General features: G+C 43.2%; 2 protein-coding genes across 5 annotated transcripts; both read left to right on the top strand.

Moving 5' to 3' along the window:
• The first annotated feature begins 28,396 nt into the window (after window positions 1-28,396).
• LOC129135438 (pregnancy-specific beta-1-glycoprotein 7) lies at window positions 28,397-41,345 on the top strand. Of its 2 annotated transcripts, XM_054673906.1 has the most exons (6): window positions 28,397-28,479; window positions 29,706-30,071; window positions 35,767-36,045; window positions 38,771-39,049; window positions 39,450-39,704; window positions 40,653-41,345. In XM_054673906.1, exons 1-6 carry the CDS (start codon window positions 28,416-28,418, stop codon window positions 40,667-40,669), a joined length of 1,260 nt encoding a protein of 419 aa, XP_054529881.1. In that variant the 5' UTR covers window positions 28,397-28,415; the 3' UTR covers window positions 40,670-41,345. The 2 variants fall into 2 exon arrangements, with proteins under 2 accessions (XP_054529881.1, XP_054529880.1); XM_054673905.1 differs by lacking the exon at window positions 40,653-41,345 and having other exon boundaries at window positions 39,450-39,742.
• A 6,353-nt stretch (window positions 41,346-47,698) lies between these two features.
• LOC100612876 (pregnancy-specific beta-1-glycoprotein 6) lies at window positions 47,699-63,481 on the top strand. Of its 3 annotated transcripts, none has more exons than XM_054673901.1 (6): window positions 47,699-47,762; window positions 49,008-49,370; window positions 55,003-55,281; window positions 58,010-58,288; window positions 58,688-58,942; window positions 63,404-63,481. In XM_054673901.1, exons 1-6 carry the CDS (start codon window positions 47,699-47,701, stop codon window positions 63,436-63,438), a joined length of 1,275 nt encoding a protein of 424 aa, XP_054529876.1. In that variant the 3' UTR covers window positions 63,439-63,481. The 3 variants fall into 3 exon arrangements, with proteins under 3 accessions (XP_054529876.1, XP_054529878.1, XP_054529877.1); XM_054673903.1 differs by lacking the exon at window positions 63,404-63,481 and adding an exon at window positions 62,146-62,213; XM_054673902.1 differs by lacking the exon at window positions 63,404-63,481 and having other exon boundaries at window positions 58,688-59,187.
• Window positions 63,482-72,089: the final 8,608 nt, after the last annotated feature.

The following is a 72,089-nucleotide window of genomic DNA, read 5'->3' as shown; positions in this document are numbered from 1 at the left end:
CCCACCCCCCACCCACTACCATCAGACAGTTCTATTTTATTCTCACAAATGATCTTTCTCCATATTGCTGAATGGACAATACTTTTAACAGAAGAAAATGCCTTTGAGATCAACAGAGGACATTACGTTTCTGATGAGTTAGGAGCAGGACTCCTGTAGAATAACTCTATACATCCAGGGGCAACCCATTTGCAGAGAGAATTCAAGAAAGTTCCATGGTGCACTCAGGTCTGAGTGGCATCGTCTTGAGCCAACCTGTAACGTGTGCACCATCGACTTTGCACGTTGGCACATACACGTAGTCCACTCACTGTTGTGCTTCTGCAGGTTTAAAGTCCCCTCAGTGAGAGAATGAGAGGATCCCTTTTCTTCCTAATCTAATCCCTTCCCACCACCCACCCTGCCTTGCTGGGATCAGCAGCTACTCTAACCATGACTCTGCCAAGCGGAATGAATACCTTTCATCTGAATGTGCGGTAGTGACTCTCTCAGCAAAAAACTATCTGTATCCTTGTGGAGCCAAGGGGATCTTTGTAAAGAGAGAGCTATCAGGAACATGTGTCCAGGGGCTAAAGATTTGAGGCTTTAGAAGAGAAATGCTTATTAGTTTCCAAAGATAAAATCTCAGCAGCTTGCTAATAATATTTATGTGGCACCTAAGTGCCAAAACCTCAAAGCTTTTTTCTCCTATAATCATATAACTGGGCTGGCATCCAAACATGTCTCCAGAATGGCTCAGGGGTATCTATTATCCCCATTTTCTCACAAAGGAAACCAAGATAAAAGGTTTAAATGGTTTTGCCCAGAGGGACAGAGAAGACATTAGAAGTAGGGTCAGAAATAGAAGAGAATCACTCAATTTTTACTCTGACGGTGTTATACAACTCTCTGAAATAAATAAATGCTTTGATGTGCATATTTATATACACAAATCATACACACTTCTATTCTCCAACTGATACAGTTTCTTGATCTTGTAGTATTTCTTTCAAAACATAAATGATCTCAATGAAAATACCTTAATGCTAGTGCAAATGCTAACCTTGATATGAGCCACAGGTTCATAAATCAGACCATAGCAATCAAGTCTTTTCTATGGATGTTGTTTCCAGAAGGTAGCTACCTACTCAGTTTCTTTTGAACTTATGTTTAGTTCTTGAGCCCTTGAAGGATCCAAGAAATTGCTCTAGAGGAGGTTAAAGTGAACATGCTCTGATGAGGAAAGCTATGGATAGAAACCAAGGTGGGAGAGCAATGTATAAATGCTACCGGGCAGTTGCAGGGGTGCTGCCTGCTCCCCACACCCTTTCTGCCCCAGGCATTTTCTTGTCTTCATGCTGATAGAAAGTCCCCTGGCAATGGCATGAGCATGGTGATGTGCATAAGTAAATGGCTTGTGACTGGAGGAAAGAATGGCAAAGGAGCTGTGCTTTCATGAGGGAAGGAAGGAAGGAGGGAGCGAGGGAGGGAGTGAGGGAGGGAGGAAAGGAGGAGAGAAGGCAGGAAATGACAGTCAGCATACAGTACACTGTTGGGTATTTTCCACTACCAGACACAGTGTACAAATGCTGTTTGTCATCCTGCACCCTCTGTTACTATCTTAAATCTCTAAACGAAATCCAGAACCAAGTGGGCTACTTCCTAACTGATAACCATGATTTCATGGAGAGAAGATTCTGTTGTTTTGCAAGCAACAAAACTGGTGGGAAGTAACGATATCGGAAGATACCTAGGCAGTTCATCTCACTATCATGAGGATGTCCTCATTGTCTGCAATTTGCCTTGTCTCTCATGGGTTCTTACAAACAAGAGACAGAAAGGTACTCGATATCTCTACAATTCAGTTAATTAATAATCATGGTAGCAATCAAATCCAAAGGGCACATTTGCCCCAATCATTATCAACCCGAGATGTTTCTAATGAAGAGCCTTTAGAACCTGGGTTGAAAATAGTAATTGATAGCTGAATGGCCAAGGCTTGGCACTGGTTTTGTTGAAGAGATTTAATCAGATCCGACTCCAGGTTCTCTGTCATAACAGTGCTCACCCTCTTGGATTGTGCTGTGCTGTACTGAATAAAGGAAAGGGTCAGAGTGAGAAACTGTCATCCTGTACCCATGGGGGGATGCCAGGAAGGCTGGGCTGGGCACATTGCTGAAGACAGTGGGCTTCAGTCTTGGTTTCATGTTAAATGAGCCTGGGGAGATTCCAAACATCCTGACGTCCAGATCTCACCCCATAGCATTACATCAGAATCTTGGTGGGTGGGATTCAGCATGGGTATCTTTCAAAGTTCCCCAGGCAGTTCTGGTGGGTGGCTAAGTTTGAGAAACACTGCTGCAAGGACTTTACTCTGTTCTTTGTCTCTATGGGCATCTTTTGAATGCAGATTTATGGACATTGAATCACATGAGTCAAAAACTGTGTCTCCCATAAGAGGCTCTGCACATCTGCTGACAGACCAGTGTATCACGTTTAAGACTTTTAAAGGGACTGTTCATAACAATCTGCCCTTGGATTCAGAACCCTTGGTGCAGCATCTGCAGTGGTGCAGTGTCCATAGTGAATGCGTAACACGGTGTGTGGCCAAGATGGTAGAGAGTCTTGGAAATCAAGCCCCGTGAAGAATGGATGAAGATGCGGAGAGTCTTGGGCTCTAGGGACAGAAGATTTGGGTAGAATGACTGTTCCAGGATATTGAAGTGATGCTTCATGAAACAGGGATGGATTAGCCTTCTCCTACACTAGATGTGAGCAATTTGAGGTATTTTCTGATTGCTCCAAAAGTGCCAATGGGTCCTCACCAGATACGTCTTAAGTGACTATTCCAGGAAAGACTGCTAGGATGAATTGTGGCTGTGACAGTGTATTGACTTGCATGAATGTTTACTCAGCCTTTTTGGTAGACACTGGGGAGGGAGGAGAGCAAAGACAAAATTCAATATGGCTGTTTTCATTATTCCAAACATTGGAACCTTCATTCAATGACATATTAAAATTTGACCTTGGGACATCCAAGGACACAATTCTTCTAGCTTGAATTCTGCACCTCTAGAATGTTTTCTTTTTTATTTAGATATGGTTTTCTTTCTTTTTTTATTATACTTTAAGTTCTAGGGTACATGAGCACAACACGCAGGTTTGTTGCATATGTATACATGTGCCATGTTGGTGTGCTGCAGCCATTAACTCATCATAGATATTGTTTTCACTATTTACCCCAAATAAAGTTCAAGGGACATGCAGCTCTCTCATATCTAGCTCCACTCCAAAAGTAGGTAACATCACCAAACCAATGATGCTGCTAATAATAATAATTTAAAAAACAGTGCATTCTACGCTCACATTTGTCCTTCATCATAAAGTTCCTTGCTGGATTGATTTGTATTCCTCAGAATCTGTTTTATGCAATCTTTCCATTCTTTCTGTATGGCCACAGAATTAATTGGTCTTTTCTGAACACTGTTAAAATAACACCACCGTCATTGTACCCCAGATTAACTAGTAGATGATGCATGTTTTCTTCAAACTACCTTAGCTTTACTTTTGAATCAAAAACACTTTTTACCCTCCGAAGTATCTGCCTACCCTTCACTTCACTGCTTCCCTACTTTCCTAAATCCTTAAAATTGTCTCATGTCCCTCATTACTTATGATCGTAACACTGTATTCCTTTGATTCATAGGAAGAATATACCAACTAAACAAAGTTCTCTAGAAGGCAACTTCGGAGACAATTTGATATCTGACATTTACATAACACAAATATTTTCATTTCTATCTGTAGTAATTTGTTGGCCATTCCAAGTGTTTTCTTTGACATTGCATTTTTCTAAAGGTGTTTATTTCATATGTGATAGAGATTATATTTTTCTTAATTAGGTCAGAAATGACTTTATAAAAATCTCTGTCTTATTACTTTCGAGTACTCCTATTTCAGTATCTACTTTTATCTCAACAATTCCATGAAACCACACATTAGAAAATGTAAATACTTAAGTAGTAAATTTTATTTTTGCTGAACTGGTGTTTGACTACATTGTAAACCTCCCAACAAGCATTCAAGTAGTTTTAGTCCTCTAAATTTTTATACATACTGATCCAAATGCTATTTTCAATGTTTCATGACCACAATGTCAGATTATTTGGACAAAAACCTTTGAACGCAGGACTTTTCCTTAGGCAGAATGTATTTCTTGATTGTCGTCTTAAGGCATGGGTTCTGTTTATTTCATTTTAAAGCATGGGTTATGGTAAAGAGAGAATGCCATTTGAATGATATCTATGTCCATGTCCCCATTAGTTACTCTGGGCACAGAATTAGCAAGAAACACCCTTATAAGTAAAGCAGTAAGGGAAGCATTTTCCTACTTCCAGAGAAAAATCAGACATTGAAAAATATTTCTTTGAATGCCAGTGGCCCGGGCTATAGAGAAAGAATGTGCCCTGCCATAGCCATCCTGGTGTTGACCACCGAGGAGCACCACCTGTTCCTGGGTGTTTATGTGTTGTGCAAAGATCATGCAAATATTAGTTGAACTAAATTTAAGTTGTGCCAACACTAAGGAAGTATCAGCTAAGATAAACACCTGACTTAGAGGTGATTCACCGACCTTCCGATTACATGGAAAAGAGAGCGCATTAAAAAAATTTTTTTTTTGCCGGGTGCGGTGGTTCATGCCTGTAATCCCAGCGCTTTGAGTGGCCGAGGCAGGCTGATCACAAGGTCAGGAGATTGAGACCATCCTGGCTAACATGGGGAAACCCCGTCTCTACTAAAAATACAACAAAAATTAGCCGGGTGTAGTGGTGGGTGCCTGTAGTCCCAGCTACTCCAGAGGCTGAGACAAGAGAATGGTGGAGCTTACAGTGAGCCAAAAGCACACCATTGCACTCTAGCCTGGGCAACAGAGCAAGACTCCGTCTCAAAAAAGAAAAAAAAATTTTTTTTGGTTTAGCATCCTTTGAAATTTCATCATCCATAATAAAGCCCTTGTGTACCTATTAGACTTTGGAATTTGTATAGTTTTCTTGGGGTTTCAAAGAATAAGATAATCGTTAATGAATGATGAAAATCCCCGCAATCCTTTTACATCAGGCAGCAGCATGATGACCTTCATTTAATAGAGGACAGAGATTAAAGGACTAATCCTGAAGTCTGTCTGTGCCATCAGTCATGGAGCTGGCAGCAGGACTTGGACTTCTGAGCCTGTTTTGGTGCCAAATGATTTGCCTGCACAGGAAATATGAGGAATGATTTAAGCTAAGTCGCCACTTACAGTGCTCATATGGCTGGATCTGGTGAAATTATCAGGGGAGAAGTAGCAAAGTGGCATCATCAGAGATGTCTCATTGCTCAATATAACTGAGTAGACAAAGGGAGTTCACTGAGCTATATTGTCCAAACACACCACTTGTGTCATGCACTCTGTGTGTGTGTCAAAAACTGCTGGTGTTTTACTTATATTGCATCATTTATCCCTAACTGTGATAACTGGGGGGAAACCAGCTCAAGTTCCACATAGAACTGATATTTACAGGGTTTTTGAATAAACACAGAAATTGACCCATCTGGTCTTAAAACTTGAAACTTAACATTTGTCAGTCATCTGAGTTAGGAAACGGACCTTCAGGCAAGAGACTGAAATTCACCACATCACCATCAGACAATGAGACACCAGACTCCTCATTTATCATGATTGCTTCCTTACCCCTCCTTAATTGCTGTTTTCCCTGCAGGTAGTTACCTCCCTTCCCAGCTATATAAACCCTCCAATTTGAGTCAGCTGGAGAGATGAATTTAAGACTGATCTCCCACCTCCTTGGCTGCAGCACCCAAATAAAGACTTCTTCCCTGGCAATGCTCATTGTCTCAGTGGTGGGCTTTCTGTGCAGCGAGCAATGGGACCTAGACCCAACCCCTGGTGTTTCAGTAGCATGGGGAAACCAAGGCATGTTGTTGTCTCACAGAGCCAGGATTTGAACCTCAGTTTCTGGACCTAGTGTCTTCTTGCCTGGCCACTGTGCCATTGTCTATTTTTCTGCTTACTTGCTCCTTGAAGGTGATTCTGCATGTTAGAATCACCTTCTTCCAGTGGAAGGTCTCCCTTTCCACCTGTTCTTGTGTCAGTCTCATGTGTAGCCTGCTCACTGTCATCAGGCTGAAATCCTTTAGCAGAGAGCAGTCACACCATGTTCTTGTTCCTGGACCCTTTGTGGCTTCTGGTGAAATTCACACTGAATTTTGGAAAAGGCATTCAACCTCAGCCATGATTGAAACCAAACACACATTCTAATACCTCATACAACTTCTTGTGAAATCAATGGTCCAGCATTAGTGAAACATCACTGGTATTCAAGGATTGCCTTCTCTACCTAAACAACAGAAAAAAAAAAATCAACCCAATTTAACAAAATAGGCAGATGACCTGAATAAACATTTCTCCAAAGAAGATGTACAAATGGCCAGCAAGCATAGAAAATATTGATCAATATCACTAATCATTAAGGAAATGAAAATGTAAACCACAATGAAATTATACCTTATGCCAATTTAAATGGCTACTCTCAAACACAAAGCAAAAACCCCAGAAAATAATAAGTGTTAATGAGACTGTGGAAAAATTGGAACCCCTGTGCACTATTCACAAGAATTAAAATGGTGCAGCCACTGTGAAAAACATTATGGTGGTTCCTCAGAAAACTAAAACTAGAGGTACTGCATGACTTGGCCATTTCACTCCTGGGTATAAACCCAAAATAATTGAAAGCAGAGACCCAAACAGATATTGGTACCTCCATGTTTATAGCAGCATTATTTACAATAGCCAAAAAGTGAAGGCAACCCAAGTGTCCATGGATAGATGAATGGATAAACAAAATGTGGTCTATCCATACAATGAAATATTATTCAGCCTTCAAAAGGAAAAAAATTCTCACATATGTTACAACATGGATGAACCTTGAGGACATTATGCTAAGTGAAATAAGCCAGTCACAAAAAGATACACAGTGTATGATCTCATTTATATAAGTCCCAAGAGCAGTCAAAATCATAGAGACACTGGAATAGTGGTTACCTGGGGTGGGGAGGAGGAAGAATGAGGAGTTAGTGTTTCATGGATATGAATTTTCCCTGTTAGAAGATTAAAAATACTCTCTGAAGATGGTTGGCGTGGATGGTTGCACAATGCAAATGTATTTCTGAACTGTGCACTTAAAAATTTTTAAGATGGGGTCAGGTGCAGTGGCTCATACCTGTAGTCCCAGCACTTTGGGGCTAAGGCAGGAGGATCATTTGAGTCCAGGAGTTTGAGACCAGCCTGGGCAACATAGGAAGACCTTGTCACTCCCAAAAATATAAAAATTAGCTGGGCATGGTGGTATATGCTTGTGGTCCCAGCTACTCAGGAGGATGATGTACGAGGATTGCTTAAGCCAAGGAGGTGGAGGCTACAGTAAGCCATGATTGAGCTGCTGCACTCCAGCCTGGGCAAGAGAGCCAGACTCTGTCTCCAAAATAATAATAATAATATGGCAAATTTTGATGTGTATTTTATAATACCACCATTAAAAAATTAAAACTGCTCACACTTGCCTCACTTCGGTACCTCTGCTCACTTTCACTCTTCCTGCTTCCATATCCTTGCTTTTAAATTCTACCAACTTTTAAAGGTCTAGTCCAACGTGACCTCCTCCATGAAATAGTCCTTCTTGCAAACTGTGGAATGGAACTCTAACTTCTCTGAATGGCAATCAGTTTACTTAGGTTTTGATAGCCCTTGACTCACAAGTCCATACTTAGCGCTGCTCCAGGCAGGTCACACCACCACCCCTAGTGGCCCCCACAAGACTGTGAGTTCCCTAGGGGTAGAAGTCATATTTCCCTCCTCTCTTCATCTGCCAACTGACTTATACATACATAATAAGCATTCGAGTTGAATAATTTGATAGTTATTTTCCTTATTGTCAGAACTTTAGGGAAGATACTGGAATTGTCTCCTGTGCTTCTAAGGCTTTGCATTCTTTCATCATTGGACTATATATAGTTTCTCATATAGCAATTTACATTTTGCAGAAAGACCTCAAACTGGCCTAAAGCTCTTTGAATGAATCCAGATAAGCTGCTTCCTAAAGAAAGAACCTCCTGACTTCCTAATACTCCTTTCATACCCTAATCTTTAAACAATGTTTCTAGCAATAATTCCATTTTTCACATATGTAGCAGAAGATCTGAGTATCATCTAAATATAAAATCACTATTTTTCAAATTTTATTAGTTTTCCGCTTAATGGAGAATTATTGCTGTCAGTACATCAGATCTAAACATATGGTCATTTAAAGGAATAAAAGGCAAACTTTTCATTATGATCTTTATGTTGTGGTAAGTTGTATATGTTTGTATAGAAAATTTTGGGAAATGAGCAAACTGTTTGGATTGGATCAACTATTTCATATCAGTCTTTGTTTGTAAGCCACGTTATTGTTAAGGAGTCAGTCAGAACCACCCTTTTTGGTAATTTTACCTGGCTCATACTTGGCAGATCTAGCTGTGAGCAGGGTTTAAAGTTGGCTTACTATACGGAATTATTTTTAGGACACCTTCAATGCACTCTACACTGAGCTAAAACAAAAAAAAATGAGGCTTAGCTCCTGACTCTGGACAATCTAAGTCTACATTTGCTACATCCAAAGCAAATAATTTCATTTATTTATTTATTATTACATAAGGAGTTCATTCTTATTATAAAAAGCATGAAACCAGCAGGAGCGGTGGCTCACACCTGTAATCCCTGCACTTTGGGAAGCCAAGGCGGGTGGATAACTTGAGTCCAGGAGTTCAAAACAAGCCTCAACAACATGGTAAAAGCCCATCTCTACAAAAAATACAAAAATTAAGCATGCATGGTGGTGTGTGCCTGTAGTCCCAGCTACTCAGGAGAGTGAGGTGGGAGGATGGCTTGAGCCTGGGAGGCACAGGTTGCAGTGAGCTGAGATTGTGCCACTGCACTCCAGCCTAGGCAACAGAGTGAGACCCTATCTCAAAAATTAATTGGCTAAAAACCTTGCTGTCTTTATTATTTATTCCTTCTCCTCTTTTTTTTTCCATGACAGCTGCTTCAGGATAAGAAAGTTCTTTTGGTCTCTCAGTTGGGGCCACTGTCAGCATCATGACTGGAGTACTGGCTGGAGTTACTCCCTTTCTTATACCAAACTCTTATCAGAGTTTTAGCAATAGTCATTTTACATGATGGTCATTCACAGATAGTTGTTTTGATTCTTCCTGAAAGCATTTGCAATCTGCTACAGTCCAAAATTGCTTCTATTTCAAAAGATTTATGGAAAAGATACTGACAAGTACTCTTGCATACAAGTTTCTGAGCAGTTCAAGATTATATCACTGGACCGTCTATAGACTTCCAAAACTTTAACAAACAGGATGATGCCTTCATGAAATATGCCAATCTAGACCAAGCAGAACAAAAATAATTTCATTGAAATAAATGATAATGTGGATAATGTTTTTATAATTTGTATTTGAAAATTTGCTGATTCGTTAAATGATTTTTTCCAGATTTATGGAATTTTTCTTCTTTTAAGCTAGCTATACCTAAAGCAATTTGGTAAAGTATACTTTTGGAAACAATAATGGAAGCCCATTGATTTTTGCTCTTTACTAACTGTCCCAGGATTGGGAAACTATTCATGAGTATTCATATGATTATGCTAATACAGTTATTTGCACAAGTTTAGTAAGAATCTTCTCTCTTTACAAAAGGACACGTTTCAAAACATTGGTTATATTACCAAGGCTTTGACTAAGATGTTATATTTGAGAATATACATAGAATGGACCCATAAGTACTGCAGGCAAAGTCTGAAGATGGCTTTCATTCGGCTTCCTCATCTCAAGAGGTTTGTAAAAGTTTAATCTGAGACTACTTATAAAAACTTCTAGCGAACCAAACTTTAGGAAGAGCCTCTGTGGTCCATTGCTACTCTTGATGCGCTTATGTAAAGAATCCCGGCAAAGTTTCATAAGACTAAACCTACTTTGTAAACAAATTTGTCCTACTGGGATTGTCTTTGGTAAAAATAAATATGCCTATAGAGAGAAAAATAATGTTGAAAATAAAAAGTGTAGTATACCTGCTATGAAATTGCAGCTCTGTTCATTGTTTTTGAGTTTTTATTATTCACCGGTAGACTGGACTAGACCCTGAATTCTTCTAGTTCCTCCCATCCAGTTTTTTCTTATTGAATCAGTAAGAACAAAATCTGCTCTGTTACTGAAGTCCTATAAGCTGGAGGTGGAAAGCTCAATGCAAATTTCACAGGAAAACCCTCGTGCCTGAAGTATGAGTCACTCAGAGCTCACCAATATGTTTGACACCATAACTACAGACACTCAAACTGACAACCAGGATAAGAAGTTGACAACTTCACACTGTGAAAAGCTTTTCCTAAGTTGTCAGAACAAGTCTTCACATCGAAATCAGGCTCTTACCCCTCTTAATTTGTCCATGCTTATGCCTGCCTCTTTCACTTGGCAGGATGATGGTATCATTAGAATTTCACATGAAGTAGCTTCTGAAAGAAGCGTAACAGAGTGACAGATATATCATGTCACCCTCAAATTTTTACATAAGTTATCATTTAGTCCACCCAATGGCTGACATTAGCAGCATTTTTAACACAATTGTTTCTTCAAATGTACAGTGGTCCCTTTTAAAGTTACATTTTCAGATTCACTTGTTCTCACTCCCTGTTTTAATTTAATGAGCCATCGAATGCTACATAATAAAATTGTTCCCTACCAGCTGAAGAGGGAGGAGCCTGTGCAGTTTCTGACACTGACTATTGCACATAAACAAATATATCGAGTATAATAATGACTCAATCACAGAAGTTACCAAACATACTACTTGGTTAAAATTGCTAGACTCTTCTGGCTCATTCTTTGACTTATTCTATTTTAGTTGGTTTGCATCTTGCCTAAAGTGCATACTCCAAACTTTTGGTGTTATCCTCCTAATAGTCATACTAGTAGCCTCTCTGGCGTGATAAATTCTACAGGTTTTTTAATTCTACATTTTGGTGTGGTGAATTCTACAAAAGTTTTTAAAAAGTTTTGTGTGCAGCCATCAACAAATACCAAAGGGTCTCTCTTTGGCTGAAATGACAAAAACTCAAAGAAATGTGTGATCAGGAAGACATCATAAACCTATAAATGATGGAAGCCCAATATGATGGTTACTGAGATGAATGCCAATGCTTTAAATTTTGGTCACACTCTCACCTAAGTGAGAGCCTAGAGACTCCAAAATAGAACCACTCCTGCTAAATGCTACAGTCTACAACTGAAATTTTAATGAAGCAAAGAGATACCAGAACAGATCTTTGTTTTTTGTTGAAAACAGGACGTTCCACTCTACCTGAGACAGCATAATAGAAGTTTCCTCTGCTTTAACTTTTTCAGTAAAGTGACCTGAAGTACCCTAATGTTAACCAATTTATTTATTTATATGGCTTTGTTTACCTGTTCCCACTTGACAAAACCCACTGTTTTGTTATTGTATAGCCCAGGGAGGGCTGTCACTATATTTGTAGAGTGAGAGCTGCCTCAAATAATAAATGAAAAACAAAATCTATAACTACATTAGTTGTAATTTTGTCTTTTGATGCATGCTCACACCCAGCATTGGCCAATGGAGTTTCACAGGCTCATCATTCTCACACGGATGCCCCTGCTTTTCTTTGTCACTTACAAGGACACTTCTGATTACAATGGGCCCACCCAGATAATCTAGAATAACGTCTACATCTTAAGATTTTAATTTTATCACCCCTGCACTGTGTTTTTACCAAGAAAAGTAAATGCACAGGTTCTGGAGCTAGGGTGCAAACATTTTAGGAGTGCATTATTCTGCAAACACAGGTAACTTTCATAAATGTCACCCACAGCAAAAACTTGCTTTGCCTTCCATGTCTCACTTTTCTGTCTGTGCGCAAATAACTCTAATTGAGGAAATTCTGGAGGCTCAGTGTGGACACAGCACAGAGATAAACACACCAGTGGATGGATTAGTCTTGGGAGTAGGGGGACAGATTTATGACTTTTAGCTCCTGGAGCTCTACCAGGTTCTCACAGTCAATATCAAACAAGAATCCACATCCTTCTTCTTGGAAGAAGGGAAAAAAAACACTTGGAAAGTTGTCAGTGATTTATATTCTTCTTGGTAAGACCTAAATTTAAGAGAAACTATTTCACTGCAGCCTAATTAGCTGGGGTGTGATAGGAGCTTAACTGGCCAGAGGGAGGGGAGGTATCCAACTCCAGCCTCCTCAAGTCATCAAATCCCACCTAATGGAAAGAAAAACCTCAGGGGCCCTTGTGACATTCACAGCCCAGGACACAGACCTCATCCAGAACCACAGAACCCTTCCCTCCCAACACTCACCACCGTGTCACTGAATGCCTGTCCACTCAAGTCCCTTTTACCCAGTACATCATGTGTGGTTTTCAAAAAAATACAAGACAGACTATGGCAAAAAAAAAAAAAAAATGCAGTTTGAAAGACAGAGCAAGGATTGGAACCAGACACAGATGTGGTAAGGATGTTGAAATTATCAGACTGGAAATTTAAAACAACTCTGGTTAAGGATTATGATTTAAAAAGGAGGCACCTTTCAGGAATAGAGGGGTGATTTAAACAGAGATGGCTATTCTAAGAAAGAAGCAAAAGAAATGCTAGAGATTAAAAACACTTTAAGAGAAATAAAGAATGCCCTCCATGGGCTTAATGGTAGGCTGCGTCAGCTGAGGAAAGAATCTCTAGCTTAAGTGTGTGTCAATAGAAACTTCCAAAACTGAAACAGCAAAGTTTAACAAGAGTGAGAAAAAGTGGAACAACATATTCAGCTTCATATTCAATGTTTTGTATTGACAGTAGCATATTTTATATTCTGTAGTTTTATTTTATATTGTGTAGCCTAAAAAGCTGTAACATACACATAATGGGAATACTGGTGGTTCTTAGGACCAGGTGGAGCTGGCCAGGTGGGTGCTGTCTGATTTACTGCCTGTTTCATGCACACCTGTGTATTCATAATAACAACAGTGTCATAAGGTGGGGTCCTTCGGTTGGGGAGATGCATGAGCCACTGCTGCCTCACTTGGACTCTGCTCAATTTAAACAAAGTTAATCAAACTCTAATTGTTTGACCCTGCTCAATTCACACTTCACCAATATTGCTGCTCGATCCACACTTCAGAAGTCTGTGCATCTCGCACACAGAGCAGGTGGTCCCATGGCCTCTGAGCCCTCAGATCATCATGCATCCATCTGTCTTTTGACACACAGACCTGCTGTGGGCTTTTAAGGACTTGGATTGGCTGAGAGGTGGGAGATGTCAACTCTGAATTCAAAACGCTCATGGAGAAATCAATGATGCCACACAGGGGAATCTTCTCTGTTATCTGCACAGCAAATCTGCCCAAGCCCTATGTCACCAGCAACCCCGTGGAGGATGAGGAGGCTGTGGTCTTAACCCGTGAACCTGAGACTCATGGCACAATCTACATGTGGTGGGTAAATAGTCATAGACTCACAGTCCCAGGCTAAAGATGTCCAATGATAACAGGATCCTTACTCTACTCAGTGTCACAAGGAGTGACAAAGGACTCTATGAACGTCAAAGGAAGAATATAGTGAGCACCAGCCACAGTGACCCAGTCTCCTGGATGTTCTCTGTGAGTATCCTCTTTTCCTTCATGGACAAGGCTGCCAGCCCAAATCCACGTAACATGAGGCCAGGCCTCTCAGTCCCTCTCAGGTTCAAGTATGAAGACACTTACCCCTGGACCCCCAAGCTGGCCATGACTTCCTGTCCCAGGCAAACCTGGGCAGGCCCAGGAAGGGAGGGGCTTCTCCGGTCTTAGGACACTCTAGTTCCATAGCTTGCGATGGGAGAACACGTGAATGTCTTAGACTCCTCCAGTTCAGTGAACACAGAGGAAGTTTGGCTGGGACTTCGGGGTTGTGACTTGGCAAAAAGGAACACTGTGCCCCTTTCACAGACCAGGAGCTTCCCATTCCCTCTGATAACATTACCTGTGGCTTTATTCGCTTTGCTCCAGATGGCCCAGATGAACCCACAACTTATTCTTCAGACACCTATTACTATCCAGGGTCAAACCTCAACCTCTCCTGCCTCATGGGCTCTAACCCATCAGCAGAGTATCCTTGGCTGCTGAATGGGAATAACCAGCAAATAGGACAAGAGCTCTTTATCCCCCAAGTCACTAATGAGAATAGTGGGGACTATCTGTGTTATGTCCATAACCCTGTCACTAATGGCAAAAATTCGCAACCAAGAAAATCACAGTCCCTGGTAAGTGGATCGCTGGAGCATTGGCAATATGCTTTCAGGTGAAGCCTATCTGGCTTTCCAAGAAAGAGACAGGAAAACATTTTTATTCTCAGCCTTTGTCCCATGCACAAAAGTAAATCCCAAATTTTTCTCCTGAACACTCCCAATTCATATCTACAGATTCTCTTCCCTTTGTTTTCCGGATTTCTGGTGGATGACCTTGGGTCCAGCCTGAGAAATGTAGGGAAACGGCTTTATCAGCCCCAAGCACTATGCAGTGTAAGGGCCTTCACAGAGGGAGAAAGAGGAGGGTCCTCATGGTCAAGCTGTTTCTGTCACCAAAACATCCCTTCTGTCTCCTTTGTGTGTGTGTCTGTGTGTGTGTACTCCATGAGCTGCGATGAACATCAGAGGCTTCAAAACAAGCCCACACTTTTCCCCAAATGAGAGGAGGAAGCCCCTTGGGTGAGGGAGAAGCAGCTCAGACTCTGCTCCCTGCATTACTGTGGGCTCGCCCAGTGACTGATCCTACCCTGACTCCACCCAGGCTGGGGCCAGGGCATGTGAATAAGGTGCCTGGGTGGCCATTTCTGAATCTGGCTAAATCGAGCTGCCAGTAGAAGCCAAGCCTCCCATGGGTAAGGCTTTTAAAAATGGGAATAGGACTGTGTCCTGGCTCTGAAGTCACTGCCTGTCTGAGTCTGTGGACACAGCTCCTGGAACACAGCACAGAGGACAGTGAGTGATGGACACTTGGAGAAATAGGGAGATTAACTCACAAAAGCTCCCTATGGCAGGGGAGGAACAGCGACAAAAAGTGTGTATTTATAGAGAAGGTAAGAGTACCAGACACTATACAACTAAGATTTACTATTAACTGTTTCTAAGAGTGCAATTTAGTGTTGTGTTACTATCAACACTATCTATTTCCAGAGCTTTTTTTATCCTACTATACTAAACCTCTGAACCCAATAAATGATAACTCTCATTCCTTCTCCCCTTAACCCCTGGTAATCACCATTCTAATTTCTGTCTCTAAGTAACTGACTATTCTAACTATCTTACATAAATGGAAGTATATAATAATTATGTTTTTGTGTCTGGCTTATTTCACTTCGCGTAATGTCTTCAAGGTTCATCCATTTTGCACCATGTGTCAGAATTTTATCCCTTGCTAAGATTGAAGAACATTCCAAAGTATGGATATTGCATTTTGTTCATCCACTTATCTTTCAATAGACTTTTCGGTTGTTTCCACCCATTGGCTATTGTGAGTGATGCTGCTGTGAACATCGGTGTACAAATATTTGTTCAAATATTTTTCAATACCTTTGGCTGTATGTCCAGAAGTAGAATTGCTGGTTCAAGTGGTAATGCTTTAATTTTTTTAAGAAACTGACATACCATTTTCTTTTCTGTTGTTGATGTTGAGACCGGGTCTTCCTCTGTCACCCAGACTGGAGTGCAATGGTGCAAACTTGGCTCGCTGCAACCTCCACCTCCAAGGTTCAAGTGATTCTCATGCCTCAGCGTCCTGAGTAGCTGGGATTACAGGCGCATGCCACCATACCCAGCTAATTTTTGTATTTTTGGTAGAGATGGGGTTTCGCCATGCTTGCCGGGCTGTTCTCAAACTCCTGACCTAAAGAGATCCACCCATCTCGGCTCCCAAAGTGCTGGGATTACAGGCATGAGCCGGCCGTGCCATGCCATTTTTTCCACAGTGGCTATAACACTTCCCATTCCCATCAGCAATACACAAAGAGCTTCAATTTTTCTGCATACTTGAAAACACTTGTTTTGTGATGTTGTTGTTCATGTTGTTTTTATCAAAGCCATCCTAATGTGTGTGAGGTCATGTATCACCGTGGTTTTGCTTTGCAAATCTCTAAATATTAGTAATATTGAGCATCCTTGCATGTCCTCATTGGCCATTTGTATATCTTCTTTAATAAAATCTATCTTTCAGTCCTTTGTCCATTTTTTAATTGGGCTTTTGTATTTTTGCTGTTTTTGATTTGTAGTGTTCTTCATGTATTCTGGAAATTAATCCCTTATCAGATATATGATTTGCAGATATTTTCCCTATGTCATAGTTTGCCTTTTTACATTCTTGATAATGGCCTTTCATACATACAAGTTTTTAATTTTCATGAAGTCCAATTTATCCCTTTTTGTTGCCTATGCTTTTGTAGTTATAACTAATAAATCATTCTGAAATTCAATATCATGAAGCTTTTTCTTTGTTTTCTTCTAAGAGTCTGGTAGTCTTCACTCTTCCATTTAGGTCTTTGATCCATTGTGGGTTCATTTTTTTGTATATGGTGTGAGGTAAAGGTTCAACTCATACTTGTCCATGGATAGCCAGCTTTCCCAGTATCACTTGTTAAAAAGACTGTCCTTTCCCCATGGAATGGTCTTGGCACTCTTGACAAAAATCATTTGGCCATATATGCTAGCTTTCTTTCGGGGTTCTCTATTCCATGTCATTCATTTCTATGTCCTCCTTTATGCCAGTACCACACTGTATTGATTACTGTAGCTTTGCAGTAGATGGTGAAATCTGAAAGTGTGAATCCTCCAGCTTCCTTTTTCCTTTTCAAGATTGAAGTTTTTAATTCCATCTTGGACATGCTGCACTCAGATATTTTTTCAAAATTTTGGGATGTGAGAAAGGCTGATTGCTATTTTCTATGACTTTAGAACTTTTCACCTTTTCATAGTTGCATCTTTCTCTCGGTGTCTCAGTTGTGGCAGCCATGAATGGCCTCCATGGCAGTGACTTGACTGACAGAGGGCCCAGGTCAGGGCATTCCAAATTCACCTTATATATGATAAGTCTGTCGTGTATATACTTATTTATATATGATAAAATTGGCATTTATATTACATATGAGAATTTTATATATAAATGGCCTAGTGTTTATGTGTTACCTTTTTTCATAGATATGGAAATATGTATATATTTTAAATTGTTATATATTCTATATTTTTAGATTATTATATATTGTATATAAATATATACAGAGAAATATGTATATGCTTTTTCCATATATATATAGAAAGAGAGAACACATAAAACACTAGGAGGCTGTGGACACAGCACATGGGACACAGCGCAGAGGACAGTGAGTGACACAAACTTGGAGAAATAGGGAGATTTGGCCATGGGAGCTCTACATGGGAAGGAAGGAAGGGGCAGTGATAAAAAGTGTGTATTTATAAAGAGGGTAAGACTACCAGACACTACATACATATATAACTTATGTCAATTTTATTATACGTAAATGTCCTGGTGTTTTATGTGTTACCTCTTTTTCCATATACATATATGGAAAATATGTATACGTTTTACATTATTATACATTTTATATTACACATTTTATTATATATATTACATATAAATAAGTATATGGAAACATATTTTTTCCCTATAAACATGAAAAAAGAGGTAACACATAAAACACTAGGACATGGTTACTGGCTACATGTGGGAGAGACAGAAAAAAGCTAAGTGCAAAAAAATCAAGCCTGGTATGTTAGTTTATGCCCACTGAGATGCATCCAAGATGAGATTAGACATGCAGGATAATGTATTAGGAAAAATGCCTGGGAGGGAAGGTGGGGCAGGCATGAAAAAGTCTGGGGAGCTTTGGGACCACTATGCAAATCTGATTCCTGCGAAGGAGAAAGAGACAGAAGATTTAGCTACAGCTCAAAGAGAGCATGGGAAGACTGATGGGGAGTCTCCCCACCAGTCACCCAGGAGAATAAAACAGAGTCTCATAGAACTGGGCTTGCTTTCATATCCCTGCTGGGAGCTTCAGGAAAGTGAGGACTCTATGCAAAGTAGGTTGTCAGTCTGGAATGCACTGATTTGGGCCTTCTGTCAATCAAGTAAATTGATTATTAATTAATCAATTGTTAGCTGAGAGTGCTGGAATTACCTAGGGACATTTTTCAACATACATAAGCTTATACGTTCTCTGTCCTATTCATTAATATGCTCCATCAAGAACTCAGTAATCCTCTTGAGAAACACAAGCTGCCATGGAGACCTGACAGAGTCTTATTCATGCCTACCACAACTGACACACTGAGAAAAAGATGCAACCATGAAAGGGTACAAAGTTCTAATGACATGGAATATAGCAGTCAGCCTTTCTCACATCATAAAGCCTTCAAAAATATCTGAGTGCAGCATGGTCAGGATGAAATTGACAGAAGACTAATCACTAACCTAGAAACACATTGAGAGAGAAAAAAACTGCAAGAATATAGTTGGCTAATCATCTACCAGCAACCCTCCCACAAAATTAATGTAATCCCTGAAGGAAAAAGTAGAAACTTCTTCATACTTAGTGATGGTTCCTAAGGTACCACACTGTAAAATAACATCACCTTTATTCCTTCTCTTCTTTTCTTTCCATGACAGATACTTCAGTACAAGGAAGTTCTCCAGGCCTTTCAGGTAGAGCCACTGTCAGCATCATGATTGGAGTACTGGCCAGTGTGGCTCTGATCTAGCAGCCCTGGTGTAGTTTATTTCAGGAAGACTGGCAGGTATGATGGCCTTTCCTTTTGTCCTGTTTCCTGCAGGGCTGACTGCCATGCTTGGGGGAGGGAAAGGACTTCTTTGCCTGTATTTGGGACTGGATCTCCTACTCCTCCCACTAAACTCCTGCTTCTCAGCACTCATTCCTGCAGGTCTCTTCTCCCCTGTTCTTCATGCTCCCTGTACCCCACTGTCTCCTACAAATGATTATCCTCAGCCTCTGCTCATTTGTTTCCCAGATTCAATACCTTATAAAACCCTCTTGATCCTTTTTTTAACATCTCTCACTTGTGTCATTCTCTCCATTCCCACAACCTCAACAACTGCTTGAGGTATTGCTTGATTTATCTCCAGTCTTTGAAATCTTCCTTGTGTATGACTACCTTGTTACCTTCCTAAGTTCAAGTTAACTCGCCTATTCAAAAATCTTCAGGGATCTACTCTTGTCTATTTGATAAGTTCACATTTCTTCTCTTTACTAATTTTTATTGCTTCCATTCCTTCTATTCTCCAGTATAATTCCTCCATTCTAATTAAATCTCTCTTTCTACACATCCCTTCCCCTCCACCTGATATACACATAGAATGCTTAGTTCCAATGCTATGGCTAAAAACAGGGTGATCTCCCATCTACCATCTGCAGTATGGGCTTACCCATACACTTCATCACAAGCAACCTCTGACCTCCCAGGGAACAATGACTCCAGCATTAATGTGTAAACCTGTGAATCAGAACAAAACCTACATTTGATTGAGAACATTTTCCTGATGACCAACTCATATGTTCATGAAAGATACAGAAATGAAGAAGGCAAGGTTTCTACCCCAAGGAACATAAAGCCTAAGATAAATGATAAGACCCAAAAAATAATTATAATACCAAAATAGAAAAAAGTGAATGCCACAAGAAATCAGAGAAATCTGATGGGAAATACAGCTACACATTGGAATCACCAGAAAACGTTTTTTTAAATGGATGCCCAAGCCCCACCCATAGGATCCAATTTAATGGTCTAAAGTGAGACTCAGACATTGGTAATTTTTAAGTCTTCCCAGATGCTACTAATGTGTAACCAGGATAAATAACAGCTGTTCTAATAGGTAAAACTTAGACCTAAATTCATGATTATTAGCTGGGAGTATTGGAATTATCTAGGGAAATTTTTCAGCATACATAAGCCTATAGTTTCTTGGCCCTATTCATTAATGGCCTCCACCAAGAACTCAGTAATCCTGTTGAGAAACACAAGCTACATGGAAAAGCCACTTAATTTGATATGTAAAATTATATGAAAAGCATTTTCAAATCATAAGTGGTAAAGGATGCTAAACCTTCTCTATGTTATATTTATGGATATGTTACTGATATGATTGTTCCAGAAATTGTATGAGATTCCTAGAAATTAAATATGTTATCAGCCATAATGTCATATACTATAGAATTAACTAACTTTTTATGTGAGCTGTGTTATCATAATGAATTCTCATCAGAGTTTTAACCATAGTCATTTAAAATCTTTGTCATTCACAGATGTTGTTTTTATTCTTCCTCAAAGCATTTCCAATCAGCTACAGTCCAAAATTGCTTCCTTTTCAAGGAGATTTATGGAAAAGATGCTGACAAGTACTCTTTAATACAAGTTTCTGATAATTTTCACATTATACCACCGGACTGTCTAAGAACTTCCAAAACTTTAAGAAACAGGCTGATATCTTCATAAAATTCTCAGCCTACCAAGCAGGAAAAACATTGATTTCATTGAAATAATTGATAATAATGAGGATAATGTTTTTAAGATTTTTATTTGAAAATTTGCTGATTCTTTAAATGGTTTGTTTTCTAGATTTATGGATTTTTTTTTAATCTATCTATAGCTCACAGCAGTTCAATAAACTATACTTCTGGGAACAATAAATGAAATATTTACTTTTGCTTTCTACCTGACTGCCCCAGAATTGGGCAACTATTCCTGAGTATTGATATGTTTATGGTAATACAGATATTTACACAAGTACAGTAACAATCTGCTCTCTTTTTAACAGGACATATTTGAAATCTTTGGTTATATTACGAAGGCTTTCACTGGGATGTTATATTTAAGAATATAGATAGAATGAACCAGTATGAACTGCAGGCAAAGTCTGAAATCAGCCTTGGTTTGGCTTCCTATTCTCAAGAGGTTTGTAAAATTTAATCTCAGATTCCTTAAAAAAAACTTTGAGCAAAGAAAATTTTAAAAGAGAGCCTACATGGTCCATTGCTACTCTTGCTGCACTTATGTAAACAATCAGACCACATTTGAAGAAACTCAACCTATTTTGCAAACAAACTTATTCTACTGAAATTATCATTGGTAAAACTAGAGATGCCCATAGAGAGAAAAATTATGTGGAAAATAAAACTGTAGTACACCTGTTATGAGATTGCAGCTCTGTTCATTGTTTCTGTGTTTTTATTATCCACCTGTAGACTGGACATTACCCTGAATTCTACTAGTTCCTCCAATTCCATCTTCTCCCATGGAATCACTAAGAGCAAGACCCACTCTGTTCCAGAAGCCCTATAAGCTGGAGGTGGACAACTCAATGTAAATTTCATGGGAAAATCCTTGTACCTGATGTCTGAGCCACTCAGAACTCACCAAAATGTTCAACACCATAACAACAGCTGCTCAAACTGTAAACAAGAAAAACAAGTTGATGACTTCACACTGTGGACAGTTTTTCCCAAGATGTCAGAATAAGACTCCCCATCATGATGAGGCTCTCACCCCTCTTAATTTTCCTTGTTCATGCCTGCATCTTTCACTTGGCAGGATAATGCAGTCATTACAATTTCACATGTGGTAGCTTCTGAGGGTAACAACAGAGTGTCAGATATGTCATCTCAACCTCAAACTTTTACATAACATCTCAGGGGAAATGTGGCTCTCTCCACCTCGCATACAGGGCTCCCAATAGAAATGAACACAGAGATATTGCCTGTGTGTTTGCAGAGAAGATGGTTTCTATAAAGAGTAGGAAAGCTGAAATTATAGTAGAATCCCCTTTAAATGCACATCATGTGGATGGCTCTCACCATTTCCTAAGAGATACATTGTAAAATATGACAGCAAGACTGATTCTAGCAGAATAAAACATGTACCACATTTGCTAATACTGTTCTCTTAAAATAATTTTAAAAGAATGGGGTGGGCCCTCCCATGTGTCCAGGCCAGGTCTCTGAACAGAATCCTCCATCTGCAGTAACAATGCCTAAGAAGATTACATGGACTTGGTCCCGATATGCAGCCATTCCTGTATACCCTTCCCCTGCTTCAGGGCCATACCAGCCCAGGGCCCAAATCTTCAGCAGAAGAGCTGAGAGAGAACATGGGATACCCAGCATCCCTTACCTTCTTCCAGTCCACTGCAGTGGCTACTGGCATGGCCCATTTACCCCTGAGGATACCCATCAGCTGACCCACAGTTTCTAAGAGTCAGACTTTCCTGGCTTCTCTGAGCCCCAGCTACTTTCACTCTGCTGAACCCTTCTCCTCCCCACAGGTATCATTGCCTTAGCAGACAGCTCTTTCAGCTGCAGCGAACAGCTAAGCCAAGACCCAGACACCAGAGGATAAACAAGGATTTCAAAACCTACTGTGTCCAATGGAGATGCCCACTTCTGGGCACCAAGCCACCCAGGTGCCAAGGCAAGAGACTGAGGGCACGAGCTGCTCCATTATCATAGAATATAAAAGAAGAATAGTTATACCAGATATAGATCTTAGATATGATTATATACGAACATCATTAATCATTAGTTGGTAGCAATTTCTCTTTGTTCCAATATTATAATAATCCTCGCTCTATATTCATAACCTAGGAAAAGCCAGGCTATACAGAGATAAGAGCTGGGGAGACATAGTGAGAAGTGACCAGAAGACAAGAGTGTGAGCCTTCTGTTATGCCCAGACAGGGCCACTAGAGGGCTCTTTCGTGTAGGGGTAACGCCAGCCTCTGGGAAGATGCAGGTTGCCAAGGCAACCATGATGTAGTGATTGTCTCAGTGTCAAGGAAAAACACCCGCTACTTAGCCGACCAGGAAAGGGAGTATCCCTTTCCCCGAGGGAGTTGAGAGAAGACTCTACTCCTTCACCTCTTGTGGAGGGCCTGACATTAGTCAGGTCGACCCGCAGTTATCAAGAGGCCTCACCCTCTCCCTATGGTGCTGTGCTTAAGTGGTCACACTCCTAGTCCGCCTTCGTATTCCATCCTGTACACCTGGCTCTGCTGTTTAGTTAGCAGTAGCAAATTAGTGAAAGTACTAAAAGTCTCTAATAAGCAGAAATAATGGTGTAAGCTCTCTCTCTCTTTCTCCTCTCTCTCTCTCTGCTTCAGCTGCCAGGCAGGGAAGGGCCCCCTGTCCAGTGGACAGATGATCCATGTGACCTTACCTATCATTTTAGATGGCTCACACTGCTTATCCTGCCCCTTTGTCTTCTATCCAATAAATATCAGCACAGCTTGGCATTCGGGCCCACTACAGATCTCTGCATCTTGGTGGTAGTGGTCCCCCAGGCTCAGCTGTCTTTTATCTCTTTGTCTTGTGTCTTTATTTCTAAAATCTCTTGTCTCCACACATGGGGAGAAAAACCCACCGACCCTGTGTGGCTGGTCCCTACACCCACTGCACAGAGACATAAAGAAGTTGAGATGTATACAACTCCCGCAACAACACTGTATCCCAAAACAATGTCCTCTCTGCCCCTCAGCATGGAATTCACTGTCTCTCACCACCTGGGCATGTGCTTCCATGGTCTCATAATTCTTCCACAAGAGGCAATGCACACTTTAACATAGCACTTCAGCAAATAAAGTGGTGACAGTTTACCTGCTTAGGTAAAGTTTCTTAAAGGTTCTCCCAAATTTCCCCCGAAGAAGACAGAAAAGGCTTTCCCAATTGTGAAACATTGGCCTCCCCACCTCTCAAAAAAGTACCCCTGAATAGCCAAAAGAATCCTGCCAAAATAAATTGTAGGACTTGAACTTTCTTATTTGAAATCTCACAAAGAAGTACAGTTATTAAAACACAAGCTCCTGGCAAAAGAATAGACAGAAAGAGAAATGGGATAGAATTGAGAGTCTAGAAATAAACCCTCACACTTATGGCCAATTATGCTTAGAAGAGGGTGTCAAGACAATTTGCTGGATGAACAATTCTCCTTTCTAATGATAGTGCAGAAACCACTAGATAACCACATGCAAAACAGTGAATTTAGATAACCCTACCTCTCACCATATCAAACAATCCCCTAAAAAATTGATCAGTGAGTTAAATATCAGACATATAACCATAAAAACATCTTAAAATAGACATAGAGGTAAATATTGATGACCTCAAATGTCCAGTGGATTCCTAGATATGATACAAAAGCATGAGAAACAAGAAAAACAAGATAAATTGGGCTTTATCAAGATGTGAGCCTTTTGTGCATCAAAGGAAATTATCAAGAAAATAATTAATAGACACAGATGAAAGAAAATATTTGCAAACCACATATAGACAGTTTTCATGTCCAGATAATATAAAGAACTAGCTACAACTCAATAACAAAAGGAGAAACCATCCAATTTATAAGTGGGCAAAAGACTCAAATAGACATTTCTTCAAAGAAGATATACAAAGAGTCAAGAAGGACATGAAAAGATACTCAACATCATTAGTCATTAGGAAAATACAAAGTCAAAGCTGCAATGAGACACCACATCACACCTACAAAACTGGCTACCATTCTTTTAAAATGTTAAATAACAAGTAGCAGCATTATGTAGAATTTGGAATCCTCATACATTGCTGGTGAGAATACGAAAAGGTACAGCCGCTACGAGAAAAAGCTTTGCTGTTCCTCAAAAGGCTAATCATAAAATTCTCATTTGAAACAACATCCATTCCTAAGTATATACCCAAAGAATTAAATCCAGGGACTCAAACAGGTACTTGCATGGGAATGTTCATTGCAGCATTATTCACAAAAGATAAAATATGAAAACAATCCAAGTGTTCATCAACACATGAATAAACAAATATGGTGACACATAAAACAGAATGTTAATCTGCCGTAAAGAGGAATGAAGCTCTGACACCCCATGGAACGAGCATGGACTTTGGAAACATTATGCTAAGTGAAATATGTCAGAAACAAAATAACATAATTGTATACTTCCATTTATATGAAACATCAAGAATAGGTAAATTCATAGAGACAGAGTAGAGGTGATCAAGGTCTAGGGTGGAACATACAGGGAGTTATTGTTTGAAAGCTACAAAGCTTCAGTTTAAAACGATAAAAAATTTCTAGGAAAAATAGTGGTGATGGTAATTTAACACTGTATGTGTGGTTAATTTCACTTGACTGTGGATTTTAAAGTGGTTAAAATAGCACATTATTCACAGAACTGTGAAAAATAGATTTCTATTATTTAATTCACCCAGGTTAAGGTGTTTGTTATGGCAGCTGAAGCCCATGAATACATCATCTGACCCAGTGTTTCAATGAAAGGCATCAGGTTTTCAATCAAGTTAACTGGAAGCTCCTGTCCCCAAGAGAACCAGAGGCCCCAAACAAGAGCTCCAGCAGGGGCTCAACCAGCACAGGTCCCATAGGGCAGCCTCAATGTCAGGCCCTGGATGGCATGTGAGGCTACAATGATACAACCAGAACGTGAAAATATAAGTATTTTTACTACTTACAGACACTAGGGAGCACTCAGCACACCTGGAGACCACAGACACAGTGGTCAGTGAGCCCAGGGAGGGAGGAGAGAAGAGACCGGTAAGCCAATGGCTTTATTAGGTCCAGGGTGTTATCTGACAGGTTTCCAGCAGGGAGCTTTAATGGATGTGTTCAAAGCAAGCAGCAAACACTGGGACCAGGAGCTCACGCTGTGACTGAGAGATGGTCACTTTAAATGTGAGGGCAAATGTCAGAATTATCAGTTTAAAGAAAGCAGCTGGAGAGAGGGGAACCCAGCACACAAAGAAGGAGAGATGCCTCTAAGATTTTATCTCTGGACACCAACTGGAGCCACTTGAACCAGATACAGTATTGAAAACTGCCATGGTGACCAAGCCCTGCCTCTGATTTGAGGCAAATAAACTTACACCTTAAAAAATGAATGCCAAGGCAACATGACACTATGAGCATCATGATATCCAGGGACACCAGCAGGGTGTGGTACTGTGCCCTGGAGTCAGAATCCTGGGTTCTGGTCCCTGGGAGTGAGAAAATGAAAATGACTTGTCCCTGCCCCCCTGACATTGATCTTCCCACCCTGCTGCTCCCTCTTCTTCTCCCAAGCCCACGTGCACTGCTCAGCCCCAGACATCACTGCCCCCAGGGTATACACAGTGCCGCCTACTGCACACAAACACAGACTCACAGAAGGTGAGAGAAATCTGCGTTTGGGACATCTGATTGTGAAAAAGGGAGAACAGTGAACATAGAGCCACAGAGACTGGGACTCACGGGGCTGGAAGGTGATGGAGCTGTAACATAACATATGTGTGAAATCGTGTGAAGTGTGCAGATCCATGTGGAATAAAACATGCAGCCTGGCCTGGGAATGCTGCCGTTCACACTTCCCTCCCTGTCCACCAGAGGGCGACAGAGTCCCTCCCAGCCTGGAGCCTCCCCAGGGGATGCCAACCGCCCTCAGCGGAACCCACAGCCCAGCAGTGTCCACCCTCACCAGGGTCACTTCGGCCCAAGTCCTCAGCGCGCCCTCCATGTTCCCCACACGGACTCTGTCAGCTCTTCCCTGACCTGGCGGCCACCAACCTAACACCACTCCCCCGGCAGGTAGCTCCTCCCCACACACCTGCTCCTTCCCTGGGCCCAGCTAAAGGCATCTCCCAGGGCAGCTCTGGTGCACGCAACGCCACAATGGGCGCTTTCCCCTCGTGAACTCCCTCCATCCTCATCAACTCTTTCTGTCACTGCTCCCTAAATGCCCGCACCTACTCCATCTGTCCTGTTCTCTGGGGCTTCGCAGGCGAAGCCTAGAGCTGACACAGATCAGTGGCTGCCTGAGGGCCCACAGCCTCCCCGGGAATCAGCCAGGCACCCTGTAACCTGCCTGCCCGCTGAACCCCTGGGGGCTTAGATCGTGTGTGATGGTCACACACAGGCACCATCTGGGATGTGGCCACCTACCCCCAGCTGTCCCTTGGGAAGACAGACCTCTCCTTTGTGCTTGTGGGGAAAGGGGGGTGTTATTGCTCTTTGCACCCAGAACACAACTCACCCCCACCCACCATCTCAGGTGTGAGCAACGTCCCTCCAGACAGGCTCTCTGGCCACTGCCTGTTCCTCCTCTACACACAGCAGCTTGGCCAGGTCAAAACCCTCAGGACAGACCCCTGGGTATGTCAGCAGATGGAGGGCTGAGCCATCATGGCCACGGAGTAAGTCGGGATGAATCTCTCCAGCTCTGAACCCCTGCTCTGTCCCAGGCTCCCCCTCCTGTGTCTCAACGAGCCATGTCCCGCGGGGTTCCTGGGTAACTCCTCACTGCCACCAGCACCACCACGGGGAAGGTGTGGTGACCACAGGACAATCAGCTGGGCACAGAAGAGAGGACATCAAAGATGGTCAGGAAGAACATGAGAAACCCTGAGCTCCAGCTCAGCCGCCAGACCCCAGGGAGCCATAGAGTGACTGAGAACTCTCTCTTTGACTATGGGACTTACAGCCCCCACTGAACAATCAGCACAGGCCTCACCTCCTAAGAGGCATGAGAGATTCATCCTGCACACCTCTAGGAAGGACAGTTTCCTCTGGGACACCCAGGTCCTGAATGTCCATCCTTGGAAGCTGCAGCCAAGCTAGACACGATTAGAGAAAGGAAGGGTCCCTCTCACCAGGAAACACACAGCTCACACACAGCACAATGGGGCATCACTGTGACAGGGACCTGGTGCAGCTTCAGCCTTCTGCACTGCAGGGCAGAGCCAGACGGGGATGAAAGAGGCCAAAGGGCGTGAATGTGCACCCCTACCCTGAGCCATGCGGACAGCAGGAGGCTGAGGCCCAGGACTGCGCTTGCCCAACCTGCAGGGTATGTGTGTGACTCTGTGGGTCTGTGTGTGTCTCGTGTGTGTGTGTGTGTGTGTGTGTGTGTGTGTGTGTGTGTGTCTGCACAAAGTGTGTGTTGAGGTTTGGTGAAAGAATCACTGCTGAAAAAGGCAGAGGCCTCCACAATTCCCAGGGACCTGAAACACAGACAAAAGGAAAAACAGAAGGAGGGACAAGGAGGCAGAACTGAGAGAGGAGGGGACAGAGAGGTGTCCTGGGCCTGACCCCGCCCATGAGCTTGAGAAGTGCTCCTGCCCCGGGAAGACGCTCAGTGCAGAAGGAGGAAGGGCAGCACAGCTGACAGCCATGCTCAGGAAGATTCTGGATCCTAGGCTCATCTCCACAGAGGAGAACACGCAGGCAGCAGAGACCATGGGACCCCTCTCAGCCCCTCCCTGCACACAGCATATAACCTGGAAAGGGCTCCTGCTCACAGGTGAGGAGAGAACTTCTTGGGAGAGGACAGGAAAAGGAAGCAGAGTGACTGGATGGGGTCTCCTGCAGAGGATGGGGTTCTAAAAAATAAAAGAAGCCAGCACTTTGGGAGGCTGAGGTGGGTGCATCACGAGATCAGGAGTTCAAGATCAGTCTGGCCAACACAGTGTAGCCCTGTCTCTACTAAAAATACAAAAAATTAACCAGGTATGGTGGTGTGCTCCTGTAATCCTAGCTACTCGGGAGGCTGAGGCAGGAGAATCACCTGAACCCGGGAGGCAGAAGTTGCAGCTAGCCGAGATAGCACCACTGCATGCCAGCCTGGGTGACAGTACGAGACTCCGTCCCAAAAGAAAAAAAGGAAAAAAGAAAAAAAAGGAAAGAAGGCTCTGTTGCAGCCTGGATAGGGGAAAATACACCAGAGAGGGACAGGAGTCAAAATAGGAAAGTCACATTGAACCAGAATTGGTAAGAGGTAGGAAAATCTTAAGTGTTCTGTTTTTCTGATTAATCATCAGGGGTCACATTTTGAAAAATGATAATAATAACTATATCAGATGACACTTCAAATAAAAATATAAGCAGGGCATGAAACACTGTCCTCAGCAAAAAACCTCAACAATTGGGGGAAAAAAAAACACCCAGGGCATGGAGGGCCCTGAGAACTCTCACATCTGCAGGAGTCTGCAGCCTGTTCCAGGCACTGGGGTGCAACCAAGATCACAAAAGTCACTGTAATCACGGAGCTCACGCTGTCATGGGAGGAAGACAGACATGCAAAGAGATCTAGAATGTGAGGTCAGGTGTTGACAAGAACCCTGGAGGGAGCAGAGCAGGGAAAGGTCAAAAAGGAAAGACCCAGGTTCTCTGAAGGAGGCATCAGGAAAGAAGTCTAAGGATGCCCTGATGTGAGCAGAACCTGACGGCAGTGTGGAGGGGGCCGTGCGGACACCTGGGGAAGAGGATTCCAAACAAAAATGCCAAGGTCAGGAGAGTTGAAGGAATGGGGGGTCATGCTGCTGACCTTGACCTAGTAGGACAGTAGGACACATACATACACACACACAAACACACATGCCCCTTTTATATGTGTGTGTGTGTGTGTGTGTGTGTGTGTGTGTGTCTTCAAGGCTGAGGATTGAAGAGACCTCCTCAGGACACAGAGCCCCATCTTTTCACCCCAATACATAGGTCTCAATATTGACTGATGTTCTCTCCACCTCCTAGCATCACTTTTAAACTTCTGGAACCCGCCCACCACAGCCCAAGTCACGATTGAAGCCCAGCCACCCAAAGTTTCCAAGGGGAAGGATGTTCTTCTACTTGTCCACAATTTGCCCCAGAATCTTACCGGCTACATCTGGTACAAAGGGCAAATCAGGGACCTCTACCATTACGTTACATCATATGTAGTAGACGGTCAAATAATTATATATGGGCCTGCATATAGTGGACGAGAAACAGTATATTCCAATGCATCCCTGCTGATCCAGAATGTCACCCGGGAAGATGCAGGATCCTACACCTTACACATCATAAAGCGTGGTGATGGGACTGGAGGAGTAACTGGACATTTCACCTTCACCTTATACCGTGAGTGATTCCACATGATCCCTGGGTGTTGGGGGACAGGGGTCATTTCTACTTCACACACACAGGATTGTCAGGCCTGGACTCTGCCTGTGTCCCTCTCTGCATTTTGTCCCATGCTGGGGTTTGGGCATTTATTGCAGGAAACACACAGAGGAGACAAATTTCAACAGATCAGAATTCCTTTCCCGCATCCAGACCCTGCAGACACTTGCTGCAGAGGAAGGACAGTCTGATGGGGGGAATCAGCAGGAGGAGATCAGTCTCAGCCAAGCACCCCATGCCCTCTTCATAAATTTGACCCTGAGAAAGACCCTGGAAAATGAGTAGGGCTTGGCCTGAGTGGCCCCCTGAGATACCCTCAGATAAGCTCAGCCCTAGAAGCCTCAACCCCAGAACACTGTCCCAAAATCCTTGCTCCAGATAAAACTGAGGAACCTGTGCCAGGGCTGGGTTGTGGCTTCTTGAGCAGGGCTTACTGGGACCAAGGATTTTCCAGCTGTTTGAGGACTGTGTCTCCTGCAGCTGTTCACCAGCCAGGGCTCAGCCCTCAGAGCCTCATCTGGGCAAGGACAGAGCTTTCTTCACCTGACACTCAGAGTGGAGAGGACAGAAAGACAAGCTTTGTAGGCCATCAGACAACTGCCTTAGGAGGCCTAGGACACTCCATAGAAAGTCTAATATCCCCAGAAGCAGAAACAGAAGAGAGAAGATGCACCAGGTAGCAGCTTGTCCACAGGGATCTGACGTAAAGGTGCTTTCTCATGGAAGCAAATTAATAATCAATGCTGTTTGTGTGAAACCTCCACTGTGCCAAGCATTAGGTCAGGTGACTGTGAATACTTTAACATTTATTCACAGATAGCATGAAAAGCCACAGTCCATTTGCCATTTAGCTTATTTGATTGACAGAAAACTGAGGCACAGGAGAGCACAGTCACTGAGCCAGAGTCACACAAACACAAAGGGGAGATCAGGGTCACATGAGGTCTGTCCGCAGCCACAGGCCCATCCTCTCCTCCACCAGAAGTGAGGGCTTACTGGGTTCCAAGCACCCCATACTCATTTATTGGCTCAAATCCTCTCTTCTTAGGCATCCAAACCTCAGAGGAGTGAGAGCAAGTGGTCACCTGATTACTCTGCACTCCAGAACTAAATCACCTGCCTCAACCATCAGAGTCAGTGCAAAAAAAATGTCCAGGTCTCCCCCTCAGATCTTAACCCCCATCACTGAACCTGAAATCCTGTGTTTCCCAAAGTGTCCATGTCACTGTCATGAGAGGATCAAGGAGAGGACCTTGTTTTCTTTCCCCACTCACACCCTACACCAGCACAGGCCCAGCCAGAGACACACACTCAGGAGCTCTCACATAACAAATGAAGGAATTGAATGCAGAAATGACTGATCCAAAACCCTCTTTAGAGACTGGATCTTGGATGCAGAATCCTAGGAGTTTCTAGCCACACCTGTCCCTTGTCCTTCAGAGGCTGACACCCACGTTTCATCACCCCACTACCTCTTGACCCTAAAGCCAACCCAACCTCATGTAACTCTGAAGCTCTTTGGCCACGGAGGGTTCTCAGGGCTCCTTGGTCCTGGACTGTGGAAATGGGGGCACCTGGTCCCTGGGGTCTCTGAAGTCAGTGTATCCCTCACTGCTCACTGCCATGGTGTCTCTGCCTCTCTCTGCTTCTCTGTGTCCCTCATCTTCCTCCCACTTCATTCTGACTGGCAAGCCCTGTCCTGCACAGCTTCTTCCTCCACCCCTAGGCCTTCCCCAGACACTCCCTCTAACTAGGCTGGCTGTTCTGTTCCCTTCCCGCTAACACTGTGGCCTGGCCCACCTCCCAGGAAATAGGAAAGGTGCAGATATCACCTGGAGTTGCCACTCCTGCCAGGCTTCATCTCGAGCCAATGACCCCAGGTCACTAAGAGAATGAGCTTCCACTGTATTTCCATCCAGGGCTCTTTTGCTTTGTGAGGCTGAACTGTGGACAAGACCATGGGACAGGGATAGGCAGTTTCTCCATCCACTCTTATAATTGCCAGACAAGTTCTTCTGGCCTCCTGCACACACACACAACAACAACAACAACAACAACAACAACAACAACAACAAATATATATATATATATATATATATATATATATATATATATAGAAATGGTGATTTGTAGTAAAGAATGCTTTTAATGACTCCAAGTCTGCCAAACAGGAGGACAGAGGTTTATTATTACTCAAATCAGCCTCCCCATTTGATCGGGGTATGAAATTTTCAAGGATAGTTTCAGGGCCACAGGACTAAAAAATGAGTACTGCTGATTGTTTGGTGATGGAATCACGCGGGTGGAGGGAAACGATTTGTTTGTGCTTGAATCTGCTTCTACGTAGGGACCACATGACTGGCTGAGCCATTAGTCATAGGTATGGATGAGGTCAGCCGGTTGCCAGAATGCAAAAGAATGAGAAACATCTCAAAAGACCAATCTCAAGTTCTACAATAGTGATGTTATCTATATGAGCAATTAGTTCCAAATTTTGTAAACTCTGGCCAAATGACACTGGAGCTGTCAGGGATTATAGAAACTGTGCCAACATTTTAGCAGAATTCAGTTCCCTCCTATAATCTAAATGTCATGGTCTTTCACTAGTTTTACAAAGGCAGTCCCAGGGCAACGTAACGGTGTTAGTTTTATGGAGGAACTATCATCATTCTTGCTTCAAAGTTAAACCATAAACCAAATTCCTCCCAAGGTTAGCCTGGCCTATGCCCAGGAATGAGTGAGGACAGCCAGCCTGAGACTAGATGCCAGATGGAGTCAGCCACGCTGGTTTGCTGTCACTGTTATAATCTTTGCACTGACTCACCAGGGTGTCAGAGGCTGGACGGGCCTGCAGTCCCCAAAGCCCATGGGCTCATTTCACCCATTTCACTCGTGACTCCATCCTCAACCTGCTATGGAGCTCACATTCTTCGGTCACTTCCTAGAGACTTCTGGCTTCCTGTCAGGCATATAACAAGCTTGGAATTTGTCACTCGGTTCTAACACTAAGTAAAAAGCTGAACAAACTCAAAAGTCAACAACTCGTTAAAATCCCTCAGAGATGGCTGGGCACAGTGGCTCACACCTATACTCCCAGCACTCTGGGAGGCCGAGGCAGGCACAAGGTCAGGAGATAGAGACCATCCTGGCTAACATGGTGAAACCGCGTCTCTACTAAAAATACAAAAAATTAGCAGGACGTGGTGGCGGGCACCTGTAGTCCCAGCTACTTGGGAGGCCGAGGCAGGAGAATGGAGTGAACCCAGGAGGTGGAGCTTGCAGTGAGCTGAGATCATGCCACTGCACTCCAGCCTGGGTGACAGAGGGAGACTCTCTCAGAAAAAAAAATGCTATTTGAGAAACGAAGAATGCTTTTGATGCTTACTTGTAGACTCCACACAGCTGTGGAAAGAATCCCTAGCTTGAGAATGAGTCAATAGAAACTTCCAAAACTGAAACAGGAAAGTTCAAAAAGAGTGGGGAAAAAAAGTGGAACAACATTTCAACTTCATATTTAATATTTTGTTTTGACAATAGCAATTTTTAAATTTTGTAGTTGTGGGACAACTACAAAGGCTGTAACATACCATTAATGGGAATACCGGTGGTTTGGGGACCAGACCAAGGTGGCCAGGTAGGTACTATCTCATGGTTTTACTGCCTGTGCCACATACAACTGTTTCCTCATGATGATGCCGTTTTCATAAGTTGGAATTCTTCGTGTGGGGAGACACACGAGCCATTGTCATCTCACTTACACTCTTCCTAATTCACACAAATTTAAACTCTAGTGGTGTTTCCTGAGCTTAAGAGAAAATGAAGAAAGCATTTCACATACCTGTTTTGGGGTCCTCCCCATTTTTCCTAACTCTGCCCAGAAATTATAAGCAGGCAGTTCTTTCTATATTTACTAACATAACACACATCACTTCTTTTAATTTGGCGTCCTTCCTCCCTTTATGTAATTGACGCACTGACCAGTTCTGTCCTTTTAACGGGACTCTCTCTACTTAAGGAGTTGCTAATTTCAAATCACCTTTGGCATCTTTCTTTGACCATAATGTGATCCTGCTGGAATTCATGGCACACCTAACCTTATTTTGGTCTCAGGAGAAACACTACTACCAGCAATTGATCTTAGATGTTTGGACCATCAGTAAAAATTTCCAGTTATGAAAACATTTTAATGTTTCCTCCAAATTTTTCTTTTGTTACTAGAGTCAGAACATAATATGAGGTCTAAACTCCTGACAACTTTTTATGGGAAAATTACAGTATTACGAATTGAGCATCCCAAATCCAGAAATCCACAATCTGAAATGCTCCAAAACTCAACCCTTCTGACCACTGATGTGATGCTAAAAAGAAGTGCCCACTGGCGCATTGTGGATTTTAAATTTTTCAGATTTGGGATGCTAAACCAGAACATGTACTGCAAATATTCCAAAATTTAAAAAATTAGAAATCCAAAACATTTGGTTTTCAGCTTTCTGCATAAGGAGCACTTTATCTGTATGAACTATAGGCAAGAGGCTGTACAGGAGATCTCTAGAACCTCCTCATCCTGCATAACTGAAACCGCACACCCACGGAACAACACCCTATTCCCCTGATCCCAGCTCCTGGAAACTACTATTCTACTCTCTGATTCACTCTGGAATACACTGATATCAGGTACATAGAGTAGTCAAACTCAGAATCAGAGAGTAGAATGTCTAATGAGAGAAAGTATCTGCAAGACTTCTTCCCAAATATTGGCCTAATAGCCACCAAACCCATATGGTCCAGGAGGGCCAGACTTCCATCATCTATTCACGTTCGCCCTTTCCACCAGTCAGTTCTGCATTTGCAAACATCAACATGTATTTCTAGAAAGATCCACATGGTCCTCACCTGCCCTCTACAGGGGAAAGGGAGCATCATGGACCCAGAACAGGTAACATGGTCTTGGGCCAAACCTATCAGCTTTGCCTGTCCCCTTCACTCTTTGTAGGTCATTCCTTGGACTCTGCTCTATCTTTAGAGGTCACTGGCTCAAGTCAGTCACTATGAGACACCTGGGAAAACTGCCCCACCTTGTGGCTCCACTGCCTGATGACTGAGCTGACCTCCAGGCTTGACTCTGGTCTCCCCTGTGTTATTTATGCTGGAGTACCCAGTCCCAGGCCAGGCTTTCCAGCCAAAGGGTTTAAGGACAATGGGAAGTTCCATCATCCATCTCTAGGATGTCCTTGGGAAGGGAATCTGAAGAGAAAACATACCACAGGGGGCAAAGTAAGATTAAACTAAGAAGATTCCAGCACTGCATGCTCCAAGTGAGGACCACAAGGTGGGCCAGGCAGGCACTTGGAGATGGAGGGACTCAGAGAGGCACCAGAGGCTGTGACTGCTGGTCCTGTGTCTTTCCATGACCCAATGCTGCTGCTCAATTCACACTTGAGAAAGTCCGTGCTTCTCCCACATAAAGCAGGCGGCCTCACAATCTCTGAGCCCTCAGATTGCCATGCGTCTGTCTTGTAACACACACACCTGCCATGGGCTTTTAAGGACTTGGGTGGGCTGAGAGGTTGGAAATGCCAACTCTGATTGAAAAATGCCTTTGGAGGAGTCAAAGGTGCCACACAGGGCAATCTTCTCTCTGTTTTCCGCACAGTGGAAACTCCCAAGCCCTCCATTTCCAGCAGCAATTTCAACCCCAGGGAGGCCACGGAGGCTGTGATCTTAACCTGTGATCCTGAGACTCCAGACGCAAGCTACCTGTGGTGGATGAATGGTCAGAGCCTCCCTATGACTCACAGCTTGCAGCTGTCTGAAACCAACAGGACCCTCTACCTATTTGGTGTCACAAACTATACTGCAGGACCCTATGAATGTGAAATACGGAACCCAGTGAGTGCCAGCCGCAGTGACCCAGTCACCCTGAATCTCCTCCGTGAGTATCTTCTGTTCCTCTGTGAACCAGGCTGCCATCCCAAATACACATGGCCAGAGGCCATGCTTCTCAGTCCCTCTCAGGTCCAAGTATGTAGACATTTACCCCTGGACTACAAAGCTGGCCGTGACTTCCTGCCCCAGGCAAACCAGAGTAGGCCTAGGCTTGATCCACAATAAGAGAAAAGAGGCTGCTCCTGTCATGGGAGACTCAGGATCCACAGCTTGTGATGGGAGAAACAGGTGAATGTTTCAGGCTCCAGATCAGTGAACACAGCGGGGATTTGGCTGGGACTTCACTCTTGCGACTTGGCTCACAGGGTCACTGTGGCCCTTCCACAGACCAGGATTTTCCCTTCCCTCTGACAATATCACCTGTGACTTTATTCTCTTTGCTCCACATGGCCTGGATGCCCCCACCATTTCTTCCTCATACACCTATTACCATAAAGGGGAAGTCCCCAAGCTCTCCTGCCTCACAGATTCTCATCCACTGGCAGAGCATTCTTGGCTGATTGATGGGAAGTTCCAGCAATCAGTACAAGTGTTCTTTACCCCCCAATTCACTAAAACATATAGAGGGGTCTATGTCTGTTTCATCCATAACTCAGCCACTGGTGGAACAAATCTCATAATCAAGAGGATCATAGTCCCTAGTAAGTGGATCCCTGGAGCATTGGCAATATGTTTTCCAGTGAAGTCTATCTGGCTATCAGGGAAGAGCCACCTGCCCTCTGCAAAGGGAGAGGGAAAATCAAAACCCAGGAAAGGGAATATGTTTCTGCTCCAAAACAACCAGCTTTTGCCTGTACCCTTCACTCCTTCTAGATCATTCTTCAGACTACACACTAACAATGAACAATCTGAAAGGAAATTAAGAAAATAATTTCAATTCACATTAACATCAAAAGGAATAAAATATTTTGGAATAAGTTTAACCAAAAAGGTCAAATGATTATACCCTGAAAACTACAAAACATTGCTGAAAGAAATTAAAGACGATATCAATATATGGAAACACATTTCATTTTCATGGATTGGAAGAATCAATATTGTTAGAAAGATAATACTACCCAAAGTGAGTTGCAGATTCAATGCAACCCCTACCAGCATCCCAGTAACATTTTCTGCAGAATTAGAAAACTCTGTCCCAAATCTAAGCTGACAGGCTCTTCTTAATGACTGCCACAACACAAACACTGAGAAAAAGAGGCAACCATGAAAAGGTGGAAAGTTCTCATGACATAGAAAATAGCAATCAGCCTTTCTCACATCCCAAAGCCTTCAAAAATATACGAGTGCAGCATGGCCAGTATGGAATTGACAGAAAACTAATCACCAAGCCAGAAACGTGCTGAGAGAAAAAAAGGGCAAGAATATCTTTGGCTTATCACCTCCCACTTTTCCCTACTAATCTGATGCTGAAAAGAAATGCTCACTGAAGCATCTTAGACTTTGAATCTATCAGATTTGGGATGCTTAACCAGTAAGTATATGACAAATATTTCAGAATCAAAAAATGACAGAAATGCAAAACACTTTTTGTCCTAAGTCGTAGGCATAAGAAATACTCCATCTGTGTGAACTATAGGCCTCAAGCTCTACAGCAGATCTCTAGAAACTCCCTACCTTGCATAACAGAAACTGCACAACCATGAACAACTTCTCATTCTCCCCACTCCCAGCTCCTGGCAACCAGCAGTCTCTTCTCATATTCACTCTGGAATCCACTTACATGAGGTCCCTAGAGTAGTCAACCCAAGGAATCAGAGAGTAGATTGTTCAGTGAAAGAAAATATTTGCAAAACTTCTCTCCAAATTTGTCTCATATCCATCAAACACACATGGTCCATGATGACCAAATATCCAGCAGTTCATTCCCACCCTTTCCACCAGTCAGTCCTGCATTTGCAAATGTCCACATGTATTTCTGGTAAGATCCACATGGTCCTCACCTGCCCTCTGCAGAAGGAGAGGAAACTTAAAGAACCCAGGACAGGGAACATGCTTCTGCTCCAAAGCCACCAGATCTTGCTTGTACCCTTCACTCTTTCTACATCATTCCTTGCACTCTGCTCTATCTTTAGAGGTCACTGGTTCAAGTAAGTCATCATGAAACACCTGCAAAAAACTGCCCCACCTGGTGCCTCCACTGGCTGATGACTGAACTGACCTCCAGGCTTGACTCTGTTCTCCCCTGTGTTATTTCTGCTGAAACATCCAGTCCCAGGCCAGGCTGCTCAGTATCTTCAGGGTTTCAGGACAATGGGAAGTCCCATTATTATTCATCTCTAGAAAGTCCTTAGAAATTGAAGCTGCAGAGAAATCACATCTTGGGGGGCAAAGTAGGATGGAATTTGGAAGGGGCCCAGCAGTTGCACATTCCAGGTAAGGAACCCAAGGTGAGCCAGCCAGTCAACTGATTAGGGAGGGACTGGGAGGGGTACCAGGCGCTGTGACTCCCACTGATGTGTCTGTCCATGACCCAACACTGCAGCTCAATTGACACTTCAGAAAGTCTGTGCTTCCCTAAGACAGAGCAGGTGGCCTCACAGTCTTTGAGCCCTTAGATCATCATGCATCTATTTTGTGACACACACACCAGCTACTGGCTTTCAAGGACTCACGCGGGTTGACAGGTGGGAGATGCCAACTCTGATTGAAGGATGCCTGTGGAGGAATCAAAGGTGCCACACAGGACAATCTTCTCCCTGTTATCCACACAGCGAAACTGCCCAAGCCTTACATCACCATCAATAACTTAAACCCCAGGGAGAATAAGGATGTCTCAACCTTCACCTGTGAACCTAAGAGTGAGAACTACACCTACATTTGGTGGCTAAATGGTCAGAGCCTCCCGGTCAGTCCCAGGGTAAAGCAACCCATTGAAAACAGGATACTCATTCTACCCAGTGTCACGAGAAATGAAACAGGACTCTATCAATGTGAAATACGGGACCGATATGGTGGCATCCGCAGCGACCCAGTCACCCTGAATGTCCTCTGTGAGTATCCTTTTTTCCTCTGTGGGCCAGGACACCAGCTTAACTCCAAACGAACAGAGGCCAGTCCTCTCAGTCTCTCTCTGGTCCAAGTATAGACACATTTACTTCTGGACATCTGAGCTGGCCATGACTCCTTGCCCTGGGAAAACCTGAGTAGGCACAGCCTTAACCAAGAATATAAGGGGAGTGGACGCTCTTGTCATGGGAGACTTGGGGCCCACAGCTTGTGATGGGAGAAACAGGTGAATACCTCAGGCTTCAGCTCAGTGAACATAGAGGAGATTTGGCTGTCACTTGAGGGTGTGTCTTGGCTCAGAGGGTCACTGTGTCCCTTTAAGAGACCAGGAGCATCCCCTTCCCTCGGATAACATCACCTGTGGCTTTATTCTCTTTCTTCCAGATGGTCCAGACCTCCCAAGAATTTACCCTTCATTCACCTATTACCGTTCAGGACAAAACCTCTACTTGGCCTGCTTTGCGGACTCTAACCCACCGGCACAGTATTCTTGGACAATTAATGGGAAGTTTCAGCTATCAGGACAAAAGCTTTCTATCCCCCAGGTTACTACAAAGCATAGCGGGCTCTATGCTTGCTCTGTTCGTAACTCGGCCACTGGCAAGGAAAGCTCCAAATCCGTGACAGTCAGAGTCTCTGGTAAGTGGATCCCAGCATCCTTGGCAATACGGTTTTAGGTGCAGTCTATCTGACTTCCAGAGAAGAGTCAGGAAAACATTTGTATTCCCAGCCTGTGTCCCATGGGCACAAGCAAATCCCAAATTCTCCTCCTGAACCCTCCCAATTTGTCTAAGAACTTACAAAACTTTAACAAACAGGCTGAGATCTTCATAACATTCCCAGCCTAGACCAAGCAGGAAAAACATTGATTGCATTGAAATAATTGATAATAATAAGGATAATGTTTTTATGATTTTATTTGAAAATATGCTGATTCTTTATGTGGATAGTTTTCTAGATTTATGGAAATTTGTCTTTTAATCTATCTCTAGCTTATAGCGGTTCAATAAACTATACTTCTGGGAATGATAATTGAAATATTTACTTTTGCTCTCTACCTGACTGCCCCAGAATTAGGCAACTATTCATGAGTATTGATATGTTTATGATAATACAGATATTTGCACAAACGGAGTAACAACCTGCTGTCTTTGTAACAGGACACATTTGAAATCATTGGTTATATTACCAAGGCTTTCACTGGGATGTTTTATTTAAGAATATAGATAGAATGAACCAGTATGAACTGCAGGCAAACTCTGAAGTCATCCTTGGTTTGGCTTCCTATTCTCAAGAGTTTTGTAAAGGTTTAATCTGAGATTCCTTATAAAAACTTAGAGCAAAGAAAATTTTAAAAGAGATCCTACATGGTCCATTGCTACTCTTGCTGCACTTATGTAAACAATCAGACCACGTTTGAAGAAACTCAACCTATTTTGCAAACAAACTTATTCTACTGAAATTATCATTGGTAAAACTAGAGATGCCCATAGAGAGAAAAATTATGTGGAAAATAAAACTGTAGTACACCTGTTGTGAGATTGCAGCTCTGTTCATTGTTTCTGTGTTTTTATTATCCACCTGTAGACTGGACATTACCCTGAATTCTACTAGTTCCTCCAATTCCATCTTCTCCCATGGAATCACTAAGAGCAAGACCCACTCTGTTCCAGAAGCCCTATAAGCCGGAGGTGGACAACTCAATGTAAATTTCATGGGAAAATCCTTGTACCTGATGTCTGAGCCACTCAGAACTCACCAAAATGTTCAACACCATAACAACAGCTGCTCAAACTGTAAACAAGGAAAACAAGTTGATGACTTCACACTGTGGACAGTTTTTCCCAAGATGTCAGAATAAGACTCCCCATCATGATGAGGCTCTCACCCCTCTTAACTGTCCTTGCTGGTGCCTGCCTCTTTCACTTGGCAGGATAATGCAGTCATTAGAATTTCACATGTAGTATAGGAGCTTCTGAGGATAACAACAGAGTGTCAGATATGTCATCTCAACCTCAAACTTTTACATAACATCTGAGGGGGAAATGTGGCTCTCTCCATCTTGCATACAGGGCTCCCAAAAGAAATGAACACAGAGATATTGCCTGTGTATTTGCAGAGAAGATGGTTTCTATAAAGAGTAGGAAAGCTGAAATTATCGTAGAGTCCCCTTTAAATGCACATTGTGTGGATGGCTCTCACCATTTCCTAAGAGATACATTGTAAAACGTGACAGCAAGACTGATTCTAGCAGAATAAAACATGTACCACATTTGCTAATACTGTTCTCTTAAAATAATTTTAAAAGAATGGGGTGGGCCCTCCCATGTGTCCAGGCCTGGTCTCTGAACAGAATCCTCCATCTGCAGTAACAATGCCTAAGAATATGACATGGACTTGGTCCCAATATGCAGCCATTCCTGTATACCCTTCCCCTGCTGCAGGGCCGTACAAGCCCAGGGCCCAAATCTTCAGCTGCAGAGCTGAGACAGAACATGGGATACCCAGCATCCCCTACCTTCTTCCAGTCCACTGCAGTGGCTACCGGCATGGCCCATTTACCCCTGAGGACTCCCATCTGCTGACACACAGTTTCTAAGAGTCAGACTTTCCTGGCTTCTATGAACCCCAGCTACTTTCACTCTGCTGAAACCTTCTTCTCCGTACAGGAGTCATTGCCTTAACAGACTCCTCTTTCAGCTGCAGCTAATAGGTAAGCCAAGACCCAGACCCCAGAGGATAAACAAGGATTTCAAAACCTACTGTGTCCAATGGAGATGCCCACTTGTGGGCAGCAAGCCACCCAGGTGCTGAGGCAAGAGACTCAGGGCATGAGCTGTTCCAGTATCATAAAATATAAAAGTAGAATAGTTATACCAGACACAGATCTTAGATATCATTATATATTAATATCATTAATCATTAGTTGGTAGCAATTACTCTTTATTCCAATATTATAATAATCCTCGCTTCATAATCATAACCTAGGAAAAACCAGGCCATACAGAGATAGGAGCTGAGGAGACATAGTGAGAAGTGACCAGAAGACAAGAGTGCGAGCCTTCTGTTATGCCCAGACAGGGCCACTAGAGGGCTCCTCGGCCTAGCGGTAAAGCCAGCATCTGGGAAGACACCCTTTGCCAAGGGGACCGTGGTCTAGTGGTAGCCTCAGTGTCAAGGAAAAACACTCACTACTTAGCCGACTGGAAAGGGAGTCTCCCTTTCCCCGGGGGAGTTTAGAGAAGACTCTACTCCTCCACCTCTTGTGGAGGGCCTGACATTAGTCAGGTCCACCCACAGTTATCCAGAGGCCTAACCATCTCCCTGTGATGCTGTGCTTCAGTGGTCATGCTCCTAGTCTGCCTTCATGTTCCATACTGTACACATGGCTCTGCCATTTAGTTAGCAGTAGCAAACTAGTGAAAGTACTAAAAGTCTCTAATAAGGAGAAATAATGGTGTAAGCTCTCTCTCTCTTTCTCCTCTCTCTCTCTGCCTCACCTGCCAGGCAGGGAAGGGCCCCCTGTACAGTGGACACATGACACATGTGGCATTTCCTATCATTGGAGATGGTGCACACTCCTTATCCTGCCCCTTTGTCTTCTATCCAATAAATATCAGTGCAGCCTGGCATTCAGGGCCACTACCAGTCTCTGTGTCTTGGTGGTAGTGGTCCCCCAGGCCCAGTTGTCTTTTCTTTTATCTGTTAGTCTTGTGTCTTTATTTCTACAATGTCTCATCTCCACACACAGTTAGAAAAACCCACCGACCCTGTGTGGCTGGTCCCTACACCCACTTTACAGAGACATAAAGAAGTTGAGATGTATACAACTCCCGCAACAATACTGTATCCCAAAACAATGTTCTCTCTGCCCCTCATCATGGAATTCACTGTCTCTCACCACATGGGCAAGTGCTTCTAGGGTATCACAATTCTTCCACAAGAGGCAATGCACACTTTAACATAGCACTTCAGCAAATAAAGTGGTGACAGTTTACCTACTTAGATAAAGTTTCTTAAAAGCTTCTCCCAAATTTCCCCCTGAAGAAGACAGAAAAGGCTTTCCAAATTGTGAAACACTGGCCTCCCCACCTTTCAAAAAAGTACCCCTGAGTAGCCAAAACATTCTTGCCAAAATAAATTGTAGGACTTGAACTTTCTTATTTGAAATCTCACAAAAGAGTATAATTATTAAAAGGGAAGCTGATGGCAAAAGAACAGACATAAGCTGCTGGAAAAAGAATAGACATAAAAACAAATGGGATAGAATTAAGAGTCTAGAAATAAACCTTCAAACTTATGGTCAATTACTCTTTGAAGAGGGTGTCAACACAATTTAATGGATGAACAATTCTCCTTTCAAATCATAGTGCAGAAACAACTAGATAACCACATGCAAAATAGTGAATTTAGATAACTCTGCCTCCCACCATATCAAACAATTCTCTAAAAAATTGATCAGTGAGTTAAATATAAGATCTATAACCATAAAAACATCTTAAACTAGATATAGAGGTAAATATTGATGAACTCAAATGTGCAATGGATTCTTAGATATGATACAAAAGCATGAGAAACAAGAAAAACAAGATATATTGGGCATTATCAAGATGTGAGCCTTTTGAACATCAAAGGAAATTATCAAGAAAATAATTGATAGACAAAGAATGAGAGAAAATATTTGCAAACCATATATAGGCAGTTTTCATGTCCAGATAATATAAAAAACTAGCTACAACTCAATAACAAAAGGACAAACCATCCAATTTATAAATGGGCAAAAGACTCATATAGACATTTCCTCAAAGAAGATATACAAATAGTCAAGAAGGACATGAAAAGATACTCAACATCAATAGTCATTAGGAAAATACAGAGTCAAAGCTGCAATGAGACACCACATCACACCTACAAAACTGGCTACCATTCTTTTAAAATGTTCAACAACAAGTAGCAGCATTATGTAGAATTTGGAATCCTCATACATTGCTGGTGAGAATATGAAAAGGTACAGCCACTTGGAGAAAGAGTTTTGCTGTTCCTCAAAAAGCTAATCATAGAATTCTTATTTGAAACAACATGCATTCCTAGCTACATACCCAAAGAATTAAATCCAGGGACTCAAACAGGTACTTGCATGGGAATGTTCATTGCAGCATTATTCACAAAAGATAAAATATAAAAATAATCCAAGTGTTCATCAACACATGAATAAATAAATATGGTGACACATACAACAGATTGTTAACCTGTCATAAAGAGGAATGAACCTCTGACACCCACTGGAACATGCATGGACATGGGAAACATTATGCTAAGTGAAATATGTCAGAAACAAAATAACATAATTGTATACTTCCATTTATATGAAACATCAAGAATAGGCAAATTCATAGAGACAGAGGAGAGATGACCAAAGTCTAGGGTGGAACATACAGGGAGTTATTCTTTAAAAGTTACAAAGTTTCAGTTTAAAATGATAAAAAATTTTCTAGGAAAAATAGTGGTGATGGTAATTTAACTTGGTGTATGTGGTAAATTTCACTTGATTGTGGATTTTAAAGTGGTTAAAATAGCACATTATTCACAGAACTGTGAAAAATAGATTTCTATTATTTAATTCACCCAGGCTAAGGTGTTTGTTATGGCAGCTGAAGCCCATGAATACATCATCTGACCCAGTGTTTCAATGAAAGGCATCAGGTTTTCAATCAAGTTAGCTGGAAGCTCCTGTCCCCAGGAGAACCAGAGGCCCCAAAACAAGAGCTCCAGCAGAAGCTCAACCAGCACAGGTCCCATAGGGCAGCCTCAATGTCAGGCCCTGGATGGCATGTGAGGCTATAATGATATAACAAGAATGTGAAAATATAAGTATTTTTACTACTTACAGACACTAGGGAGCACTCAGCACACCTGGAGGCCACAGACACAGAGGTCAGTGAGCCCAGGCAGGGAGGAGAGAAGAGACTGGTAAGCCAATGGCTTTATTAGGTCCAGGGTGTTATCTGACAGGTTTCCAGCAGGGAGCTTTAATGGATGTGTTCAAAGCAAGCAGCAAACACTGGGACCAGGAGCTCAAGCTGTGACTGAGAGATGGTCACTTTAAATGTGAGGGCAAATGTCAGAATTATCAGTTTAAAGAAAGCAGCTGGAGAGAGGTGAGCCGAGCGCACCAAGCAGGAGAGATACCTCTAAGATTTTATCTCTGGCCACCAACTGGAGCCACTTGAACCAGATACAGTATTGAAAACTGCCATGGTGACCAAGCCCTGCCTCTGATTTGAGGCAAATAAACTTACACCTTAAAAAATGAATGACAAGGCAACATGACACTATGAGCATCATGACATCCAGGGACACCAGCAGGGTGTGGTACTGTGCCCTGGAGTCAGAATCCTGGGATTAGTCCCTGGGAGTGAGAAAATGAAAATGACTTGTCCCTGCCCCCCTGACATTGATCTTCCCACCCTGCTGCTCCCTCTTCTTCTCCCAAGCCCACTTGCACTGCTCAGCCCCAGACATCACTGCTCCCAGGGTATACACAGTGCCACCTACTGCACACAAACACAAACTCACAGAAGGTGACAAAAATCTGCGTTTGGGACATCTGATTGTGAAAGAGGGAGAACAGTGAACGTAGAGCCACAGAGACTGGGACTCATGGGGCTGGAAGGTGATGGAGCTGTAACATAACATATGTGTGACCTCGTGTGAAGTGTGCAGATCCACGTGAAATAAAACATGCAGCCTGGCCTGGGATTGCTGCCATTCACACTTCCCTCCCTGTCCACCAGAAGGCGACAGAGTCCCTCCCAGCCTGGAGCCTTCCCAGGGGATGCCAACCGCCCTCAGCGGAACCCACAACCCAGCAGTGTCCACCCTCACCAGGGTCACTTCGGCCTAAGTCCTCAGCGCCCTCCATGCTCCCCACACGGACGCTGTCAGCTCCTCCCTGACCTGGGGGCCACCAACCTAACACCACGCCCTCTGCAGGTAGCTCCTGCCCCACACACCTGCTCCTTCCCTGGGCCCAGCTAAAGGCATCTCCCAGGGCAGCGCTGGTGCACGCGATGCCACACTGGGCGCTTTCCCCTCGTGACCTCCCTCCATCCTCATCAACTCTTTCTGTCACTGCTCCCTAAATGCCCGCACCTGCTCCATCTGTCCTGTTCCCTGGGGCATCCCAGGCCAAGCCTAGCGCTGACACAGATCAGCGGCTGCCTGAGGGCCCACAGCCTCCCCAGGAATCAGCCAGGCACCCTGTGACCTGCCTGCCCGCTGCACCCCACGGGGCTCAGAGCGCATGTGATGGTCACACACAGGCACCATCCGGGATGTGGCCACCTATCCCCAGCTGTCCCTTGGGAAGACAGCCCTCTCCTGTGTGCTTGCGGGGAGAAGGGGGATGTTATTGCTCCTTGCTCCCAGAACACAACTCACCCCCCACCCGCCCGCTCAGGTGTGAGCAACGTCCCTCCAGACAGGCTCTCTGGCCACTGCCTGTTCCTCCTCTACACACAGCAGCTTGACCAGGTCAAAAACCCTCAGGACAGACCCCTTGGTATGTCAGCACATGGAGGGCTGAGCCCATCATGGCCACGGAGTTGGTGGGGATGAATCTCTCCAGCTCTGAATCTCTGCTCTGACCCAGGCTCCCCCTCCTGCGTCTCAACGAGCCATGTCCCACCGGGTTCCTGTTTAACTCCTCACTTCCTTCTGCACCACCACGGGGAAGCTGTGGTGACCACAGGACAATCAGCTGGGCACAGAAGAGAGGACATCAAAGATGGTCAGGAAGAACATGAGAAACCATGAGCTCCAGCTCAGCCGCCGGAACCCACGGAGTCATACAGTGCCCGAGAACTTTCCCTTTGACTATGGGACTCACAGCCCCCACTGAGCAACCGGCACAGGCCTCTCCTCCCAAGAGGCATGAGAGATTCACCCTGCACACCGCCAGGAAGGACAGTTTCCTCTGGGACACCCAGGTCCTGAATGTCCATCCTTGGAAGCTGCAGCCAAGCTAGACACGATTAGAAAAAGGAAGGGTCCCTCTCACCAGGCAACACACAGCTCACCCACAGCACAATGGGGCATCACTGTGACAGGGACCTGGTGCAGCTCCAGCCTCCTGCACTGCAGGGGAGAGCCAGATGGGGATGAAAGAGGCCAAAGGGCATGAATGTGCACCCCGACCCAGAGCCATGGGGACAGCAGGAGGCTGAGGCCCAGGACTGCGCTTGCCCAACCTGCAGGGTATGTGTCTGACTGTGTGGGTCTGTGTGTGTCTCGTGTGTGTGTGTGTGTGTGTGTGTGTGTGTCTGCACAAAGTGTGTGTTGAGGTTTGGTGAAAGAATCACTGCTGAAAAAGGCAGAGGCCTCCACAATTCCCAGGGACCTGAAACACAGACAAAAGGAAAAACAGAAGGAGGGACAAGGAGGCAGGACTGAGAGAGGAGGGGACAGAGAGGTGTCCTGGGCCTGACCCCGCCCATGAGCCTGAGAAGTGCTTCTGCCCTGGGAAGAGGCTCAGCACAGAAGGAGGAAGGACAGCACACCTGACAGCCCTGCTCAGGAAGTTTCTGGATCCTAGGCTCATCTCCACAGAGGAGAACACACAGACAGCAGAGACCATGGGACCCCTCTCAGCCCCTCCCTGCACTCAGCACATCACCTGGAAGGGGCTCCTGCTCACAGGTGAGGAGAGAACTTCCTGGGAGAGGACAGGAGGAGGAAGCAGAGTGAATGGATGGGGTATCCTGGAGACGATGGGGTTGTAAAATAAAAGAAGCCAGCACTTTCGAGGCTGAGGTGGGTGGATCACGAGATCAGGAGTTCAAGATCAGTGTGTCCAACACAGTGTAGACGTGTCTCTACCAAAAAATGCAAAAAATTAACCAAGTATGGTGGTGTGCTCCTCTAATCCCAGCTTTCGGGAGGCTGAGGCAGGATAATCACATGAATCCAGGAGGCAGAAGTTGCAGCTAGCCGAGATAGCACCACTGCACGCCAGCCTGGGTGACAGTACGAGACTCCATCTCAAAAAAAAAAAAAAAAAAAAGAATAAAAAGAAGAAAGAAAAAAAAGGAAAGAAGGCTCTGTTGGAGCCTGGATAGGGGAAAATACACCAGAGAGGGACAGGGGTCAAAACAGGAAAGTCACATTGAACCGGAATTGGTAAGAGGTAGGAAAATCTTAAGTGTTCTGTTTTTCTGATTAATCATCAGGGGTCACCACATTTTGAAAAATGATAATAATAACTATATCAGATGACACTTCAAATAAAAATGTAACCAGGGCATGAAACACTTTCCTCAGCAAAAAACCTCAACAATTGGGGGAAAAAAAAAACACCCAGGGCATGGAGGGCCCTGAGAACTCTCACATCTACAGAAGTCTGCAGCCTGTTCCAGGCACTGGGGTGCAACCAACATTACAAAAGTCTCTGTCCTCACGGAGCTCACACTCTCATGGGGAGGAAGACAGACATGCAAAGAGATCTAGAATGTGAGGTCAGGTGTTGACAAGAACCCTAGAGGGAGCAGAGCAGGGAAAGGTCAGAAAGGGAAGACCCAGGGTATCTGAAGGAGGTGTCAGGAAAGAAGTCTAAGGATGCCCTGATGTGAGCAGGACCTGAGGGCAGTGTGGAGGGGGCCGTGTGGACCCCTGGGGAAGAGGATTCCAAACAGAAAAATGCCAAGGTCAGAAGTGTTGAAGGAATGGGTGTCATGCTGCTGACCTTGACCTAGTAGGACAGTAGGACACACACACATACACACACACAAACACAAATGCCCCTTTTGTGTGTGTGTTTGTTTGAATGTGTGTGTGTGTATATCTTCAAGGCTGATGATTGAAGAGACCTTCTCAGGACACAGGGCCCCAGCTTTTCACCCCAATACATAGGTCCAAATATTAACTGATGCTGTCTCTACCTCCTAGCATCACTTTTAAACTTCTGGAACCTGCCCACCACTGCCCAAGTAATAATTGAAGCCCAGCCACCCAAAGTTTCCGAGGGTAAGGATGTTCTTCTACTTGTCCACAATTTGCCCCAGAATCTTACTGGCTACATCTGGTACAAAGGGCAAATGAGGGACCTCTACCATTACATTACATCATATGTAGTAGACGGTCAAATTATATATGGGCCTGCCTACAGTGGACGAGAAACAGTATATTCCAATGCATCCCTGCTGATCCAGAATGTCACCCAGGAGGATGCAGGATCCTACACCTTACACATCATAAAGCGAGGCGATGGGACTGGAGGAGTAACTGGATATTTCACCGTCACCTTATACTGTGAGTGATTCCACATGATCCCTGGGTTTTGGGGGGCAGGGGTCATTTCTACTTCACACACACAGGATTGTCAGGCCTGGACTCTGCCTGTGTCACTCTCTGCATTATGTCCCATGCTGGGGTTTGGGCATTTAGTACAGGACACACAGAGGAGACAAATTTCAACAGATCAGAATTTGTTTCCCACATCCAGACCCTGTAGAAACTTGCTGCAGAGGAAGGACAGTCTGATGTGGGGACTCAGCAGGAGGAGATCAGTCTCAGCCAAGCACCTCATGCCCTCTTCATAAATTTGACCCTGAGAAAGACCCTGGAGAACTGAGTAGGGCTTGGCCTGAGGGGCCCACTGAGATACCCTCAGAGAACCTCAGCTCTGGAAGCCTCAATCCCAGACCCCTGTCCCTAAATCCTTGCTCCAGGTAAAGCTGAGGAGCCTGTGCCAGGACTGGGTTGTGGCTTCTTTGGCAGGGCTTACTGGGACCAAGGATTTACCAGCTGTCAGAGGACTGTGTCTCCTGGAGCTGCTCACCAGCCAGGGCTCAGTCCTCAGAGCCTCATCTGGGCAAGGACAGAGCTTTCTTCACCTGACACTCAGAGTGGAGAGGACAGAAAGACAAGCTTTGTAGGCCATCAGACAACTGTCTTAGGAGGCTCAGGACAGTCCATAGAAAGTCTAATGTCCCCAGAAACAGAAACAGAAGAGAGAAGATGCACCAGGTAGCAGCTTGTCCACAGGGATCTGACACAAAGGTGCTTTCTCATGGAAGCAAATTAATAATCAATGCTGTTTGTGTGAAACCTCCACTGTGCCAAGCATTAGGTCAGGTGACTGTGAATACTTTAACATTTATTCACAGATAGCATGAAAAGCCACAGTCCATTTGCCATTTAGCTTATTTGATTGAGAGAAAACTGAGGCACAGGAAGGCACAGCCACTGAGCCACAGTCACACAAACACAAAGGGGAGATCAGGGTCACATGAGGTGTGTCCGCAGCCACAGGCCCATCCTCTCCTCCACCAGAAGTGAGGGCTTACTGGGTTCCAAGCACCCCATAGTCATTTATTGGCTCAAATCCTCTCTTCTTAGGCCTCCAAACCTCAGAGGAGTGAGAGCAAATGGTCAGTTGATTAGTCTATACTCCAGAACTAAATCACTGGCTTCAACCGCCAGAGTCAGTGCAAAAAAAAATGTCCAGGTCTCCCCCTAAGATCTTAACCTCCATCACTGAATGTGAAATCCTGTGTTTCCCAAAGTGTCCATGTCACTGTCATGAGAGGATCAAGGAGAGGACCTTGTTTTCTTTCCCCACTCACACCCTACACCAGCACAGGCCCAGCCAGAGACACACTCAGGAGCTCTCACATAACAAATGATGGAATGGAATGAAGAAATGGATGATCCAAAACCTCTTTAGAGACTGGATCTTGGAATCAGAATCCTAAGAGGTTCTAGCCACACCTGTCCCTTGTCCTTCAGGGGCTGACATCCATGTTTCATTCCCCCACTACCTCTTGCCCCTAAAGGCACCCCACCTCATGTAACTCTGAAGTTCTTTGGCCACCGGAGGGTTCTCAGGGCTCCTTGGTCCTGGACTGTGGAGCTGGGGGCACCTGGTCCCTGGGGTCTTTGAAGTCAGTGTCTCCCTCACTGCTCACTGCCATGGTGTCTCTGCCTCTCTCTGCTTCTCAGTGTCCCTCATCTTCCTCCAACTTTCTTCTGACTAGCAAGCCCTGTCCTGCACAGCTTCTTCCCCCACCCCTAGGCCTTCCCAGACACTCCCTCTAACTAGGCTGGCTGTTCAGTTCCCTTCCTGCTAACACTGTGGCCTGGCCCACATCCCAGGAAATAGGAAAGATGCAGAAATCACCTGGAGTTGCCACTCCTGCCAGGCTTCCTCTCAAGCCAATGTCCCCAGGTCACTAAGAGAAACCTTCCACTGTATTCCCATCCAGGGCTCTTTCCCTTTGTGAGGCTGACCTGTGGACAAGACCATGGGACAGGGATAGGTAGTCCCTCCATCCACTGTTATAATTGCCAGACAAGTTCTTCTGGCCTCCTGCACACAAAAAAATATAAAATAAAATAAAATTTATTGAAATGGTGGTTTGCTGTAAAGAAAGATTTTAACAACTCCAAGTCTGCCAAACAGGAGGGTGGAGGTTTATTATTACTCAAATCAGCCTCCCCAGTGGATCAGGGGTTAGAGATTTTCAAGGATAGTTTCAGGGGCACAGGACTAAAAAATGAGTACTGCTGATTGGTGATGGAATCATGCGGGCGGAGGGAAATGATCTGTTAGTGCTTGAATCTGCCTCCAGGTAGGGGCCACATGACTGGCTGAGCCATTAGTCATAGGTATGGATGAGGTCAGCCGGTTGCCAGAATGCAAAAGAATGAGAAAAATCTCAAAAGACTAATCTCACTTTCTACAATAGTGATGTTATCTATAGGAGCAATTAGTTACAAATTTTGTAAACTCTGGCCCAACGACATTAGAGCAGTCAGGGATTATAGAAACTGTGCCAACATTTTAGCAGAATTCAGTTCCCTCCTATAATCTTAATCTCATGGTCTTTCACTAGTTTGACAAAGGCAGTCCCTGGGCAAAGTAAGGGTGTTAGTTTTATGGAGGAACTATTATCATTCTTGCTTCAAAGTTAAACCATAAACTAAATTCCTCCCAAGGTTAGCCTGGCCTATGCCCAGGAATGAGTGAGGACAGCCAGCCTGAGACTAGATGACAGATGGAGTAAGCCATGCTAGTTTCCTGTCACTGTTGTAATCTTTGCACAGACTCATCAGGGTGTCAGAGGCTGGACAGGCCTGCAGTCCCCAAAGCCCATAGGCTCATTTCACCCATTTCACTCGTGACTCCATCCTCAACCTGCTATGGAGCTCACATTCTCCGGTCACTTTCTAGAGATTTCTGGCTTCCTGTCAGGCATATATCAAGCTTGAAATTTCTCACTCGGTTCTAACACTAAGTAAAAAGCTGAACAAACTCAAAAGTCAACAACTCGTTAAAATCCTTCAGAGATGGCTGGGCACAGTGGCTCACGCCTATAATCCCAGCACTTTGGGAGGCTGAGGTGGGCACAAGGTCAGGAGATAGAGACCATCCTGGCTAACATGGTGAAACCTCATCTCTACTAAAAATACAAAAAATTAGCTGGGCATGGTGGTGGTCACCTGTAGTCCAAACTACTTGGGAGGCCGACGGAGGAGAATGGCATGAACCCGGGAGGTGGAGCTTGCAGTGAGCTGAGATCATGCCACTGCACTGCAGCCGGGGTGACAGAGTGAGACTCTGTCTCCGAAAAAAAAATGCTGTTAGAGAAATGAAGAATGCTTTTGATGCTTACTGATAGACCGCACAGAGCTGAGGAAAGAATCCCTAGCTTGAGAATGTGTCAATAGAAACTTCCAAAACTGAAACAGGAAAGCTCAAAAAGAGTGGGGAAACAAAAGCAGAACAACATATTCAACTTCATATTTAATATTTTGTTTTGACAATAGCAATTTTTAAATTTTGTAGTTGTGGGACAACTACAAAGGCTGTAACATACACTTAACGGGAATACTGGTGGTTTGGGGACCAGATGGAGGTGGCCAGGTAGGTCCTATCTCATGGTTTTACTGCCTGTGCCACATACAACTGTTTCCTCATGATGATGCCATTTTCATAAGTTGGAGTTCTTCGTGTGGGGAGACACAAGAGCCATTGACATCTCACTTAGACTCTTCCTAATTCACACAAACTTAAATTTTAGTGGTGTTTCCTGACCTTAAGAGAAAATGAGGAAGGCATTTCACATACCTGTTTTGGGGTCCTCCCCATGTTTTGTAACTCTGCACAGAATTTAGAAGCAGGTTCTTTCTATATTTACTAACATAACACACATCACTTCTTTTAGTTTGGCATCCTTCCTCCCTTTATGTAATTGACACACTAACCAGTTCGGTCCTTTTAATGGGACTCTCTCTACTTAAGGAGTTGCTAATTTCAAATCACCATTGGCATCTTTCTTTGAGCATAATGTGATCCTGCTGGAATTCATGGCACACCTAAACCTTATTTTGGTCTCAAGAGAAATACGACTACCAGCAATTGATCTTAGATGTTTGGACCATCAGTAAAAATTTCCACTTATGAAAACATTTTAATGTTTCCTCCAAATTTTTTTTGTTACTAGAGTCAGAATATAACATGAGGTCTAAACTCCTGACAACTTTTTATGGGAAAATTACAGTGTTACAAATTGAGCATCCCAAATCCAGAAATCCACAATCTGAAATGCTCAAAACTCAACCCTTCTGACCACTGATGTGATGCTAAAAAGAAGTGCTCATTGACGCATTGTGGATTTTAAATTTTTCAGATTTGGGATGCTAAACCAGTTCATATACTGCAAATATTCCAAAATAAAAAAAATTAGAAATCCAAAACACTTTGTTTTAAGCTTTCTGCATAAGGAGCACTGTATCTGCATGAAGTATAGGCACGAGGCTGTACAGGAGATCTCTAGAACCTCCTCATCCTGCATAACTGAAACCGCACACCCACGGAACAACACCCTATTCCCCTGATTCCAGTTCCTGCAAACTACTATTCTACTCTCTGATTCCCTCTGGAATCCACTGATATGAGGTACATAGAGTAGTCAAACTCAGAATCAGAGAGTAGAATGTCTAATGAGAGAAAGTATCTGCAAGACTTCTTCCCAAATATTGGTCTAATATCCACCAAACACATATGGTCCATGAGGGCCAGACTTCCATCATCTGTTCATGTTTGCCCTTTCCACCAGTCAGTTCTGCATTTGCAAACATCCACATGTATTTCTAGAAAGATCCACATGGTCCTCATCTGCCCTCTACAGGGGGAAGGGAGCATCATGGACCCAGAACAGGGAACATGGTCTTGGTCCAAAGCTATCACCTCTTGCCTGTCCCCTTCACTCTTTGTAGGTCATTCCTTGGACTCTGCTCTATCTTTAGAGTCATTGGCTCAAGTCAGTCACTATGAGACACCTGGGAAAACTGCCCCATCTTGTGGCTCCACTGCCTGATGACTGAGCTGAACTCCAGGCTTGACTCTGGTCTCCCCTGTGTTATTTCTGCTGAAGTACCCAGTCCCAGGCCAGGCTTTCCAATACCCAAAGGGCTTAAGGACAATGGGAAGTTCCATCATCCATCTCTAGGATGTCCTTGGCAAGGGAAGCTGCAGAGAAAACATACCTCGGGGGCAAAGTAAGCTGAAACTAAGAAGATTCCAGCACTGCATGCTCCAAGTAAGGACCAAAAGGAGGGCCAGGCAGGCAGTTGGAGACGGAGGGACTCAGAGAGGCACCAGGGGCTGTGACTGCTTGTCCTGTGTCTTTCCATGACCCAATGCTGCTGCTCAATTCACACTTGAGAAAGTCTGTGCTTCTCCTACATGAAGCAGGCAGCCTCACAATCTCTGAGCCCTCAGATTGCCATGCATCTGTCTTGTAACACACACACCTGCCATGGGCTTTTAAGGACTTGGGTGGGCTGAGAGGTTGGAAATGCCAAGTCTGATTGAAAAATGCCTTTGGAGGAATCAAAGGTGCCACACAGGGCAATCTTCTCTCTGTTTTCTGCACAGCGGAGACTCCCAAGCCCTCCATCTCCAGCAGCAACTTAAACCCCAGGGAGGTCATGGAGGCTGTGCGCTTAATCTGTGATCCTGAGACTCCAGATGCAAGCTACCTGTGGTTGCTGAATGGTCAGAGCCTCCCTAGGACTCACAGGTTGCAGCTGTCCAAAACCAACAGGACCCTCTACCTATTTGGTGTCACAAAGTATATTGCAGGACCCTATGAATGTGAAATACGGAACCCAGTGAGTGCCAGCCGCAGTGACCCAGTCACCCTGAATCTCCTCCGTGAGTATCTTCTGTTCCTCTGTAAGCCAGGCTGCCATCCCAAATACAAGTGGCCAGAGGCCAGGCCTCTCAGTCCCTCTCAGGTCCAAGTACAGAGACCTTTATCCCTGAACATCAAAGCTGGCCATGACTTTCTGCTCCAGGCAAACCAGAGTAGGCCTAGGCTTGATCAACAATAAGAGAGAAGAGGCTTCTCCTGTCATGGGAGACTCAGGTTCCACAGCTTGTGATGGGAGAAACAGGTGAATGTCTCAGGCTCCAGATCAGTGAACACAGCGGGGATTTGGCTGGGACTTCAGTGTTGCAACTTGGCTCACAGGGTCACTGTGACTGTGGCCCTTCCACAGACCAGGATTTTCCCTTCCCTCTGACAATATCGCCTGTGACATTATTCTCTTTGCTCCGCATGTCCTGGATGCCCCCACCATTTCTTCCTCATACACCTATTACCATACAGGGGAAGTCCCCAATCTCTCCTGCCTCACAGACTCTCACCCACTGGCAGAGCATTCTTGCTGATTGATGGGAAGTTCCAGCAATCAGCACAAGTGTTCTTTATACCCCAAATCACTAAAACATACAGAGGGGTCTATATCTGTTTCATCCATAACTCAGCCACTGCTGGAACAAATCTCATAATCAAGAGGATCATAGTTCCTGGTAAGTGGATCCCTGGAGCATTGGCACTATGTTTTCCAGCAAAGTCTATCTAGCTCTCAGGGAAGAGCCACCAGCTCTCTGCAAAGGGAGAGGGAAAATCAAAAACCCAGGAAAGGGAATATGTTTCTGCTCCAAAACCACCAGCTTCTGCCTGTCCCCTTCACTCATTCTAGATCATTCTTTAGACTATACACTAACAATGAACAATCTGAAAGGAAGTTAAGGAAAGAATTTCAATTCACATTAACATCAAAAGGAATAAAATATTTTGGAATAAGTTTAACCAAAAAGGTCAAATGATTATACCCTGAAAACTACAAAACATTGCTGAAAGAAATTAAAGACGATATCAATATATGGAAACACATTTCATTTTCATGGATTGGAAGAAGCAATATTGTTAGAAAGACAATACTACCCAATTGAGTTGCAGATTCAATGCAACGCCTACCAGAATCCCAGTAACATTTTTTGCAGAATTTAGAAAACTCTGTCCTAAATCTGAACTGACAGGCTCTTCTTAATGACTGCCACAACACAAACACTGAGAAAAAGATGCAACCAGAAAAGGTGGAAAGTTCTGATGACATAGAAAATAGCAATCAGCCTTTCTCACATCCCAAAGCCTTCAAAAATATACGAGTGCAGCATGGCCACTATGGAATTCACCGAAAACTAATCACCAAGCTACAAACATGGTGAGAGAAAAAAAAGGGCAAGAATATATCTGGCTTATCACCTCCCACTTTTGCCTACTAATCTGATGCTGAAAAGAAATGCTCATTGAATCATTTTAGATTTTGAATCTTTCAGATTTGGGATGCTAAACCAGTAAGTATATGACAAATATTTCAGAATCAAAAAATATCAGAAATCCAAAACACTTTTTGTCCTAAAACTTATGCATAAGAGATAATCTCTGTGAACTATAGGCATCAAGCTCTACAGCAGATCTCTAGAACCTCTCCAACTTGCATAATTGAAACTGCACACCCATGAACAACTTCTGATTCTCCCCACTCCCAGCTCCTGGCAACCAGCAGCCTCGTCTCATATTCAATCTGGAATCAACTTACATGAGGTGCCTAGATTCGTGGAACCCATGAAATCAGAGAGTAGAATGTCCAATGAAAGAAAAGATTTGCAAAACTTCTCTCCAAATTTGTCTCATATCCATCAAACACACATGGTCCATGAGGACTAGATTTCCAGCAGTTCATTCCCACCCTTTCCACCAGTCAGTTCTGCATTTGCAAATGTCCACATGTATTTCTAGAAAGATCCACATGGTCCTCACCTGCCCTCTGCAGAAGGAGAGGAAACTTAAAGAACCCAGGACAGGGAACATGCTTCTGCTCCAAAGCCACCAGCCCTTGCCTGTCCCCTTCACTCTTTCTAGATCATTCCTTGCACTCTGCTCTATCTTTAGAGGTCACTGGTTCAAGTAAGTCATCATGAAACACCTGCAAAAAAACTGCCCCACCTGGTGCCTCTAGTGCCTGATGACTGAACTGACCTACAGGCTTGCACTGGTCTTCCCTGTGTTATTTCTGCTGAAACATCCAGTCCCAGGCCAGGCTGCTCAGTATCTTCAGGGTTTCAGGACAATGGGAAGTCCCATTATTACTCATCTCTAGAATGTCCTTGGAAATGGAAGCTGCAGAGAAATCACATCTAGGGGGGCAAAGTAGGATGGAATTTGGAAGGGGCCCAGCAGTTGCACATTCCAGGTAAGGAACCCAAGGTGAGCCAGCCAGTCAACTGATTAAGGAGGGACTGGGAGGGGTACCAGGGGCTGTGACTCCTACTGATGTGTCTGTCCATGACCCAACACTGCTGCTCAATGGACACTTCAGAAAGTCTGTGCTTCCCTAAGACAGAGCAGGAGGCCTCACAGTCTTTGAGCCCTTAGATCATCATGCATCTGTCCTGTGACACATGCACCAGCTACTGGTTTTCAAGGACTCATGTGGGTTTACAGGTGGGAGATGCCAACTCTGATGGAAGGATGCCTGTGGAGGAATCAAAGGTGCCACACAGGACAATCTTCTCTCTGTTATCCACACAGCGAAGCTGCCCATGCCCTACATCACCATCAACAACTTAAACCCCAGGGAGAAGAAGGATGTGTTAGCCTTCACCTGTGAACCTAAGAGTCGGAACTACACCTACATTTGGTGGCTAAATGGTCAGAGCCTCCCGGTCAGTCCCAGGGTAAAGCGACCCATTGAAAACAGGATACTCATTCTACCCAGTGTCACGAGAAATGAAACAGGACCCTATCAGTGTGAAATACGGGACCGATATGGTGGCATCCGCAGTTACCCAGTCACCCTGAATGTCCTCTGTGAGTATCCTTTTTTCCTCTGTGGGCCAGGACACCAGCTTAACTCCAAACGACCAGAGGCCAGGCCTCTCAGTCTCTCTCCGGTCCAAGTATAGACAACTTTACTTCTGGACATCAGACCTGGCCATGACTCCCTGCCCTGGGAAAACCTGGGTAGGCACAGACTTAACCAAGAATATGAAGGGAGGGGCCCTCTTGTCATGGGAGACTAGGGGCCCACAGCTTGTAATGAGAGAAACAGGTGAATACCTCAGGCTTTGGCTCAGTGAACATAGATGGGATTTGGCTGGCACTTGAGGGTGTGTCTTGGCTCAGAGGGTCACTGTGTCCCTTTAAGACACCAGGAACATCCCCTTCCCTCGGATGACATCACCTGTGGCTTTATTCTCTTTCCTCCAGATGGTCCAGACCTCCCCAGAATTTACCCTTCATTCACCTATTACCGTTCAGGAGAAAACCTCGACTTGTCCTGCTTTGCGGACTCTAACCCACCGGCAGAGTATTATTGGACAATTAATGGGAAGTTTCAGCAATCAGGACAAAAGCTCTCTATCCCCCAAATTACTACAAATCATAGCGGGCTCTATGCTTGCTCTGTTCGTAACTCAGCCACTGGCAAGGAAATCTCCAAATCCATGATAGTCAAAGTCTCTGGTAAGTGGATCCCAGCATCCTTGGCAATAGGGTTTTATGTGGAGTCTATCTGCCTTTCAGAGAAGAGTCAGGAAAACATTTGTATTCCCAGCCTGTGTCCTATGGGCACAAGCAAATCCCAAATTCTCCTCCTGAACCCTCCCAATTTGTCTCTACAGACTCTCTTCTGCTTGTTTTTCTGTTTTCTCATGGCTGACCTTGTGTCTGGCCTGAGAAAGGTAGAGAGGGGGCTTTATCAGCCCTGAGCCCTATGTGGTAGAAGAGGCTTCACAGAGGGACAAGAAGGAGAGTCCTCAAGATCAAGTTGCTTCTTGCTGTCACCGACACATCCCCTTCTGCCATGTCTTTGTTTTCTTGTACCTACTCCATGAGCTACAAGGAACATCTGAGGCTTTGAAACAAGCTCACACTTTTCCCCCAAATGAGAGGAGGAATCCCTTTGGGTGAGGGAGGAGCAGCTCAGACTCTGCTTCCTGCTCTGCTCCGGGCTCCTCTGGTGACTGGCCTGGCCCTGCCTGACTCCACCTGGGGTGGAACCAACATGTGTGGAGAAAGGGCCCTGGTGGCCTGTCCTGAAGTTGGCTAAATCGAGCTTCCAGTTGAAGCCAAGCCTCCCCCAGGCCAGGCTACAGGGAAATAAGAAGAGAGGGAGCTTCAGGGCTGACTCCTGAGCTGCGTCCTGGCTCTGAAGTCACCAGCTGTATGAGGCTTTGGGCACAGCACGTGGGACACAGCACGGAGGACAGTGACTGATGCAGAGCTAGAGAAATAGGGAGATTCACCCCTGGGGCTCTGCATGGCAGGAAAGGGGCAATGCCAAAAAGTGTGTAATTATAGAGAGGGTAAGACTACGAGACACTTTATATATATCTAATATTACACTTACCATTAACTAAGTGTGCAATTTAGTGTTGTGTAACTATCACACTATCCATTTCCAGAACTTTGTCCTCTTACCATATTAAACCTCTGTACCCAATAAACAATAACTCTCACTCCTTCTCCCCCTAACCCTTAGCACCCACCATTCTACTTTCTGTCTCTATGTAACTGGCTACTCTATCTTTTATAAATGGAATTATATAATAATTATCCTTTTGTGTCTGGCTTATTTCAGTTAGCATAATATCTTCAAGGTTCATCCATTTTGCATGATGTATTGGAATTTTCTGCCTCGTTAAGGTTGAATAACATTTCAATGTATAGATACATCTCATTTGCCTACCCACTTATCTTTCAATGGACTTTTCAGTTGTTTCCATTTTTTGGCTAGTGTGAGTAATGCTTCTCTGTACATCAGTGTACAAATATTTCTTCAAATTTCTTTCAATTCTATAGGGAGTATGTCCAGAAGTGGAATTGCTGGATCAAATGGTAATTTATTGTTTAATTTTTTGAAAAACAGCCACACCACTTTTTACAGTGGCTATAACATTTCCCATTCCCATCAGCAATGCACTAGAGCTCCAATTTTTCCATCTACTTGGAAACACCTGTTGTTTAGTGTTGCTGTCATTGTTGTTGTTTATCAAAGCCATCCTAAAGTGTGTGAGGTGTTGTAACATTGTGGTTTTAATTTGCATATCTCTAAGTATTCGTGATGCTGAGGAACTTTGCATGGGCTATATAAAAGGTTTTGATTTTTATGAGGTCTGATTTATCCATTTTATTTGTTGCCTATGCTTTTGTTGTTACAACAAAGAAATCACTGTGAAATCCACTATCATGAAGTTTTTCTTCTAAGAGTTGTATAGTTTTTACTCTTACATTTAGATCTTTGATCTATTGTGGGTTAATTTTTGTACATGGTGTTAGGTAAAGGTTCCACTCTTCTTGCCCTTGGATATCCACCTTTCCCAATATCATTTGGTGAGAACACTGTCCCTTCCCCATTGAACGATCTTGGCACACTCGATGAAAATCATTTGGCCATATATGCAAGCATTTCTTTCTGGGTTATGATATTTCATTAATTTCTATGTCCTCCTTTATGCCAGTACCACACTGTATTGATTACTGGGGCTTTGTAGTAAATGCTGAAATCAGGAAGTGTGAGTCCTCCAGCTTCATTCTTCCTCTTCAAAGCTGTGTGTCTATTTAGAGTCATGAGATGCAATATAAATTTTAGGACAGATTTTTCATTTTCTGCAAAAGTGTCACTGAGATTCTGATAGGAATTGTATTCAATCTGCAGCTCACTTTGGGCAGCACTGTCCTCCTAACAATATTGAGTCTTCCAATTCATGAACACAAAATGTCTTCCAATTTATTGATGTCATCTTTCATTTCTTTCAGCAATACTTTGTAGATTTCAGGTATAATCATTTCACCTCTTTGGTTAAACTTATTCCTAAATATTTTATTCTTTTTGATGTTAATATAAATTGAATTTTTTTTTTCTTAATTTCCCTTCAGATTGTTCATGGTTAGTGTATTGAAATACAACTGATGTTTGAATGTTGATTTTGTATTGTGCAACATTACTGAATTTATTTATTAATTCTAATAGGTTTGTTCCATCTTTAGGATTTTCTACATATAAGTTCAAGTTATCTATAAACAGAAATAATTTTACTCCTTCCTTCCAATTTGAATGTCTTTTTAAAAATTCTTCCCTAATTTTTCTGATTAGACCTTTCAATACTATGTTGAATAAAAGTGTCAATAGCAGGCATCCTTGTCTTTTCCTGCTCATACAGGGAAAGCTTTCAGTCTTTCTCCGTTATGTAAGATGTTAACATTGGGTTTTTCACATATTGCCTTTATGTTGAGGTGGTTGCCTTCCATTCTTAGAATGTTTTTATTATGAAAAAATACTGAATTTCATCAAATGCTTTTATTGATTCAATCTTATTACTGATTATAGTTATATTCATATTTTTGTGTGTTTCTAGGAGTTTGTCTATTTCATCTAGGTTATCCAATTTATTGGAATAAAATTATTTATAGTACTTTCATAATCATTATTTTATTAGAATTGGTAGTAATCACTTCATTTTTCTTTTCTTTTTTTTAAGAGAGAGAGACAGACTCTCACTCTGTAGGCCAGCCTAGGATGGAATACAGTGGTGTGATTATGGCTCACTGCAGCCTCAACCTCCTGGGCTCAAGCAATTCTCCTTCTTCAGCCTCCCAAGATGCTAGGACTACAGGTGCATGTCAACATGCCCAGCTAATTGGTTTTTTTTTTTTTTTTTTTGTAGAGACAGCATCTCCCCAGGTTACCTATGCTGGCCCAAACACCTGGTCTCAAGAAATCCTTCTGCTGTGACCTCCCAAAATGCTAGGATTAAAACATGACCCACCATGCTCAGAGTCCATTTTCATTTCTGATTTTAGTAACTTTATACTTTTCTCTTTTTTTCTTAGCCAATCTAGTTAATGGTTGTCAATTTTGTTGATTTTATTTTGAAGAATCAACTTTTGGTTTCATTAATTTTCTCTATTCTGTTTCCATTCTCCATTTTATTTATATCCACTCTAATCCTTATTATTTCCCTCATTCAGTGTGCTTGGGTTTAGTTTGTTCTTCTTTCGTATCCTGAAGTATTAAAGTAGGTTGTTGACCTGAGATCTTTCTTCTTTTTTAATGTAAGAGTTTACAGTTATAAATTTCTTGCACAAGACTCAACTTCTCTGAACCCCTGATTCCTCACCTGAAAATTGCAATAAGAGTACTTTCTTCATACCATTCTTTTAAAGGTTTAATGCAGTCAATGAAACAAGATGCCACACACAGAGGAACCAATGTCAGCTGCTATATTACTACCATCATCTTTAGGCTTGAGATCAAATAGTCCTAGAATGAAATCTCAGATCCACCTGTCACTAGCCATATGACACCAGGAAAGTTTTTACACCATGCTAAGCTTCTGTCTTTTCATCAGCAAAATGGAAATAATGTCTACCTGACAGGGTTATTGTGTGGATTAAATGAGATACAGGTAAAGTATTTAGCACAGGGCCTGGCACACAGGAAGTGCCCCTCAAAAGTACCTTCCTTTTTCCATATATACGGAAAAAGAGGTAACACATAAAACACTAGAACAAGGCTACTGACTACTTGTGGGAGAGAAAGAAAAAAAGCTAAGTGCAAAGAATCAAGCCTGGTATGTTAGTTTTTACCAACTGAGATGCATCCAAGATGGGATTAGACCTACAAGATAATTTATCAGGGAAGACACCTGTGAGGGAATGTGGGGCAGGCATGAAGGTAGCATGGGAGAACCCACAGACCGCTATGCAGAGCTGATTCCTGTGAAAAAGAAAGAGAAAGAAGTTTTAGGTACCAATGCAGTTCTGACGGGGAATCCTCCAACCAGTCACCCATTGGAGTTAAAGAGAGCCTCGGAGAACTAGGCTTGCTTTCACACCCTTGCTGGGAGCCTGTGGGAAAGAAGCTTTCTCTGTAAAGGAGGTAGTGAATTTGAAATGCGCTGACTTGGGCTTTCTCTCAATCAGGTCCCTGCCATGGAAACCAGACAGAGTCTCATTAATGGCTGCCACAATAGAGACACTGAGAAAAAGAACAGGTTGATACCTTCATGAAATTCAAGACAAAGAAGACAAAAACTCAATGTTATTGGACTAAATAATCAAAAGGATAATGTTTTCATAATTTTTTATTTGAAAATGTGCTGATTCTTTGAATGTTTTATTCTCCAGATTTATGAAATTTTTTTCTTCAGCAATTGGTAAAGTATACTTTTGTAAACAAAAATTGAAACATTTGCTTTTGCTCTCTGAGTGCCCCAGAATTGGGAAACTATTCATGAGTATTCATAGATTTATGGTAATAAAGTTATTTGCACAAGTTCAGTAAGAATCTGCTCTCTTTATAACAGGACACATTTGAAAACATTGGTTATATTACCAAAGCTTTTACTGGGATGTTATATTTGATAATATACATAGAATAAACCCATAGGGAAAGCAGGCAAAGTCTGAAGTTGGACTTGGTTTAGTTTCCCAGTCTCAAGAGGTTTTTGGAAGTTTCATCTGAGATTCTTATTAAAAACTTCTAGCAAAGGGACGTTTAAAAAGAGCCTCTATGGTCCACGGCTACTCTTGCCGCACTTAGGTAAAAAGTCTGGGCAAGTTCGGTGAGACTCAACCTATTTTGCAAACAAATTCATCCTACTGGAATTATCTTTGGTAAAATTAGAGACTCCTACAGAGAGAAAAACTAGTTGAAAAGAAAAACTGTAGTACACCTGTTACCAGATTGAACCGCTGTTCATTATCATTGAGTATTTATAATCCACTGGTAGACTGGACTGGACCCTGAATTCTTTTAGTTCTTCCAGTTCAATTTTCTCCAATGAAATCATTAAGAACAAGAGCGGCTCTGTTCCTGAAGCCATATAAGTTGGAGGTGGACAAATCAGTGTAAATTTCATCGGAAAACCCTCGTGTCTGAGGTGTGTGCCACTAAGAGCTCACCAAATTTTCAACACCATAACTTAGAGACACTCAAACTGCAAACCACGACAACAAGTTGATGACTTTACACTGTGGACAGCTTTTCTCAAGATGTCAGAACAAGACTATCAATCATGATGAGACTCTTACCTCTCTTAATTTGTCCTTGCTTATGCCTGTCTCCTTTGCTTCCCAGAATAATGCTGTACTTAGGATTTCACAAGAAGTAGCTTCTGAGAGTAAGTTAACAGTGTCAGATATATCATGTCAACCACACTTCATTTATTTTTTAAGATGGAGTTTCACTCTTGTTGCCCATGCTGGAGTGCAATGGGACAATCTTGGCTCAATACAACCTCCGCCCCCTGGGTTCAAGTGATTCTCCTGCCGCAGCCTCCCAAGTAGCTGGGATAACAGGCATGCACCATCATGCCCAGCTAATTTTGTATTTTCAGTAGAGACAGGGTTCCTCCATGTTGGTCAGGCTGGTCTCGAACTCCCGACATCAGGTGATCCACACGCCTCAGCCTCCCAAAGTACTGGGATTACAGGCATGAGCCACCGCACCCAGCCGACACATTTTTACATAACAAGACATCCTTTAATGCTCCTGATTATTGTAAATACAAAATTGTATGCAGGATTGTGTAAAGAAAAATGCCAGGTTGGACTGCCAGAATGAGCCAACAGCACGTGATGTGCTTCCCCCTGCAGAGAGCCTATGAATGGATGGGCAGTCAGGGAGGTTTCACATTACCAAGATTCCTATCCCAGAAAAGCAGACGTCTGTAGCTCTGGGAATGGAATGTGACCCTTATGGAGAGCCTATAAATGACCCTAAATCCCTCACTAACCTACCCCCACTCTCACTAAACTTAATAATAAATGCTGGTGTATCCAGTGCATTGGCAGCATCGCAGGACCAGAAGGCGGTGACACCCCTGGACACAGCTTTCACTATCTTGTGTGCGTCCTTTATTTCTCAACCTGCCAATCTGCCTGGGAACAAAAAAAGAGCCCCATTGCATTGCAGGTTGCTGGCCAGTTCCCACAATATAGTCCCAGATACTTGGGATGCTGAGGCATCTGTAGAGGGAGAGCTGCCCCAAATCATAAATCACAAATAAAAGCCAATTACATCTATAACTAAATTAGTTGTAATTTTGTCTTATCATACATGTTCACAGCAAGCAATGGCCAGTGGAGTCTCTCAGGCTGCATCATTCTCACCCTGACCCTCCTGCCTTTCTCTTTCACTTACAAGGACCCTTATGATGACACTGGGAGCCACCCAGATAAGCCAGAATAAGCTTTCCATCTCAAGATACTCAACTTCATCACCTTTGAACAGTGTTTTTGCCAAGAAAAGTAAATGCATGTGTTCCAAGAGTTAGGATGTGGATTTTTTTTTTTTTGTTGCTGCTGTTTTTGTTTTGAGACAGAGTTTCACTCAAGTTGCCCTGGCTGGAGTGCAGTGGGACAATCTAGGCTCACTGCAATCTCCGCCTCCAAGGTTCAAATGATTCTCCTGCCTCAGCCTCCCAAGTAGCTGGCATTACAGTTGCCCGCCACCACGCCCAGCTAATTTTTGCATTTTTAGTAGAAATGGGGTTTCACCACGTTGGCCAGGCTGGTCTTGAACTCCTGACCTCGTGATCCACCCGTATCAGCCTCCCAAAGTGCTGGGATGACAGGTGTGAACCCCTGCGCCCGGCCCGGATGTGGACATTTTTAAGAGGCCATTATTCTCCCTCATAAGGGTCACTTTCATAAACATCACCCACAACAAAAATGTTTTGCCTTCCTTCCACGTCTCACTTTTCTGTCTGCGCAAACCACAGTGAAACACACTAGCTCTGCTATGAAGTGGCTGGATGACCCTGGGCCACTCATTTGACCTCCCTCAGCCTCTTTCCTCATCTGCAGTGTAAGGCTGACTCTTACTGCATCAGAAAATGACAGTGGAAGAGTAAATTAACATGTGTAAGACATTAGTCACAGGGCCTGGTACCTGATAAGCCCTTGGTAATCATTCCTTTCAGTCCTTTCCTTTCACCTTCCTATTTTTCTTGCCCTCACCCATCTTCTCCTTCAACTCCTTTCTCTTCAGTAACTTACTCAGTCTAACCTGCCAATTAAAGAAGCCACACTAACCATTCTATCATGACTCTGCTGGAATGTTCTTGTGATGCGGTCTGCCATCCACTCAAGGCAATGGGTATTATTTATATAGAGAGGTCTGTTTGCAACAAGAAATCCTTTTTCTGTTCACAAAAATTTATACACAATTTCTCTTAACTTACATGTAGCAGTCTCAATTCTACCCTGTTATTTCACACATGTACTTCATTATTTTATTCTTCGGTCTTTCTCCTTACACCTTAAAAATTAGGATAGCACAAAAACAAAAATAATGGCCTGGGCCAGAAGAGGGGATTCCTTTAGCAAGATGAATGCTTTCCTTTTTCAAGATGAATGAATGCTATGTGCAAGGCAGCCATGAAGCCCATTTCTGGGTTTGGCTTACATCAAAGCCATTTGACTCTAGAACACATTCTTAGATTCCCAGGAGATAATGATTGCCACGGAAGCCACACCAACTCTGAGTATTCCTACTGTTGGGTAAAGGAATGTTTACAGAATGTTGTGCATTCTGTTTACTCCTCCTAAATTCTTCCACTCCTGGAAGTTAAGCTTCCCTACTAATCAGCTTCACCTCCAGCTGGCCTGCCTGGACCCTGACCAGAAAATATCTCCCCACTCTGGATGGCCAGGGTGATACCTTTGTATATTCCCATAATTATAATAGCTCACACTGATGCAGCACTCACTATGCACCAGGCACTATCCTAAGAGCTTTCCAGGTAACTATAGTGCTCACCAAAAAATCCCAAGGGCCACAATCCCCATTTTTACAGATAAAAAAAAACGGAGGCAGAGAATTATATACCCACTGTCACCTAAATCCATAATTCAACCTCAACATCCAATTCTTCTGGTAAGAGGACATGCTAAGATGTACAAGGTCTCCTGTATGACATCCTCCTTCAAAAATGATTTTTGTCCCATTTACTTTCAGGATTTGACAAACAGCCAGCATTTTGTTTTCTGTCTCACCCTTCACTTATGCACCTGTTCCCTAAAACTACACTCACAATTGCACAGCCCTGCATAAAAGCTAGCTTTTAGAAACCTCAATCTCTTTTGGAAAAAAGAAAGGCCAGCTTCCAAGTCTCAGAAAACGTCATTTTTTTTGCTATTGTCAACTATTTACATGGCCATTCTCTGGCCATAAATGAGGGCACTAGAAACAGAAAGAGTGATGAGAAGAAAGTAGGAGGGGGGTGAGTTTCTAGATAGACACACAGGGAAAAGATTATGAATCCAGAAAAATTCGTAAAATGCACCCAGGGTGTGTGGCTTTGAGCAATGACAGCCCCACCTGCCACTTTCCATGGCTGTTCACTTCTTACTTCCTTCTCAACCTGCCCCTCCTGGTCTTGCTTTCTTAGACCAATACAAACAACCTGGGAGCTGGGGTCAGATCAGAGCACACAGCACTGAGTGGTAGGGTTGGGAAAGACAGAAAGGAAGACGAGTGTTTGACTCATGAAGACCTGACTCACCTTACACATCACCTAGGCAGGCAATAGATTACTGAAGGGCTTTGCAGGACTCATGGTGGTTATCCAGAATGACTGACTGAGGCAAGCGTCTTGATAAATTGAGATTTATTGAGCCAGAACTTGAAAGTACACCCTGGGAATACATGAGTTGCAAAAAAACCTCTGTGGCTTGTGTTTTCTCTGAAGAGGTTTCAGGAGGCTTAGTATTTATACATTTGATTAAAGGGTATAAGGCATGTCGGAAGAGATGGTGTGGGCAGAAAAACAATTCATCTAATCTTGTCTTTCTTCTTTGCCTCAGAAAATAAATATTATCAGAATGAGAGTTAAAATACTTCAGTTTTAGGAGCTAGATTTTGATTGCTCGCTTAAAGTTACAATTGGCATGTCCTTCTTTTACAAAGAAATATACATCTTGAAAGGTTTTGAAGCCAAGAAAAAACTATTTGTTCAGGCAATCATCTGGAGATGCCCGAGATCTTTGGCTTTCCTGCTTACCCCGTTCTTTTCCTTTCCTTTTTTTTTTTTTTTTCTTTTAGAGACACGTCCTTGCTCTCTGACGCAGACTGGAGTGTACTCACTACAGCCTTGAACTCCTGGGCTGAAGTGGTCCTCCCGCCTTAGCCTCCCAAGTATCTGAGACTATAGGCATGCATCACTGCACCTGGCTAATTTGATTTATTTTATGTTTGGTAGAGACATAGTCTCCCTTTGTTGCTCAGGCTGGTCTTAAACTCCTGATTTCAAGTGATCCTCCTGCCTTAGACTCTCAACCTGCTGGGATTACAGGTCTGTGTCAGCACACCTGGTCCCTCGATTCTTCAAAAGCTTTCAGAGAAAGCATTGTAGAAGACATGACTTTGTGACTGTATGTTTCATCTGATCCTACATCACTAGGAAGGCTCATTCTTAAGAAGTCATGCCCCATGGAAAAGGGGATGAAGACAAATCAGAAAAGGGCAAAAGGAAGTCACAGCAACAAAGGGACAGTATAATCCTGGAACCTTATTAAAGTCACACAACTGCTGCTTCAATTAGAGCAATTCGTTTAGCAAACATCACTCTAACCCTATAGACTAGGTTTTCTAGAGTTTCTGAAGCATCTTCTAATTGCAATGGCAATGTGACACATTTCTCTGAATTGCAGTCTGAATCCAGTGTTCATGTGTACCTTTTGTATAGTACACATCAGCAGGCACAAAGGTTGTTTATATATAAGTTGCTATGATTTCTCCAGAAGTTTACATAAGTCATCGAGATTCAGCTTGCAATGTTTAACCTATCCATCTGACAAAAGGCTAATATCCAAAATCTAAAAGAAACTTAAACAAATTTACAAGAAAATAATAAGCCCATCAAAAAGTGGGCGAAGCACATGAACAGACACTTCTCCAAATAGGATATTTTTGTGACCAACAAACATACAAAAAAAAGCTCATCATCACTGGTCATTAGAGAAATGCAAATCAAAACCACAATGAGATACCGTCTCATGCTAGTTAGAATGGTGATCATTAAAAGATCAGGAAACAACAGATGCTGGAGAGGATGTGGAGAAATAGGAAGTCTTTTACACTGTTGGTAGGAATGTAAATTAGTTCAACCATTGTGAAAGACAGTGTGGCGATTCCTCAAGGATGTAGAACAAGAAATATCATTTGACCCAGTGATCCCATTACTGGGTATATACCCAAAGATTATAGATCATTCTACTGTAAAGACACATGCACACATATGTTTATTGCAGCACTATTCACAATAGCAAAGACTTGGAACCAACACAAATGCCTATCAATGGTAGACTGAATAAAGAAAATATAGTACATATACACCATGGAATTCAATGCAGCCATAAAAAAGGATGAGTTCATGTCCTTTGCAGGGACATGGATGAAACTGGAAACCACAATTCTCAGCAAACTAACACAGGAACAGAAAACCAAACACCGCATGTTCTCACTTATAAGTGGGAGTTGAACAATGAGAACACATGGACACAGGGAGGGGAACATCACACACTGGGGCCTGTTGAGGGGTCGGGGACTAGGGGAGGGATAGCATTAGGAGAAATACCTAAGGTAGATGATGGGTTAATGGGTGCAGCAAAACACCATGACACATATATACCTATGTAACAAACTGGCAGGTTCTGCACATGTATCCCAGAACTTAAAAGTGTAATTAAAAAAAGATAAAAATTTTAAAAGCACAGTTTTAATTTATAATATACCAAAATGGAAGAAAATTCTGAAACCATTAGTTTTGAAATTTGTAGCCAGGAAAAAATTTAGGATTCAGTCCAAATTGTAGGTAAATAACAAAATTCAAAAAAAAATGAACAGATCTAAAATTTAATAACTGTTGTTCTGTTGTTTTTTCTGAAAAATAATTTTCCCCCTTCTGTCTCCCATTTTTATGAAATAGAAATCATATGGGATCAATGTATTTCCAAAATAACTTTTAGTCTTCTACCTGGATTGTTTACATGAAGTGCAGCAAGAATGTAGATTCAAGGCCTCTATGAATATATATATTTTATATATATGTATAAATATAAGAATATATATATTCTATCATGTAGAATGGCACTAAAGTATATTAATGGCAGCAAATCTGTACAAGTCTGCAGCAGCCTCAATTCTTGCTTCTTCAGAAGAAAGAATTCAACTAAGTGTCATAAGGCAGAAGAAGAGACTTAGGCAAATTTTAGAGCAAGAGTGAAAGTTTATTTAAAAGCTTTAGAGCAGAAATTAAAGAAAGTAAAGTACACTGAAAACAGGGCCAAACAGGTGATGAGATTTCAAGTGTGTGGTTTGACCTTTGACTTAGGCATTTGTATGTTGGCATAATTCTGGGGTCTGCATCTCTTCTCCCCTGATTCTTACCTTAAAGTGGGCTGTCTGTATGTGCAGTGGCCTACCAGCACTTAAGAAGGGAGCCTGTGTAGTGTGTTTCCTGGAGTACAGATGGAAAACAGAGACCAAAATAAAAGCTATGTATGGAAATAAAATTGGTCTCCTTATAAAATCCTGTTATAAATTTATATCATTTTTGTGTTGCCTTGGCATCTACTTTTAATCTTCCTTGAACACACCCAAATTCCTCTGTGTGTGTGTGTGCGTGTGTGTGTGTGTGTGTGTGTGTGTGCTTTGAGATGTAAATTTACTACCTACTCTCTCTAAAACTCAGCATGGGCTTCCTCAGATAAATGTTAACTTTTTATATTTACAATAGCACAATTTAAATCCAGCTGTTTTTTTTTTAACAGGGAGTTTTATAGGTTCATGCATAAAGTTTTAAAATCAAAAATCTGAAGTATTTCTGTCTCACTCTATCTTTATGTGCACATGTATATGTTCTATGCTGTATCGCTTATCACATATGTATATGTCCACACCTATGTTTATATATTGTTTATACATGGTATCAAATTAATGTAAAAATAAATGAGTACTCATCAATTAAGTGAACAATCCCAAATGCTTTTCAACACATGTGATTTTAATAATCTTCAATAAGGGAAGAACACCTCCAATGAGCATGCATACCCATCTGCAGCCTCCTTAAAAAAAATTTATCAGGCCGGCCGCGGTGGCTCACGCCCATAGTCCCAGCACGTTGGGAGGGTGAGGCGGGCAGATCACAAGGTCAGGAGATCGAGACCATCCTGGCTAACATGGTGAAACCCCGTCTCTACTAAAAATACAAAAAACATTAGCCGGGCCTGGTGGCAGGCGCCTGTAATCCCAGCTACTCGGGAGGCTGAGGCAGGAGAATGGCGTGAATCCAGGAGGTGGAGGTTGCAGTGAGCCGAGATCACGCCACTGCACTCCAGCCTAGGCAACAGAGAAAGACTCCATCTCAGAAAAAGAAAAAAAAAATTATCAGCCAAGAATTTTGTATCCAGCAAAACTAAAGTTCATAAATAAAGGAAAGATAACAGTCTTTTTCAGACAAACAAATGCTCAGAGAATTTGCTACTACCAAGCCAGCACTACAATAACTGCTAAAAGGAGCTCCAAATCTTGAAACAAATCCTGGAAACACATCAAAACAGAACCTCTTTGAGCATGAATCTCACAGGACCTATAAAACAAAAA

Source organism: Pan troglodytes, chromosome 20 (assembly GCF_028858775.2).
Source record: "Pan troglodytes isolate AG18354 chromosome 20, NHGRI_mPanTro3-v2.0_pri, whole genome shotgun sequence".
In the NCBI taxonomy this organism is placed as follows: domain Eukaryota; kingdom Metazoa; phylum Chordata; class Mammalia; order Primates; family Hominidae; genus Pan; species Pan troglodytes.
This window is presented reverse-complemented; position numbering and strand designations above follow the sequence as displayed.

Excerpts from the sequence above, each read along its gene's own strand:
- LOC129135438 (XM_054673905.1), top strand. The coding sequence starts at position 28,416 with ATGGGACCCCTCTCAGCCCCTCCCTGCACACAGCATATAACCTGGAAA. Across the intron at positions 30,072-35,766 it reads TTTCACCTTCACCTTATACC|TGGAAACTCCCAAGCCCTCC; the intron begins GTGAGTGATTCC and ends TTTTCCGCACAG. Across the intron at positions 36,046-38,770 it reads AGTCACCCTGAATCTCCTCC|CGAAACTGCCCAAGCCTTAC; the intron begins GTGAGTATCTTC and ends TTATCCACACAG.
- LOC100612876 (XM_054673902.1), top strand. The coding sequence starts at position 47,699 with ATGGGACCCCTCTCAGCCCCTCCCTGCACTCAGCACATCACCTGGAAG. Across the intron at positions 47,763-49,007 it reads GAAGGGGCTCCTGCTCACAG|CATCACTTTTAAACTTCTGG; the intron begins GTGAGGAGAGAA and ends TCTACCTCCTAG. Across the intron at positions 55,282-58,009 it reads AGTCACCCTGAATCTCCTCC|CGAAGCTGCCCATGCCCTAC; the intron begins GTGAGTATCTTC and ends TTATCCACACAG.